Source organism: Danio aesculapii, chromosome 22 (assembly GCF_903798145.1).
Source record: "Danio aesculapii chromosome 22, fDanAes4.1, whole genome shotgun sequence".
NCBI classification, from domain to species: Eukaryota; Metazoa; Chordata; class Actinopteri; order Cypriniformes; family Danionidae; genus Danio; species Danio aesculapii.
In genome coordinates this window covers 26,592,718-26,664,806 of record NC_079456.1, presented here as the reverse complement: position 1 = coordinate 26,664,806, position 72,089 = coordinate 26,592,718, and the positions used below count along the sequence as shown (strand labels likewise).

At 36.2% G+C, this 72,089-nt stretch overlaps 2 protein-coding genes across 2 annotated transcripts in view; both read left to right on the top strand.

Moving 5' to 3' along the window:
* Window positions 1-5,647, top strand: part of LOC130216481 (L-rhamnose-binding lectin CSL2-like) — a 20,840-nt gene extending 15,193 nt beyond the window's left edge. The window contains exons 2-6 of the mRNA XM_056448376.1: window positions 4,543-4,614; window positions 4,811-4,858; window positions 4,948-5,083; window positions 5,211-5,314; window positions 5,420-5,647. Of these exons, the coding sequence (XP_056304351.1) occupies window positions 4,543-4,614; window positions 4,811-4,858; window positions 4,948-5,083; window positions 5,211-5,314; window positions 5,420-5,433 (374 nt within the window). The 3' untranslated portion in view covers window positions 5,434-5,647. The remainder of the gene's footprint in view (window positions 1-4,542; window positions 4,615-4,810; window positions 4,859-4,947; window positions 5,084-5,210; window positions 5,315-5,419) is intronic.
* A 15,991-nt stretch (window positions 5,648-21,638) lies between these two features.
* Window positions 21,639-48,827, top strand: vasna (vasorin a). Its single transcript, XM_056447651.1, has 2 exons — window positions 21,639-21,845; window positions 44,566-48,827. The coding sequence occupies exon 2, from the start codon at window positions 44,602-44,604 to the stop codon at window positions 46,660-46,662; it is 2,061 nt and encodes a 686-aa protein (XP_056303626.1). The 5' UTR covers window positions 21,639-21,845; window positions 44,566-44,601; the 3' UTR covers window positions 46,663-48,827.
* The last annotated feature ends 23,262 nt before the right edge of the window (window positions 48,828-72,089 follow it).

Sequence of the window (72,089 nt, the reverse complement as noted above, 5' to 3'; positions counted from 1 at the left end):
AGGCAATGTTGTCATTAGCAAGACACCTTGGAAAGAAACGTCTTGAAGGACCATCCTTGTATTGCTGCTACCTCCATCACAGGCCTCCTCCATGGCTTGGATGTGGGGTACCTCAGCCTGGAGATGGAGATCATATACCTTTCACCGCCATGCCGAGATAAACTTTTATAGGGTTTAGGAATGGAGAATTGGTAGAAGATATAGGACTGTGAAATATGGATGTTCCTGAAACCAGTCCTGAACCAGAGCAGAGGAAAGTATTGCATTTAATCGATTTGCTGATTTGCTTACTCTTTCTCTGAATCTTTCCACTGTGCTTGAAGAACGATGAACTCACCTGCTGCTTTTTATAGTGCTTAAACATCTGATTGGTGTGTCTACAATGAATCAAAAAAAGTGTTTGCACACCTGATGACTGTGTTAAAACAAGATTTTTGTGTGTAATGTATGTTAAATTTGTTTAGTGTTTTGCAAATCACTCTGTGTAGAGTTTTGCAACAAGAGTGAGGTTGACAATGTGCTTATAGTTGTGCAAATATGGGCTGATGTTTTGCTTCTTGAGAGTAAGGTTTTGCTAATAGTGTACTACTTTTAATTTTAGTGTGTAAGCAATCCAAAAAAACTGTAATAGATTTTCCTCATATGCATATTAAGATTTATATAAAAAATGTGCATTAGTAAAATTTGACTGCTGGCTGAATTAAACATGTGAAAGTAAAAGTGATTTATATATATTTCCCCATATTTGTTGTAGTTTTACAAAAAAGAAAGATATTGAGAAGAACAATTGCCAGTAGAGTCACTAAAGTTACCCAATCTGCTTTTATGCTGTTCTTGTACTATCTGTTAAACTATTGATTAAGCAACAATTGATTGGGACAGATTAATAATTAATATGCCTGTTATTGAATTGTAGTATTTTCATAACAATTTAAACTACCCCTCCAATATGTACAACAAGAAACAAAAAGATGGAGCTTTGACTGCATATACTCTGGGGAAGAATGTCTGAATGCATCAATTGCATAAGGTTTCCACTTTTTTGATGTGCTTGAATGTTAAAGCTGCCCTCCTATGAATTGTCAGCTATGGCCCCCCACCAATTTGAGTTTGAGACCCTGTCCTAGACCATTTCATACTACAATAACTTACTTCAGATCTCCAAACTGGTCAGCCTTGAGTTGCTATAACTTTTTCCAACTGATCTGACTTATGGTTTTCTGAACACTGACCTGGAAAATTCAGAAAAGATCCAGTGACTTAACATTGGACCAAACTATATTGCCACATAACTTTGAGCTAGACAGTCATACAGACTTAAGTTTGGGCTCATTTAACTCAGAATACCATCCTACCAATCACTGATGACCTTTCAACTTACTAGCCACACCCTAGCAACCACTTTCAGCGCCCTAGCAACTGTCCCATAGACTTATATTGTAAAAAAAAAACTGCCATTGACGAATTAACAACAAACCAGGTTCATGCTAGCAATATACTAATCCATACTAGAAACATACTAACAAGCATACTAACAAACTAATGATACTAGCAGTATGCTAGTTTATACTAGAAACACGCTAACAACATGCTAATTTAAGATAAAAACATTGTAATTCATACTTAAATCATGCTAATTTATGTTAGTTACTGCCTAGCAACCACTTAAAACACCTAGCAACCGCCTAGCAATGCCTTAGCAACCACACAGAGCACCCAAGCAACCACCTAGCAATGCCCAGCAACCACTCAGAACAACCTAGCAACCGCCTAGCAACACCTTAGCAACCACCTAGCAACCACTAAGAACACCCTAGCAACCACCTGGCAACACCTTAGCAATGACCTAGAGCACCTTACCAACCACCTAGCAACGCCGTAACAACCACCTAGTAACACCCTAGCAACCACCTAGAAACGCCTTAGCAACCCCACTGCAACACCTTAGAGCACCCTAGTAATGCCTTAGCTACCACCTAGCAACGCCTTAGCAACCACTGAGAACAACCTAGCAACCACCTAGCAACGCATTAGCAACCACCTAGCAAAATTCTAGCAAAAACCTAGCAACACCTTGGTAACTGCCTAGCAACCACTCAGAACACTTAAGCAACCACCTAACAACATCCTAGCAACAACCTGGCAAGCACTCAGAACACCCTAGCCACCACCTAGCAACACCTAAGGAGCGACCTAGAACACCTTAGCAACCGCCTAGCAACCACTTAGGAATGCCTTAGTAACATCTATCAACAACTTAGCAACCCCTCAGAACACCCTAGCAACTGCCTAGCAACACCTTAGCAACCACCTAGCAACACCTTAGCATCCCCTTAGAACACCTTAGCAACCACCTAGCAACACCTTAGAAACCACATAGCAACACCCTAGCAACCACTCAGAACAACCTAGCAACCATCTAACAACCACTCAGAACACGATAGGGACCACCTAGCAACACCTTAGCAACCATCTAGCAACACATTAATCAGTCAAAACACCCAAGCAACGCCTGAGCAACCACCCAGAACACACTAGCAACGCCTTAACAACAATTCAGAACACCCTAACAACCACCTAGCAACACCTCAGCGTCCACTCAGTACACCTTTTCAACTGCCTAGCAAAAAACATGCCAATGCATACTAGAAACATGTAAACATATATGTAGTTCTCTCTCTATGCCGACTGTTTCAAACTTCTTAAAAACTACTTCAAACTTTCAGACGAGGCTTCTCAAGCCACCATAAAGTTTGTCTACGAACTTTACCTTTCTAGTTGACAATGGTGTTTATTATATGCCCTGAAAACTGCAGAATAAACAACTAAAGTACAGTATATGATCCCCGTCAATTTTCCTAATCTCTCAGAGTAGCATGTCCAGTTTCAGTTGAAACATTTATATACAGCCTGTGTACAGGCATAATACTGATATATGAGATATGTTTTATATGCACTATAGCTAAAATAAACGGTGGTCTTCATTAAACTCTCTCTTTATCAGTTAATAAACTTTCTTTTAACATTACACTATCAGGCCTGTAGCCAGCTTATTCAAAGGGGTGCTTATTTGTTTTCAGATAAACTAAACCCTTTTGCAGTTATTTGCCTCCTTTTCTATTTAATTATGAGGTATAAATACTGTATACCTCACTATATAAATATTTTAGTGACATTTAAAGTAATTTTTGCTGGGTTATCTTGTCGGATGGTCATCATAACCACACTTTTTGATATACCAAAAATATTTTCAACCATTCTGTCAAATTGCTTACCATACTAGTTTAGTATTTTAAGTGTTTATTTACAAATGTGCATTTAAACTGTAAGTTTTATATTACAGTTATATAAATAATGAACATTTTTAATAAAAAATGTAAAAAATACTTATTTTTAAAATACTAAATTTATTTTCATCAATCATTGTTTTTTTTTAGAAATCTGTTAAAACTTGTTTTAAATTAAAAACTGAAGCCTACAGGCAAATAACAAACTGGCCAGATTATTCAACTTTCCTCTGTCAGAATTTGGCCATTTGAATAATAAGAAAAATTCAAAAATAATAATAATAATCCAACTTTTGCTCTTTCGAACCACCCGACCCCCCTTGGCTACAGGCCTAAAACTTAATAAACTGTATAAAGAGAGGATTAATTATTAATATAATTTAATAGCAGTTAAATAAATAATTGCATATATATATATATATATATATATATATATATATATATATATATATATATATATATATATATATATATATATATATATATATATATATATATATATAATAAATGATGTTCATTCATGGGTGATGGGGGGGCGGGGGTTTTGCTTGATTCACCCGTCCCCACCAATGTCACAACCAGAAAATAATGACAATTTTCATATTTCGGTCAATTATTATAAAGTTAGATTATTTCTATAATAAAATGACAGTAGTTAATGATTTAAATGTCCTTTTATGAAATTTGAAAAAAAAAAAAACATTTATTCATTTTCTTCAGCTTAGTCCCTATATTAATCAGGGGTCGCCACAGCGGACAGAAGCGCCAACTTTTCCAGCACATGTTTTACACAGCGGATGCCCTTCCAGCCACCTAGCCACTCTGGAGCAGTTGCTATGGTAACTTGCATACCCTGAGAGTCACCGCAGTTTTTTAACCTAAAAGCAGACGTTCTTTAATTTCTGAAAAACCAAAGCAGCACAAATGTTAAATACTATTAAAACTACTTAGCTTTCGTTTAGAGTTGGGTTTGGGCTCCTCCTGTTGTCCTCTGTGGGACTGCAGACGGTGTGACGCACAGGTGTCGCTCATTACCACTCACACCAGAGGCCTATAAATATGAATCAGTAAAGGCTGCATGGAATGTTGAGGACAACAGCAGAATCATGTTTGCTCTCAGTTTATTTCTTACACCTGTGAGTTTTGGTGATGAGCTAAATTTCCTTCTGAATTATGTTTTTGCCACTAATTATGAGAATCTGTGTGGGATTATCTTGTCCGTGCTCATGTCTTCATCCGTTTTCTTGTGTTTCAGTGATATTTCTGAACTCCAGCCTGCTGATCTCTGCAGATGATGATGATGATAATTACTGTGATCAGTCTTCTGGTAAGAATTTCACTTCCCAAATAACTTTTTTTATTCAAGATTTGTAATCTTAAAATAAACTTGAACATTTTAGTTTTCTTGTCTGACCCAGTCATGTAGTGGTTAACATATTGGTTATTCGCTCCAGTGACTAAAATACAGTAGTTTTAAGTTATTATAAAGGCCTTTTTTAAAGTGAGGTTCTTTCATGTTTCAGACATAGAAACCGCATGTGAGAGGTCTTTCCTGCATCTGTCCTGTCCTGGTAAGATGTTCAAGTGTCACAATCTGAGAAAGCGGGGTTTGTTATACTATATGCTTTTAATCATGTCACACGCATTCCTCCCCATGTAGAACACTCTAGGATTAAGATCCTTGCTGCTAACTACGGACGTACAGAAAGAAGAACCTGCAGTTATAATCATCCATTAAGGGAGCTCCGAAACACCCACTGCTTTTCACGAAACTCGGTCTTCATTGTGGCAAGAAGGTATAAATTTTATTTTGTCTGTCTGCAGATAAGAGTTAAACTCTGGAAAGGTTCTCAAATTTACTAGAGTAAACTGGACTTGATTCTGTTTTTAATCAACCGAGTTTCCTGAATTTTTGCGTTGTAGCTGTAACTGGAAAAGGCGCTGCTCTGTACCAGCCACCAACAGCAAATTCTCTGATCCGTGTGTCGGTACATACAAGTACCTAAGAGTCAAATACTGCTGCAAGCGTAAGTTATTGTACAGAACAAAGTTGCGGGGTTTTTTTTTTTTTTTTTTTTTTTTTTTTTATTTTTTTTTTTTATTTTTAAATGTGGTTCTGTTTTCTCCTGCAGGTCGTAGGGGCTGATCTTGCAGATTTGGACCATTTCTGTTAGCATCTCTACATTTGCTGCTGAAGATTAATCATGGGTTTTATTACAAATTCCCATTGTTAGTTGAGCCATAAGCACATTGACAATTTACAGTTTGAAATTGCATCCACAATCAGAACCATGGTTAATATCATAAGGCTTTTTCATTGTTCATGTCCTCATACAATGTTTGGTGTTAATTCAATAAATGCTCCATCTGATCTTTTGTGTGGTGCAATTTTTTTTATTTTATTTTTCTCCCTCCTTTCTGAATATTGCTTTTTGAAGTCATTGAAATGTGCCAAAGTATCTGGAGGCAGTCTTTATGATGCAAACTGTGACTGCACTGCTCAGATGCAATGTCAAACAATGGAATTAGTGACAGGTGGGGTTAAGTAAGCCCTTGCAAAAGCATTGCATGCAGTTCAGATAGCATCTGCAGCCAGACCCTCAAATGTACTGCAATTTAAGTTTACACATAGTTACAAAACCCCAGCAAATGAAGTATCTGTTTGATAACCTGCTGCAAATCCTTAAAACGCATGCATTTGAAAAGTGTGCTGCATTCTCCCAATGCAAACAAATGAAAATGCCTGCATTCTCTCAACACTATCATATAAAACCAAACACAACGGAAATCTGTCAAGGGGACCTGAAAGCATGACGGATGTTACTGTGAAATGTTTTATTAGTGCTCAGTGAAATTGTAGGTGAACTTTGAAAGGGAAGTTACTTCGGGTGTTTTATTTTATTTATTTTTATTCAACAGGCAAGATCATTCATCCATATGATGCATGTTATGTACTCAGCTGTTTATCACACCAAGAAACTTCAACTAAAGCTGCGGTCACACTGGACTTTTCTCCCCATAAACTTCCATTTATACGTGTGCAAATGCGTCAGACTGGAAACGCAGGGTCATGTGTCACGGTTTGCAGGTCGCTGCGGTGCGAAGTTCAAGCTTGAACTTGCATCACTTGACTGCGTGAGACCAATTCAGGATCAAAACATGACCTCTGGACAGAAATTTAAAACCTGGAGCAATCGCTCGCTTTTTAAAAAATGTCTAATCATCTTGTTTAATCCTACCCCTTTTTTTGCAGTGCCGCAGACAGAATTTCACATGCTTAAACTGTGACCACAGCTTAAGAAAAACAACATATAGTAGACCTTTATGGAAATTAAAGTTGTCATATTCTTTTACATGCTTATTTATCCTAATTTTAAATGTTGCCAGAGATTATCAATTTTTATGTACTTCTCCCTCTTTATTTAATCTGCCCAGCATACATTCATATATATATATATATTTGCAAATGCCTGTGCCTAAATAGCTGAGTACTGTACGGCATGCTTTAGGATCCCCTTGAAACATGGATCCATCTCTGAACTGGATTCTCTGTTGGATCTCTTTCTCTGACTGCTTTCTCCGTACCAGAAACTACACTTGCGTTGAATTCATTCTAAAACAACAGTAAAAAATTCTGATGTATGAAACACTGCGTATGCAGAGTCACATGCACATTCTCTTTTTTACATCTGAATTAACGTGAAACTGAGCGCACGAGTGCAAAACCCCTCCCTGCCTCCTCCCCCTAATAAATATGGTAATGAGTCTACTTTGGCAAAACCAAATGAAAAAGCAATGGCAAAATCAAGCTAAAAGAGAAACTTTGAACAGAATGTAAATTTGAGGTGCTCCTTACGGAGGAAGACCGGAGAAAAATCGTGTTATTTGCAAGTTTGTCCTCCAGAATTAATAACAAAAGAAAAAATATAGTGGGAGAGTTTAGCTGACGCGGTTAGCGCAGTGGGGTCTGAACATCGCACTGTGAGTGAATTAAAAAAGAAATGGTCCGATGTAAAGGTGTAAATTTTTATAGTGTCTATTTAGGCTAAGTGCAAATAGCACACCTCGTTGGAATGAGCTAGTTGAGGGATTCTCGCCAATCACCATTTGATTGACAGACTAAAGAGAGCATCTTGCAGCAGTGTGAGTGGTAGCTTGTAAAGTGCACAGCAACATGTTTTGACACGATCAACCATGAACCGGGTTCGAATCCAGCGTCTGATGAACTCATTCTTCTTTTTTTTCCTCCACTACATATCACATTTATCCACTCTTCATCACGAGAAAGACAAGTAAGAATCATTAAGTGGGTGTATTATGTTAAGTGCATTTGAGCATCACATATTATGTGCACATTTATTGAATGGAAATGTTTCCGATTCACGTATGCAAATTCTTCTTCAGATGGTGCCTTTTATAGCAATGTGCATGCAGTCGATCGCTCCAATTACTTTGCGAAAACCGGCGATCGCTGCAAATTGTGCTTTAATATTTGGCTGGTCAACTGCATGTTATGGAAACCTTTTATACTTGCTAGACATGCAGATGATCCCGTCCCATACAACTGCCATTGCACGACTCAAAGATACTTTGCAGTGTGCAATTTAACACAGTTGCCTCTAGGAGTCGCCAATGGAAATAAAACAAACACATAGACACACAAGAAATGCACGTACGCCAGACATGAAGTTGGCGTGGACCAACACGCATTCTCACGTTCATTTCATCGTTAGTGAATCCAAACATGAGCGTGAAATCAGCCGTACACAAAGTTTTTGTGCGTACGCAGCGTTGATACATGAGGCACCTGGTCTTTGGTTGCGCTCCCCGGTCTGCTGTATTCTCCTGTCCCGAGCTTCAATATAGTGTCTGCATTTTAATTTATTTAGATTAAAATGTTAGTTAATTATATAATCTAAACTTTAATTTATATTGTTTTCTTATAATTAGCTGTGAGTATTAAATGTTCTGAATTATATAATAAAAGCGTTTGATTATTTATTTGTGTGGCATTTTTACACTTCAAAGCTTACACGTGCAGTTAAATTTAAAAGGAAAAAAGAATGAACAATATTTAATATTAAGCAATACTAGAAAAGTATTACTGCTTATACTGTTTTCTAGGCCATTTTGATAAACTACCAGCAAAATAAGCATTAATACATGTAGTAAGAACATTGTCTCACGGTTGCTGAATGTCACACGACAATGTTGCTACAGCCTTCTCACGTCTTTCATTTCTACGTTGTAACAATGTAGCGAGCATGTAAGTGGCGACGCTGATGCAACATTGTACAGACATCGTTACAACGTAGATGTGTTTGTCTGGATTGCCTTTATCCATGCTGCTGTGTTTGCACATGTTTAAAATCCTCCACATTACCGACAGGGCTACGGTTGGAATAGACAGGGCAAGTGCACTGTCGGCCATGCCCACTCCTCCCTCAGCTCACAGCGCTGCTCCACGCCTTTGTACAGTCATTGCTCCACGCCAAAAAGCAAAGAATCCCCAAAAGGCGACACTCTGTTGCTATTTGGGTAAACAGCCACTAGATGCCGCTAGTGTCACGCAGCAGCCATTTTGGAATGAAAATTCCATATGGAAAACAGCACAAATAACTAACACTAGACAGAATGAATTAAAATACTGAGTTAAATATGAGTTAAAATGAGTACATCCACTTTGAAAAGTAACATTTTAAAACATTATACCACTGAAAACTGACAATTTCCAAAATGTTGACAAGACTAAGTTTAATATATCTGATATTTAAAATATCTGTTTCACATATAACATAAGGTTAACAAAAATTGCTTTTTTTGTTTTGTTTTACTCAAATTAGGGTGAAGCAAAAATGAGTATACACAACAAAAACTACATCAGCTGGTAGTTTATATGGCCTAAATGATTTTTAATGATAGCATTAAAACTCATATAAAAAAAAAAAAAATATATATATATATATATATATATATATATATATATATATATATATATATATATATATATATATATATATATATATATATATATATATACACACACACAAATTAATACATTTGGAGAAAGTAGATTTTTAAATAAAAACTTTTAGTCCTTTTTTAACAGACAGCACTGGAAAATATTATGTACTATTATAATATAATACTCCGACAAAAGGTACTGTTAATCTGTTATCAACATCCCATTTTGAAAGTCATGTTAATTTAATTTAACATGTCAGTATTGATATGTATTATGCCAGTGCATAAACTATTAAATTAATTTAAAGCAACTTCACCTAAGAGTGACAGTTTCAAGAAAACAAGTATGGTTATTATATTAAACATTAAGTCTGTAAAATAAACTATTAAAAGTGCTGATAATTACCAGTCTATGATAGTAAGTGATGTATTGTCGTCTTACAGGTTGTAATTCAACTTTAATGTGCTTTTTAAATAAATAAATAAATAAACAAAGCAACTGCTTGCCATCGTGACAGCAATAAGATCCAATGGACGGCCAATCGCTTTCACTCCAGAATGTTGGAATCGCTGGGCGCTGCTGTTGCAATGGAATGTTCTATTGAGTGTCGCCTCTTGGTGATTCTAAGCTTTGTCCACACCCATCTTTGAGCATTTTTTGAAAAATTTCTGATGTAGACTTGAACTGAAAAAGTGGGATTTCATGGCCCTTTAATAATAAACAAATACAATTGTTTAGTATTTAACACCTTTTACATGACAGTTTCTTTTTAATGGGTCAAAATGAAATTAAAACATTGTAAAAATGCATTATTTTAGTTTTACTTTTATTCTATTCAGTAGCCACGTGTGAGTTAAGCTGTTGCCTTGGTGCTGAGGGATTGAGATGCACTGACCGATGTTTGTGTACTGTACTTGCACAGCATACACTCACAGGCCATTTTATTAGGTACACTTGACTAGTACCGGAATGGACCCCCTTTTGCCATCGCAACTGTCTTTGTGTCAGATTTAACAAGGTACTGCAAATATTCCTCAGAGATTTTGGTCCATATTGACATGATGGCATCATGCTATTGCTGCAGATTTGTTGGCTGCACATCCATGATGTGAATCTCCCATTCCACCACATCCCAAAGGTGCTCTATTGGATTGAGAACTGGTGACTGTGGAGGCCATTGTACAGTGAACTCATTGTCATGTTCAAGAAACCAGTCTGAGATGATTTGTGCTTTATGCCATGGCATGTTATCCTGCTCGAAGTACATCCTGTGGTCATAATTGGATGGACATGGTCAGCAACAATACTTGCATTGACAAAATGCTCAATTGATTCTAATGGGGCCCAAAGTGTTCCAAGAACATATCCCCCCACACCATTACACCACCAGCCTGAACCGTAACGGCAGGATGGATCCATGCTTTCATGCTGTTGACGCCCAATTCTGACCCTACCATCCAAATATCGTGGCAGAAACTGAGACTCCAGGCAACGTTTTTCCAATTTTCTATTGTCCATTTTTGGTGAGCCTGTGCGAATTGTAGCCTCAGTTTCCTGTTATTAGCTGACCAGAGTGGCACTCTGTGTGGTCTTCTGCTGCTGTAGCCTGTCTGCCTCAAGGTTGGACGTGCTGTGCATTCAGAGATGCTCTTCTGCATACCTCGGTTGTAACGAGTGGTAATTTGAGTTAGAGGAGAAAGAGGATGTATGATCTCCCTAAAATAGAGGCAAATCTGTCATGGATGAAAAATGTGAGATGCGTTTGCTTATCACCGCATCGTATTCGCCTCAGTTGAGTCTTTCGTGGAATTTACTTGAGCGGGAAATTCACAAAAGGTAAAAAACTATCCCCCAAGTAATCTAGAATGAGTGACGTGATGCACATGTTCACTGTTTAAATGAAGTGAAGTCATTAGTTTTTATTTGAACAACAACTGCATATTGGTTACTTAAAAATTATTACAATTATTATTATTATTATTATTTTTTTAATTTAAGTTCAGTTTATAGTCCAAGTAACTTATCAACCGAAACAACAATAGTTGTCTATGAGAGCATATGTACGCAGACGCGTAGTGTTTCTTTATAAAGTGACATTGCCACCTTCTGGCCTGGCATGCATATTACATAGCTTTTAGATGTTTTTGTGTGAACAAAGATAGTTCGGACAATACTGTCATCGGTATGTGAAAAATAAAGAACAAATCTTCAATTTTGCAGAGTGTGTGCAGTGGCTCAGACCTTGTCTATCTAATAAGTGAGTAAATAAAGAAAATAAAGAAGAGTGATGATGAAAATCAGGAAAGGTATAACGAGAATTAAATGAGAGATTGTAAATATTTAGACTGTATGAAAGAGGAATAAAACAGATGGATGGGAAATGTGTGAGCTGATTTGTTGTTGTTTTTTAAACAGGTGGTATTTGGCCAATGGCCAGATGCTGTTTAACAGGCTTCCCTGAGGAATACGAATCAAAACAGAGAGAGAGCGAGAGAGAGAACGAGAGAACTGTTTGCTGTGGCCCAGATTCCATTCAGTAATTTCACTTTTTTCCATGAGTAAGAAACAGTCCAGCAGCAAACAAAAGCTGGTGGTGTGATCTGAATTAAATAAATAAAAGTTGTAAAGGAAAAATCCCTGCAAAAATCACAAACACTGAAAACATTGGAAACAAATACTTATTACACTGGCTATAGCTAGCATACAAAATGACTAGAAAAGATGGATCATATAATAATTTTGTTGTTCTGGTATACTGTATGTATAAAGCATCTATCTAACTGTTGAAGTGACAACAGAAAAAATGTTAGCTTTAGCTTTTCTACAGCTGAGAGTTTATTTAGTTTGAGTCAGTATTTGAGAAAAGCAGAGTTAAAGAAGATGAACGAGAGTGAAGAATTACACAGACAAAAATTATTTCCACTTTTCTGAAAGGTCAAATACCTAAACATTTTTCTCTAATAACAACACTCACATTGCAAGGAAGTGAGACAGTGACCATGCAATAGCAGTTACTGTATAACGTGTCCTACGGTCTTATAATATACACCAAAATCGATCAGGTGATGGCGCTAAAAACACTGATTTTTGTAAGGTAAGAGCCCGGGGTTTCAAACTAAACGGCCTACAGTTTTTAATTAAATAAAAACAATTCTGAAAGGTCTCAATAAATTGATTCCATTATGCTGGAATAATACTGTATGTAATCATTTTGTTTTTTATAAATTTCCCAAAAATATAAAGTAGCACAATGTTTAGTAAGAATTGTTGAGCAGTAAATCATCATAGACTAATGGAATACTCACACTATGCTAGCCGAACCGTGCCATTTCCTGGTTCGTTTGAGAAGTGTGAGTGATCTGAATTGGGCTCAGGCACGGTTCACTTGGCCGGCCCTGGCCTGTTTGGAAGAGGTGTGCCAGAGCGTGGTTCACTTGGGCTTTGGCGCGGGACGCTTAGTGTGAGTGCAAAGTGCACCTGAGCCCAAAACTGATGACGAGACGTGACTTTTACAGGACTGTTTCATATGGATTTATTAATCATTCTTACTGTTCAATGAACACAAACTGTCATAGTTTATTAAAGAATCAAACATCACTGCACGACAGCTGCACCTTCAGCAAACCTCATAATTCCTGCAGCACGAGGACTTTATGACTGTTTATGAGCATCAAAAGTGGCAGATCTGTTCGGCGAAATATTTGGCTGCCTCCCAAACGCATCCCAAACGACTAAATCAAGAAATCTCCACTGTGCTGAGCGAGAGCACTTACAGAACTGCGCATCATCGATGACGTAAGCGTGCCCAGGCCCGAATGTAATGTGAGTGCAGGCCATTGGGGAGAAAGGAGGGGGGACAAACGTGCTTTGGCCCGGTTTAAGGCAACTGTACATAGTGTGAGTACACCCTAAATTATAATGGCCTTTTTTAATATACTGAATATTACATGAAGAGTTCAGATGCAAAACCCTCTAAATCCATCCGTCATCTTTTCTTGTAAATGAGCATTTTCTATCAGGCTCCTATAATTAGGTTCAGAAGTTTCATTTAATAGAATGGTTATTAGCTAGTGAATAAAATTTATTTATTTATTTTCAAAAATGGTACTTTAGACAATTCTTTGGTTTTTAACAAGGTAGATTTTCTTTTGTGTCAACCAGCTAAATCCACTTCTGCTTTTTTTGCAAAAACCTCTAAATCCATCTATTGGGACAAGAAGCACTGAATTGCACTGAAGATGCAATTAGAAATTATTTACCAAACATAAAACACATTACACAAACCAAATTAAAAATACGTAAATCTGTCAAGTAAGTGACGGTTCATGCTGCTGTGATAAACCAGGGAAAAAGCAGGAGGAAAATGAATAAATTAAAATTGTCAAGTAAGTGCATTAATCAATAACTTTAAAATTGACATTAATTAAATCTTAACAATCTGTTGTCATTTCTGATATTTGGGATTTAGATTTAATGTAAGTAGAACAGTGTAAAAATTGAAATTGCAAAAAATTAAGAGGTATGCCTCTCAGACAATTTTAGAAGCTGTCATTCATTCATTCTCACCATACTTGGGGTCTTGGTCTCTTGTTTATTGGACTCTTTCAAAGTAGCATCGCTGCGCAAAAAAAAAAAAAACTTTATAAATGCATGCTACACTTCCGACTGTACAGTGTGTTTTCTTTTTCTTATAATGCACAGAGTTTTGAGGTAAGGGATGTTTTCACTTGCCATTCACTGACAGTCGGACAGGCTCATCCAGTTCATCAAACTCCGTCTTTTAAAATCGAAAACGGAATAGAAGAGTCTCCTCATAAAAGCCGCCGTATCAGCGTGCTGCTACAATGAAAACATATGATTCGATTCACGCATTCTGATTGGTTCTCGGGACATAGCGTTTTTTGCTACCAAAGGCAAGTGGCGTTTAGCGGCTTTTGCAAACAAACTGTTATTTCTGAATACGCTGACTCTGGGATTTAGATGATTTGAAGCAAATCTATCTGTTGATGGTGTACTACATGCCTAAAGCGTTCACTCAATGTCATTAGCTCATTTTTGGCGAAAGTGCCGTTTAGCGGCTTTTGCATCTGAACTCTTCATATTAATATATACAATAAAGTATTCACATATCATTTTCTTGTTAATTTAATTCACCTTCTTATAAGAACGTTTAGATGTATTTACTAAAAACAATGTGAAATACAACAAAATTATCATTAAACATTCTAATGATACACTGCTCCAAGAAATAAAGGGAACACTTAAACAACACAACATAACTCCAAGTGTTCCCTTTATTTTTTTGGAGCAGTTTATTTAAAAAGATGGCCAAACAATGAGTGTTTGACACCCATGTTTTTCCTTTATATGTTTGGCTATTATTTAATGATAACTATTTTTGGGCTTGAAAATGCAAACCTTTGAACGTGAGATTCAAAGTTTTTTTAAACAGTAATGTTATTGCCTATGTGTAAACTGCAAAAACGTAATTTATTTAAAACGCAGAGATCACACAAATGCATAGTACATATTTACAACATAAACAACAGTGGTGGACTACTGGATTGTCTGTTTTCAGAGTTATAGTGTTCCTTTACAAAGTAACATTGCCACCTGCTGGCCTGGCATGCACAATACAATGGCTAGTATGTTTGTCATGTAAATGTTCCCTTAGTAGACAATAATCAAAGAGGCGGATCATTTACTGGGATGCTTTTTTTCTCACTTTCCTTTGGCTCAGTCACTGATTTATCAGGAGTTGCCACAGTGGATTTATATACAGTTAAATTCAGAATCATTAGCCCCCCTGTATTATTTTTTCCCCAATTTCTGTTTAACGGAGAGATTTTTTTTTAGCACATAATAAACATAATAGTTTTAATAACTCATCTCTAATAACTGATTTATTTTATCTTTGCCATGATGACAGTAAATAATATTGTACTAGATATTTTTCAAGACACTTCTATACAGATTAAAGTGACATTTAAAGGCTTAATTAGGTTAATTAGTCAGGTTAGGGTAATTAGGCAAGTTATTGTATAACGATGATTTGTTCTGTAGACTATCGGAAAAAAAAATAGCTTAAAGTGGCTAATAATTTTGACCTTAAAATGTTTCATAAAAAATTTAAAACTGCTTTTATTCTACACGAAAAAAAAAAGACTTTCTCCAGAAAAAAAATATTATCAGACATACTGTGAAAATTTCTTTGATCTGTTAAACATCATTTGGCAAATATTTAAAAATGAAAAAAATAAATAAAAATAAAATCAAAGGGGGGCTAATAATTCTGACTTCAACTGTGTATATATATATATATATATATATATATATATATATATATATATATATATATATATATATATATATATATATACCATTCCCTCTATGTCACATCTTGCTCAGAATACCTTTCAATATGGTATTTTAGTATCTTGGATTGTTGTGTGTGAGAGCTCCACGACTGCATGTGAGCTGGTTCATGACACATGCATAAACTGAGGAAAATCTACAGTCACTATGCTTTTGCCAAAGGCCAGTTGAAAAGTTCACCACACTCATTCATTCAGTTACATGCCGCAGACCTACTTTAAGACATAACAATGCATTCATACTTCAGTTAATCTTGCTTTTGTGATTAAAGAGCGGAGTTCCATGTTTGGTCGAGACTATTAAAGTCAGCTCATAAATATCTCAGGGGTCCAAACTAGAGTGCAAAATGTTGACTTACTGGGCTAAAAAAAGGTTTTAAAAAATCCCCTCTAAGAATCAAAGCTTTAGGTACAAAGTCTAAACCCAAGTGTACACATCAATTAACATGATGTATTGCTCAGTTTAAGAAAGAGAGGACTAAACTTCACCTCTTGAATTAAGTTAAAGCGCTGTGTGGACCATATGCATCTTACACAGTGGTGTCAAGTAACAAATTACAAATACTCAAACTACAGTAATTGAGTAGTTTTACTCAGGAACTCTACTGAGTTGTTTTTGAAATGTGTACTTTTACTTTCGTTTAAGTCTGGGGTGCCCAAACCTTTTCTTATAACGGGCCAAAAAACAAACTTGATTGAGGGCTGTGGGCCGAAGTTAAACAAATCAAACCTTATTACATAAAATTTGCTCATTTGTTTGCTTATTATTTTGAAAATAACTAGAAAATGTTGCTTTAAAACATATTAAATGATGATGCAGTATACAGATATGGCTACTGCGATTGCGCGAGTGATTTGTAGAAATATTGCACGTCTCTGCAGTAAACCGCTGTAAAAGCAGAACACGGTCTGACACAAGAAATACATAACCAGCAGAGGGCAGTTATGTAACATAGTTAGCATACTGAACTGATATACTGAAGCAGCCAGAGCAAGTGAGCAAAGCGGTGTGAAAAGAGGCACTTTCTTGTGCTTTTTTTTTTTTTTTTCAGTACAGTTTTTTTATAAGATTTTAATAGGCCTAAACAGACAGGTGCTTACAGACACGAGGTTAAGGAGTTGGCTGTCTGGTGCAGTCACAACAACCTGGAGCTCAAAACAGTGGAGATGATAGTGGACTTCAGGAGAAACCCCCCTGCTCTCCCCCCACTGAGCATCATAGACAGCATTGTGGCAGCAGTGGAGTCATTCAGGTTCCTGGGCACCACCATCTCTCAGGACCTGAAGTGGGACACTCATATTGACTCCATTGTCAAAAAAGCTCAACAGAGGCTGTACTTTCTTCGTCATCTGAGGAAGTTTAACCTCCCAAAAGAGCTGCTGAAGCAGTTCTACACCTCCATCATTGAATCAGTCATCTACACATCAATAACTGTCTGGTTTAGCTCAGCTACTAAATACGACCTCCAAAGACTACGTCGAATAGTTCGGACTGCTGAGCGAATCACTGGTACAACCCTTCCTACTCCCCAAGAACTGTACTTATCCAGAGCGAGCAGAAGGGCTGCCAAAATCACTCTAGACCCCTCACACCCAACACACTGCCTCTTTGAACTTTTACCTTCTGGTCGACGCTACAGAGCACTGCGCACCAGAACAAGCCCGACACAGAAACAGTTTCTTCCCTCAGGCAATCCATCTCATGAACACTTGATGATAATAATTGTGGAACCAACATCACTACATGCTATACACTTTTATACACATATACACTTATTTAACAACACACTTTACATGCCAATTTACTCATAACAGCTGCACATATAACATTGTATATAGTAATAAACACGTACATACACTTGTCAATTTGTATATTTGCACTCACTACTTACTTCTATTTTTTTTATATATATATTTATTATCTGTTTTTTGTCCTGTCTCTGTTATCCTGTTGCACTGTAGAAGCTCTGTCACGAAAACAAATTCCTCGTATGTGTGAACATACCTGGCAATTAAGCTCTTTCTGATTCTGATTCTAATTGATCAACTGTGTATTTTTTTTGCCTATTTATTTTGGCAGCTGTGTGTGTTACCTTATACTATATAGTTTAACTGACTGTTAGCCTATTTTAAACTAGGAGCTCTGAACATAATTAGAATTACAATGTATGTCATCAGGGCTCCGTAACAACAGACATGCGGAGCGTGTGTAGCCTAAGGCTGGGGAATGCGCCATTTAAAAACGCATATAGCATATACAGCCAACAAACCAACTTTTTTTTCCATTTGGAAAATTAAAGTTATTAATAATAGTTTTAATAAAGGACTCAATTCTTTTATAAACTATAAAACATCTCTGCAAATTAGGCTAATGCAATACTATATGTAAAAAATTCGAAATGATCATATACTATAGTAGCCTTTAGGATATAAGTCAATATATTGCCTTGATGTTTCTTCACGTGCAGTGGGCACATTGGACCGCGAGTGACCGAGACAGAGAAAAAGAAAGCACAGAAAGTCTAAGTAAAATAAAATGCTTAAGTCATAATCTTTAAATAATGACTTCTGTTAACATGTAAACATAGATTTGTGATTATTAACAATTACTGTAGAGCAATTTAATGCATATTTTCCATGGAGCGATCAACTTGCTGTTTTTATTTGACAGAAGAATAAAAAAAACATGACTAGAAAAAATAGCCATGGATCTTTAAAAGGATTCAGTCAGTGTTTTCGTTTTAATCTAAATTTCTAATTTACGTGAAAAATATCTAGGGCAGACCTATTTATGTTGTTATTTATTTATTATATGATGTTGGACATACAGGTGCGTGAAGATGTTCTATTAATATGTTCTGTATGCTGTTGTTCGCATGTTAAAATAAATCAGTATTTTAAAATGCAATACTTAATGTGTCAGACACTAAATAAAATTGTGTGTGTATATATATATATATATATATATATATATATATATATATATATATATATATATATATATATATATATATATATATATATATATAATTACATATTTATATATAATTAGTTTGTTCAAGTTACTGTTATGTTTTTTGAAAATGTTTAAATTAACTGCCCAGTTTCATGTGTTTTAATTTCATTTAGTTTTTTTTTTTGTTTGTTGCTTGTTAGTTTGTTTGTTTGTTTGTTTTAATTTTACTTACAAAGAACCAAGAATACTATGTTTTTTTTTTTGTTTTTGTTTTTTTTTTGCATGGTATAAAGTGGAATAATTTTCATAGCATAATACTTACTACTTATGAGTACTTTTAGCAGGGCTACATTTTACTCATACTCTAAGTTGTGTTTAAAACAGATACTTTACTCACATTTTGGGGCATTTAATGGTACTTTTTCTTGAGTATTAGTTTCCACCACAGATCTCACATTACTGGCTTCAATCTCTGAAGTCTCTCTCTATGTTACCAGTATAACTTAAAGTGTTAAAGTAACTTTAAGTAAAATAAAGTTAAAATAACTTAAAGTAACTCTTCCATCACTGCTTGCTAAATGCAGCATTGTGATGCTGCTGCATTAAAAATATCTGACAAGTTCAAGCCCTGAGTGCGCAATTGGCACTGAAGCACCTAAACAGTGGCTCTGTGATATTTGTGGAGAATGTCGGAAGTGTACTGTGACACCATTGATGATTTTCCAAGACACTGGCTATAAATAACTGTTTTCATGCTAAAACAACTAAGTGTCAGATCCCTGAGGTTAGCGCAACAAGACCTTTGTCTCAAGTAATCCTTTTAAAGAAAATTAACACAATTTATTTTTTGAAATGCCATGATAACTGTTTCCACCTAAATATAATGTTAAAGCAATTGGTGTAAAATAAAATAAGCAGTTTTCACTAGTAATCAATATACTGAGTTTTTTTGTGAAGGCAAAAGATTTTATTCCTTCATTCATTTTCTTACGGGTTAGTCCTTTTATTCAACAAGGGTCGCCACAGCGGAGTGAACCGCCAACTTATCCAGCATATATTTTACACAGCGGCTGCCTACACTCTCATTCACACAAATGCACTTCGGCTAATTTAGTTTATTAAATTCACCTATAGCGCATGTCACGTAAACACGAGGAGAACATGCAAACTCCACACAAAAATGCCAACTTACCCAGCCGGGACTCGAACCAGCAACCTTCTTGCTGCGAGACAGTGCTAATCACTGAGCCATCGCCTGATTTGCAAACACTTATTTTGCAAGAATTTTGTGAGGAGGTGAAAAATTTCCAGATGCTGACTTTACTTGTTTAAGAAGGTCACACATATTTAATCAGGAGCTGTTGAACTTTAATGTCATGATCAAGGACCAGAGTTTCAATCTTAAAGAGATTTCACACAACAATGAACATTCTGTCATAATTTACTCACTCTTTGTGCCAAACTTTCTATTAAACACAAAAGAAGATATTTAGAAGAAAGCTGCAAACCTAGTAACCATCGACTTCCATAGTGTTTGTTTATCCTACTATGAATGTCAATTGTAGGTTTTTCACTTTCTCAAAATATCAAATAAATAAACAATCTCATAAAAATGTATAACCACATTAGGGTGAGTAAATAGTGAGTACATTTTGGGTGAGCTATCCCTTTACATGATCTACTTAAGAAAAAAAGGCATTGGAAGAGAAGTTGAATAGCCTATATGCCTTAGAATTATTTAACAACTATAAGTCTTTATTAAAAAAGAAGAAGCGAACATGGCATAAACTTGAGTTAATTAACAACTAGGCCTATTTTACATTTAACTTTTCTTTAAATGACACTGTCAGGAATTAAAATGAGAAACCTACTGTATCACTGGGACGGTATACCTAAAGTTTTTATATTTGTATATTAAAGATAGATATTCAGTGATAATTTTGTGCTTTAATTTCTGTGTGAATCCAGTTCTTTTAGAACAGAGATGCACAAAGTGGGGCCCATTGTAACCTTTGATATGGCCCACTATCCCATCAGAAAGGACAGTGAGAATGATGGAGATGGTTGGGGCGGATGCCTTTAACAGAGATCGTCATTTCTAATTTGACAACCTTTTTGTGTGTTTTATTGTTGAGTTACAAATAAAGCAAACTGAAATCATTCGTTCCTTCATTTTCCTTCAACTGAGTCCCTTATTTATCAGGGTTCGCCACAGCGGAATGAACCGTTAACTATTCTAGCATATGTTTTACCCTTTCCACCTAATTTAGCCTTTCAGCTGCAAACCCAGTACTGGGAAACACCCATACACACACACACACTCATACACTACGGCCAATTTAGTTAATTCAATTCACCTATAGCGCATGTCTTTGGACTGTGGGGGAAAACAGAGCACCTGGAGGAAACCCACACAAACACGGGGAGAACATACAAACTCCACGCAGAAATGCCAACTGGCTCAGCCGGGACTTGAACCAGTGACCTTCTTGCTGTGAATCTGAAATACTGTCACTCGACGGCTAGAGAACTATGCAGAAGACATCGAAGAGCAAATCAAGGCAGCAAAAACTACTCTGTAATTCTGTTGAAAATTAGATTGTTTACTTTTTACTGTAGTGAGTTTTATATATATATATATATATATATATATATATATATATATATATATATATATATATATATATATATATATATAATTACGTATTAGCTAATATAAAGCAATGTTTTGTAGTTTTTTTTTTTTTTTACATTATTAAATAAATTAGGAAATTAGCCATGGCAACTATATTAACCTTCGGCCCACAAGCCTTAATCAAGTTTGATTTGTGGCCCTTCACAAAAGAAATGTTCGAACACCACGAATTTAGAGCCTACTGTATATCATTCCAAATCGCCAAACAACGCATACAGTATCAGTGTATACACGCTATTATATCAGTCAGCACATACCCCTTGTCACCACAGCCCGGCGACGGTGAGTTAACTTGATTCAAGCGCTTTGCTCCTCCTTTCCAAACCTCGGAGGTGTTGCGCTCCTGCCATTCAGTAAAAACACAATCGAGTTCCTGAAGTTCAGACGTCTGGCTGGGCGCAAACTGTACGGACCAGGAGACTCCACATATGAGCGCTGGACAGTGATGTGTTGTTAAAGCTTGCCTTCAGGAGAAATGATTCCTGCTTAGGCAATGAAGTAGCCTACAAGCGCAGTCTCTTGTGGATAAAACAACGCGCGCTTGCTTGACGTTTCGTATTTTGTACAGGTAAGCAGTGCAATGATTTAGCCTACTATTTCTTGATATTCTGAATGTAAATAAGAAAAGTTAAATCTTTAATAGACGGATTACAGGTTGCATTAAACATTTCATGAAAACCTACATAGTAAAACAAATCTAGAACTTTGCTTTGACCTTTCAGTTTTGTAGCTGTACAAACACTGCTTTATTGCTTGCAGCTTAATGTCTGTTTTAAATCTTACGAGCTTCGTACTAGGTAAGCTAAGTCAATATGTCATAACGTGCAATGCTGCTTCGGTGATGAATGTGTTTGTTTGTGAGCTAGTTTTGAAGATTCCTCTGATTATCTCATTATCCGGTAGAATAAAACATAAACAACGAATGAATGAAAGTTAACGTGAAGCAATAAATCGTAAGTTATGACTTTAAAGTAGAATCTTAAAGCACAATACCTCTTATTTTAGACAATATTATACTACATGTGCGAGTTTGTTGGGGATTGAATTGACCCTTTAATTAGGGTGGTATTACCCATGCGCATATGTCAAAACACTAGATTTTGGAATGTTTACCACAACATGAAAATTATTTTTATCATTTATTCATCATCCACTCGTTCCGAACGTTAACTCATTTCCGTCGTTGACTTTTTTTTCATACAATGAATGGCTGCCGGCATTCTTCAGAATAACTTGTTTTGTGTTCAACTTAAGTAAATCGCCAAAGGTTTAGAACCACTTGAAATTAGCATTTTTTGGGTGAACTATTCCTTTGAAAGTTAGTCGCGTTCACCTGAGGAAAACACATCTGCCACAGTTCAGTTCACTATAGGCTATCAGACAGAAACAAGTGCTGTCAATCTAATTGCTTGTATAGAGCACAAATAGACGTTATTGCGCAAGAAAAACATCGGCAACACAATCAAACTGCTGTCAGATATATTGCTTTTGTATCAGCATCTCTATTGTATTAAGAGATTATGAAAAAACCTTATTATGTATCGTTTTGTTGGTCTATTGTGAATGCGATATCACGATATTATATCGAATCGCGATCAAATTTATGTCAATAACAATGATAAGCTCTGGACGTTTTTACTCTATTGATCTAAGAGCCAGTCACACTACAGAAATGTGCAACATTGGGAACCTAAAAGTGTGTTGATTATTAGAGAAAAAATTTCAGCTGAAAATATGTTATGCCATTTAATGGACCCTCTACTTTGTGGCATAAGTCGTTGTTGGTGTGTTCTTTTAAATCTAGAAGCATTACCAACTCAACTTATATCGAATTATATATCGTTATCGTTCAATATGGAAAATATTTATTGAGATTGCATTTTTGCAATATCGCCCAGCCCTAGTTTATACAGCTGTCGACTGGTACAACTTGTACAAAATTGACTCTCTTGATTTGCGTAATGTGCCAGAATGTGCTCCTATATATTGCCTTGAAGTCAATAAACTTTTTTTACACACCAAAATTGACAAGTAGTGTAAATTAGTTTAGATTCATGTGGTGTAAAGGAGATTTCGCTCAGTTATTCTGGCTTTTAAACCCATTAATTTCATGCTTCAAAGACTCAGAGGAGAAAGGTTTTTGTGGAGGACTCTATCAAGAAGTACTATGGAGCAAGGGTTGAGTGGCATGCTGAGATTCTGGCCATTCTTTTTTTGTGATTCTGAATAGTTTTGTAAATCCTCCTCAGCTGTACGCCTCTTTCTTGTGCTCAGTGGTTGGCAAGAGGTCTAAAGGAGATGTTGAAATGCTCGTAACCTTTAAATGTCAACTAGATTATTAAAACACATTTGGTGTAGCATCTGTGAAATTACCTGTTATGTAGTTTTGAACAAAATCAGAGGTTTCAGAAGGGATTTTTTGCAGCGACCATTATTGGTTTAAAAAAAAAACATTCAAATAACCACCTTTTCATTAGTTTCAAGAACATTTTTGTAAACAAAAAAAAAGTTTTTCCAATTTTATTTAATGGAAAACTTGTTCTTTATGAAACCAGAGATGAAATTTGCTTTTTATTATTCAGCAAGTCATTAAAAAAAAAACTAATTTTACTGACAGGAACCCGATATGCTTATCTTAAGATCCAAATGTACAAACTTTTTAAACTCCAAAGAACCTCATAAGCAACTCAAGAACTTTACTCTCTCTTGGAGAACCTGTGATGTTTGAATGAACTTTTACTGTAGGTATTTTCAACGTATTGCACAACCACGTTTATAGTGCACTCACTGACACTTGGAGCAGAAAACCCAAGTTATTATTTGTTTGCTTCATAGATATTGTTTATGAATGACGTCAAAGCACTCCAAGCACCAGCTGCGTTAAATCCGATCCGTTATTAGTAATCTGGGCTCCATTCCTTATGTAATGTGTGATAATAACTGCAGTACGCATGTTAACACGTTCCTCTCGGTTTGGTTGGAGATCAGCTGGCAGTCAGCCAGTCATCATTCGGGATAGGCAAACACTGAGGGGGCACTCAGGCTATGAAGGAGGGATGAGCGTATGAGAAAAGCAAAGACAGAGATACAGAAGGAGAACAAGCAAACATTCCTGACTCTGTGTCTCGGCAATTTAATTAAAGGGGTTGGTAGGATGTTATACTGGGCATTCGGAGATGAAGGCTTAACCCCCCCTGGCCAGGCTTGGACTAATCCCAAAGGTCAGCTAATAAGTGCTCGGGTCATGCCACCATGACAACTAAATAGGGGAGTATCTCAGAAGAAGCTTCCCAGTCGTAGTTAATAACGCCATGATGGACGTTAAGACACAGCGAGCAGGAATAAGTGTGTGCAGATGCTGAGTGAAGAATGACTTTAGTTAGACCATGGTAAAGTCAAGTGTCTGACATCTGATGATTATTTACTTATCGAAACCCAAAGATCTGCGCTTTTGTGTCTTGTGTGCAACTTTAGCTGTTGTTAAAGGTCAAAAACACGACACTTGTTGTTTGGTTTATGCCAATCGCTCAAAATCACTCAAATCTGTTGCAGAAGTAGTGACTGCCAAAAAAACAAACCCTCCTCCTCCCATTAAGACAGGGATTTGATTTTCTCTTGGTTTCTTAGTTCTTGAAGTGTTGAGCAAACAAAGAGTCGCAATACAAGTGTATTATACATGGAACAATGGAACAACATTTAAACCTATTAATGTCAGAAAGCAATTTTAATGTCAGTCATTCAGAAGTTGTACAGTACATCCAACAATTTAACTGGTTTGTATTACTGGTTTTAAAAATCACTTCCCCATAAGCACAGCTAGTTGATTTGCAGGTAAATGCTGGAAATGCTAATATTCAAGTGTAAACATTTGAAAACCGAATCATCCATTCATAAAATAAAACACCAACCTAACCAAACAGAGAACCAATCATATATTGGATGGTCTCTAACTCTTTATAATCATGAAGAAGTTGTACGTCCAACAATTTAACTGGTATGAATTACTGGTTTTAAAAATCACTTCCCCATAAGCACAGCTAGTAAGGAAAAGCTCATGTTGTGGCTTTAAGGATTTATTTCATGCATGTTCTGCCATGGCGTCCACTTGTAAAAACACAGTTTAGAGTGAAACCCTGCTGTGTGTGTGTGTGTGTGTGTGTGTGTGTGTGTGTGTGTGTGTGTGTGTGTGTGTGTGTGTGTGTGTGTGTGTGTGTGTGTGTGTGTGTGTGTGTGTGTGTTTGACCATGAGCCAAGTGAAGACAAGAATCAATGCCAAAAGAAACAAAGGAATAAAAACATGCATATAAAGCATGGCAGAAGTCTGTGAAGTGCTAGAAAGAATAAGATTGGATGCTGTACATAAAATACTATACAAAACTATACTATACAAATATGTCTCTTCTCAACATACTGTTAGAAACCATGTAATATTTTATATTGACCTTTTGTCATTTTCTGCAAATAAACGCTGTAAGGGCGTATGTATTTTACTGAAGTGAGCATTTAAAAAAAATAAACAGTTCATGTCAAGAGAAGCTCTATTTTTTAAAACTACAGTAAGAAGCGCAGTGAGGTGCTTATGGTGCATTTTACACAAAACGTTGAGCGCTTATTGTTTTTTAAATAATCCAACACCTACGGCTGATTTATACTTGCATGCCCTGCGCATAGCTGTGCATTTATACTTCTGCGTACTGTTTGTGTTGCTCTGCAGTAACACTTCCAAAACACTAGCTGGCAGAAGGTTTTTATGTTCTTCTGTGTTGAGTTTTTTTGTGGGTGTTTTGTTTTTTTGTGATTGCTACAAGTAGCTAAAAGTCGCTCATTCAGAGGCGGGAATTGTTGGATGTGCAACAATTTTAATCATAAGGTAAACACAAAACAAAAGTTTCCATTTCAAGTTCCTTTTGTGACTCGACACTTAGTAACACTCACTCCATCGGGCTTGCGGCTCTCAGCACCACCCACGCTAGTCACCAGTACCAAGCTGAACAATCATAGAGTTACATTTTGAGGCTTTGCGACCTCGCGAAGACTGCGCCGGACCATACACATGAGCATGACGAAGAAGTATAAATCAGCCTTTAGAGAAGCCCTTACAGGTGAGCATTTTTAGACTTTCAGCTGCGCAAAAACACTATGGCATGCACAGATAAATGATACTATTATCATGTAAAATTTGAAAAGGGTAAGCTGTTTTTACATAGCAGCAGCACAGCCAATAGTGTGAGTTTAGGCTGGAGTTAAATATTCAGTTGCCCTATAGAAAATCAAAAGAGCGCTGAGGAAACCTCTTTGGAAACAGTCATTATTTATTTTATTTTTTGGGATTAAACTGCAGACTGCATCACGGCACTTAAATCATCCTAGGTGCAGTAAAAAGGCTTCTTCAACTTTCTAACTTTTTTTCTTTCTGACTATGAGCTGTAACATCTTGTTATTCGCTTGAGGATAGAGAGTTGTGTCGTTTGGCCGCGTCTGCTGGGTGGTGTTCAGGTTTTCACAAGTTAAGAACAGCAAACATCCGTCTAACGTCTTTCAAATGCAGGCGCTCAGGAGACTGTTTGATCAAAGATGATCTGTTTCTCCTATTACTTTGCCTGATGCAGGACTTATATTAAAGTTTTAATAAAAACATTTTTAAAAATGCTGAGTAGCGTTGTGGTGTTTTAAATAGACCATTATACAGTTCTATGTTAAGTAAAATATCAGAATGTACTAAAAGACAGATTGAGATACATCAATGTGGAGCCAACGTTTTACACACAGTAAAACACACAGTGGGGGAAATAAGTATTCAACATGTCACTATCTTAAAGATGCCTCTCGTATGGAGAATGACATCACATGTGTTGCTTAGGTGTGATTTTTATTTATTTATTTTTTTTCACAGACTTCAACAGAGTGTAAAAATCTTGATAGTTCTGTGGGTCTCATCTATCAAATTTGATCTTTATTTTGTATTTTAAATTGGATTCAAGTCAGGTGATTAGCTGGGCCATTCTTCAGCTTGACTTCTTTCTCTGAAACCATTTGAGTTTCCTTGGCTGTGTTTTGGATCATTGTCTTGCTGAAATGTCCACCCTGGTTTCATCTTCATCATCCTGCTAATGTAGATGTTGGACTGAAGCAACTACAGTTAGTTTACAATGAGGAAGGGCAGAGGGTTGCTGAACAACTACTGAGAGATTTCAGCTGCTGTCTGGGCTTTACTGCCTTTCTACACCTCCCTTTCTTCATGTGTTTAGTACTTTTTTCCTGTGTCATTTTATTTTATAACGCATAACTTAATTTGTATACTTATTAGATTTGTTTTCTTTGCATATGAATTTCTTTGGCTGTTATCAACATCTGGGGAATTTTTCAAGTCAACAACATCTTTAGAAATATGTTTTCTGAAAAAAATGGTCACGTGTTCAATACTAATTTCCCCCACTGTATATATATAATTGCACTTTCTTTCTAATCATCAAAAAAATCTGTTTCTATAAAAATATTACAATTTTCAGCACTCATTATATTAGAAAATGTTTACTGATTTATTGGTTGATTTCTAAAGGGTCATATGATACTATACGTTTAATATTCAGCTTTGCAAACGCATAAATCACATTTTAAAATTTATTTAAAAGGCAACATTATTTTAAATACTAATAATATTTCACAATTTCACCTTTAATGCAACTTTTGTGACTTTTGAAAACATTTAGTGTTTATTAATTAATTAGGTAAACTTGTTTATTACGTAGTTAAGTAACATTAAATTAAGCCTAAATTAAGCAATAATTACTACATGATGTGAATGTATCTCAATATGAAGCTTGAAAATATTGAATGTTTCATATTGATTCGCAAGTAAATGCTAGAAATTCTAATATTCTAATGTAAACGTTCGGAAACATAATCAACCATTCATAAAATAAAACATCAACCTAACCAAACTTAGAGAACCAATAATATATTTAAAGTGGTCTCTTACTCTTTAAATCATGTTTGAACAGTCTGTCTAACTGAAAAAGCTCATTTTTATTTTATTGCATAAAACAGAAACATTTTCTCAAGAACAGTTAACTGCTTTTAAGCATTAAAGTCAATGGTGTCCTAACAACATTAGATCCCACTGACTACAAAAAAGCTTTTGTGTTGCACAGAAGAAAGACAGTGATACATTGAGCGAACGATGGCAGAATTGACAAAGTTTTGAGTGATTAAATCATCTGCACATTCACGCGGCAAAGTCACACAATCAACTTGTGAACACTAGAGTCACACTGAGGTCACCGATACATTAATTTTGGCTGTGCGCGCTTAAATCGATCAATGCAGCAATTGAACTGTCTCAGAATAAATTCATCAGCAGACTGCCAGGACACGATCAGATAAGCCTTTAAAACACATACACACACACACACATTGCACACACTGTCTTTCATTGCTTTTCATTGAGCTGCAACCATACACAAACAGAGTAGTGTGCTGAAGAGTGATGGAGGGCTACTCTAGTATTTAGTTACTTTAGCCACGCTTACACCATGTCTACACATTACAAAGAAGCGCTGCATCTTTCAAAGGAGGTAAATGTTCTTCTAGTGAACCCCAGTAGGAACAGGTCGGGACAGGCAGGCAGAGAAACCGATTTGGTCTTGTTCCAGCATACCTTATCATCACTGAAGCTGAACCGGCATTCATTTGTTTAATTTAATGGGCTGCTGAATGTAAATAGATCTGCTATGTAACTCCAGACAGCGCAATACGATGATATATATAATAAACAGTTTTTCATTTTATATTACGCTCTATCCTTTATTTCAAAAATTCATTGTTTACTCTAAGGGTGCACTCACACTAGGCTATCCGAACCATCCCTGGGCGCATCTTCCGGTTCGTTTGACAAGTGTGAGTGCTTCGAATCGGGCCCAGACACAGTTCAGTTGGCCGGCCCTGGCTCGGTTGGAAGAGGTGTGCCATATCGCAGTTCGGTTGGGCTTTGGCGTGGTATGCTTGTAGTGTGAGTGCAAAGTGTGCCTGAGGCCGAAACGGAAAACGTGACGTCACTTTTAAGGGACTGTTTTATATGGATTTAGTAATCATTCTTACTTCTCAATGAATGCAAACTGTCATAGTTTATTAAAAATACAAACCCCTCACTGTCTGTGGCCATCGTTTGGATAACCGCAGGTAGAAACCAATGCAATTTTATGACAATTCGTAACTTTTTATTTAGTGGCTAATTCGTATTCATTTGTACTATCTCATTTGTACATTTTAGTACAATTTGCTCATTCCCAATGAGAGGTAGGTTTAGTGGTGGGGTTTAGGGACATGACAGTTTGCTTGGTAGCTCGCCAGGTATGGTGTTGGACTTTGGTGGTGGAGCAGGACTGGGGTTTGAATCTGGAAAAGGATGGTTTCAGAAAAAAGTTAAATGAAACCTAAAAACAGCAGTCTAATACTTTGGTAAAAGCACTATACGGCAGTGATGGCTTTTCTCTTCTACTTTGCTTTTGAAAATACTTTTGGTTGGGTTAAGAGAAGGGGCTGGGTGGGACAATAGAGTAGGGTCTGTCTGCAGAGGGTGTAACTTGTAGTAGAGGTGTAACTTGACGTTACTGAGACGCATGTTGCCGGCAAGATGGCGCTCTATCCATCACAGTTATTAACATGAAAACCTGCCCCAATCCTAAACCCAACCATTATAGTTATTAATGTCTACACCTTCCCCAACCCTAAAGCCAACGGTCACAGTTATTAACCGTGATGGTTGGGTTTAGTTGTGGACTTAGTATAGACGTTATTAAGTCTATACCTACTCCACTGTGCACAAACGGCCACGAGTTGGAGGCTTTCATACTTGACACGCTCGGTACTGTTATTTGCAACCACAGGAGTTGACCCCGAGTAGGCTAACTATCAACAAAACGGACAAAGAAGTCAGCGAATGGAGTTGCGTGAATGAACATAATAATATATCATTAAATAGGATGTGGATAAATTTGAAGAAAACGATTGAAACGTTTGCTGAAAATGTACTCTGGAAAGTATTCTTGCCAACAACATGACGTTGTGACATCTCACATGGTTCAATGCGATCTCGATAACTGCAAGTTACGCCTCAGACTGATACTCTTGTAGTAGTATGCTAAAATGTACATAGCAGTTTCGTAAATGGCACTTATGAGAAAATGGCCTCCGTAACATATTTGAGATCGCCAAAAAAATGTACATGGCAGTCTCTAGTTAATTTGCGAACACAAAAACTGCAAGAAGACGTAGCAACCAGTACATATTTCTTGCATCTCAAAAATGTAGCTCTCATCTCCAATGAGCCTGGGTGAAAAACGTTTATGAAAAGCATTGTATTGTTGTGCATGCTTCAATCAAAAAAACTAATTTAAATATTCGTCAGCACATCCCTCTTAGCATTAATTAGCTATGAGTACGCCCACACCAAATCTGCACACGCAGAATTCCGCAGATTTTGAGCCCATCATTGCTTCTGTTTATTTACTTGTGTAAATGTGTAAATTTATATTTATTCAGTTTATACATTAATTTCAGTAATATTATTGACTAATATGAAAATGTTAATATAATTTATTCACAATACAGTTTGTAAAGTCATATTTTCTCTCTTTTAGTAGATATATCATATGAGAGACTTGCTTTGTTTACCAAATAAAGTGGATCTAATTGGATTTGCATTGTAAACATTAAATACAAGTTCAAAAGGTATTACTAATCATTTCATATATTAAGGTATTAGTTATGATACTCCCAAAGTCATTCCACATAAATCTGCAGATTTTTAACAAAATTCTGCACAGAAATAGCAAAAAATGTCCGCCTGGCCCTAGCTATGAGGAAATGATGTGCAAAAATAAAGCTCCGCCCCCCACTAAATATTCAGTTTCAGTTGGAAGTACATCAACATAATGCAATAAAAGTCTCAGCAACTTTCAGTTCACGCAGACTTTAAACTACAATTTCATGAATTGCAATTGGTCAATTATTTTGGGAAAAGAAAGATCTAAGTATTTTCTTTTCTGTAAGGTTTTAAGGTATCTGATTTTTGTCTGTATTTGTTTGCGTTTAATCAAGCTCATAAAAATTAATAAAAATATGTAAATATATATATATTAGTATTTGGTAACTATCGGTTATCTGTATTGACAAAAATCAATCAAATTCAGTGCAACTCTAGTGCTGATGAAATTTGAACAATTTTTACATGGTCTACAATACACATATAGAGCCAAAAACAAACTGTACTTGTGCCGATACACACAAAGTCTTAGTAGTATTTTGATTTGTCATTCCTTTGCGTTTTAGACCGTATCATTGGAGTTAAACATGTATAAAACCTGACGATCATCTAAAGAACTTCTTGTGTTTCAGTGGAAGCGAGGAAATCTGACCTTTTCAACCAGAGAGATCATATGCTCAGTATCACAAATGTGATTATTTGATTTATGACAAAGATATTGTGCATAGTGGTTCTATATTTCAGATGCGCTTGAATTAGTGCTTTTAGATTTGGTCTGTAGAGCCCCTGACACACAGCTGAAAACACAGCTGGTCAGAAGATAGGACACCCCCTGCGGGGCAACAAGGGGGCGGTGGGCCGATTTGTTCCAGCACGTCCCAGCTGGGAGATATTTCCTACAGTCTTTCTTACGGTCTATTCAATCAAATTAGTTTATCAACTTTTAATTCATATTTCCATATTTATTGGAATTATGAAATATTTAGTTGACCTTTAATTGGATTTAATTCTAATAAGTTATTGCTTTCTGTGCAGCCACTTTATATAATTATTTGCAGTCATTTTGTAGCTTATACTGATTTAATATTGCTTTTCTCTCTGTCTAGTTCAGTTCAATTCATGTTACATGTTGGGTTCACATTTAATCTGAATTCAAATCAAAATCAATTCAATCTGCTTAACTTTCCTGACTTTGTTGTATGCAAATGGTTTTCAAACAAAGCCATTTTCTCTCCCACTCACGTAATTTTTGTTTGAATTCACATTCAAATGCCATTTAATTTAATTTCAATATAATTCAGTTAACTTTTCATTCACATTGGTCACTTCTAAATTCAAATGATTGCTTTCCATGCAGTCGTTGAATGGTTTAATTTTAATACGTTTTTTCCCCCTGTGTTGATCGGTTCAGTTAAATTCATGTTAAACTTGTTCACATTAAATTCAGATTCAAATCACTTGAAATCTGAATCTTTTCTGGGAAATGTATTGCTTGATTTAAAATTGTTTAGTGAAAGTTTTTGCTCCCGTTCAGTTCACACTATTTTCATATCCAAATTCAGATTAAAGCTTTCTGGGGTCCGTTCTTCATACCTCGCTTAAATAATCTAAGATGATTTGACAGATCCTGGATCTTTCAATCTTGATAACTGATATTTGGCTAATTTTGTTCTTCTAACAAGTTCGCAAATCAGATTAAAATGTCTGGATGAACTAATCTGAGATCGCTGCGTGTGTTGTGAAGGACAGATCTATCGATTCTCGAAATCATGATCTGCAATGCAAAGATTGGCTGACGGCACAGCAGCGTAATGACATCATCTGATTAATATTCAATTATCCATGTGAGCAAAATTACATCAAATTTGTAGTAAACTGTTTGTTAAATATGAAACGCAATAACTTTCCACATTTTTTGTTGGCTGCAGGCTTTACACTCTCATGTGTCGAGTATTTAGCAAGTTATCGCTATTATTTTACAATAAGAGTGGATTTTCTTTATTATAGTAGCATAGACCTATTTAAGTTTCTTAATCAGTGAAAGCATTTACTGGCTGTATAAATTAATTTTGCGTCAAAAAATCATTTTGATAACAGTAAAAGAGTGCAACTTTTGCAAAGCATCAATTCAAAAAAGCATCACAGTCAATTAGCTGTCAAAACATGTGCATGACTGCGTAAATTACTATTCCTAAAAAAAATAAGTTGAATATTGTGCATGTCTATTATCATACACAAATTGTACTAAAGCTGGTACACAAAATTGTGCCATTTGTATTTAATAAGTCCATATTAATAAATGTTCTCTTTGAACACCTTGGGGAGAACCACCTCGTGACAGTCTCTTAATTCAGAGTGCAGATTGCATAAGTTTTATTTATATATATTTTAAACTTCTATGAAATATATATGCTTTTGTTTACTTTAAATGTACATATATAAATTTTTAACTATTTTACTATTTCTCAGGTGTATATAACAACTACTACTTTAAAAAGATATCAGAATTCGGTCCATACTTTCAGTATTACCTTTGCTTGAAAAGACCCGATCGAATCCTGTTTATATGAAATCTGTTTGTTAGGTTTGAGCTATTAAAACTGTTGCTATGACAACAACACTCGGACGACTTTTGAAGAACAAAACGATCCTGGATTGTGTCAAATAGTCAATAACCAAATCCAGCTCATTGATTAATCCAGCTAGTTGAGTAATCCACGTACGAAGAACAGATCCAGTGGCGTATTGTTTCAGTTTATTTCAGTTCACTTCTCTTTCACATTCAGATGATTTTTTGATGCATTATTTTATGCTCTAATTGAGTTTGTTCTAATAAAACAATCCACATTTTAAGCTGCGTTTACACTACTGAATATTGCAGAATGAATGAAAACTCTCCTCGTTCAGACTGATGTTTTTACTGTTTTTCATAAATACAATTTTGACCACACTGTACAGCGTAAAACATTTGATACTTGACCGTTCGCACTAACTGGGCCAGCGTATATATGTCTTTTGGTTGAGCAACGGTTATGTGAGTGTAGCTTGACAAATCAGGGAATGATATGCAATAATCTTTCAAAACGCTTGGTTTTCACGATTCAAAGTTTCTGGTTAGTGTGAACACCAGATGTAATTGTAACAACTGTATTTTGAAAACATAAACACTAATGTAAATGGCACCTTCATTTCAAATTTGAGTCATTTTGATGGTTGGTGGTTTAATAATGGTACGGTGTGACTGTTTGAGTGCAATAGTTTTTGGGTTTTGCACCGACGTTTTACACCTGTGCAGCGTGAATGAACACGTGACGACACCTGCTAAACTCTTTGACACTAAACCAATGGTAAACATCATTAGCACTCAGGGTTTTGACTGTTGACTGACACTAGCGCCTACAATCTGTGTACTTGCAAATGACTCATGGTATTATGATCTGTGGCATCGAGCCAAAAAAGTGTTTCACTTGACACCCAGCATGTTGCGTACTCCACTGCAGTAGACTGAATGACAATATGGAACGTGCTAACTTGAATAACTTGCTGCTCGAATGTGTTTAGCAGGTGTGCAAATGTTGAGTTGGTCAGATAAATATGTGTGTGTGGTGTGAGTGTGTTTGTTTTTCTATGAGAGATGTCAAGGAGAAAGCTGTTATTGTTACACATGGATTTCATGTGAAGGGAAGCCAAAAAACAAAGAACTAAACCTGCAGAAAGACACACTGTCAAGGACAGAGAGTTCTCTGCCTCACTACAGTTTGACAAATATTACAGCGGTTGGACAACATAATGTGCTTTTTTAGGCAGCAATGTAGTTGTTTAGATTGAAACTATGCAGTTTATTTATAAGGACAAGGCCTATTTTAAATATTTATCATTTTGGAGATTCAGTGGCTATTAGCTTGTCATTGAGCAGAGCAAAAAGGTTAACGTTCTGCTACAAGATGGCGACAGAGACAACCTAATAAGGGCTTAGGGGAGGAAAAACTCCAAAAATGTCAAAGTTTTACAGCTGATCTAATCATTACAAATCAGGTAAGTGACATTTTAAGTCGATTTCTCACTTTTGTATGTTGTAGTGCTGTATTTATACCACAGTAATCTGGTAGTGTTTGCTTTGCTTTGTTAATTAATTAGTTGCGATATCCCGATTGCAACAGAGAAATACTGGGAAATCTCTGTACATTGATGGCATTTCATGTCGTTCAGCCTTATAATCATAAGATGTGAGCAAAATCACCTGTTTTGTCCTCACTTTAAACAGTATGCTAGAGAATCATTCAAATACTAGCTCTAAAGTGATGTTGGTGAATTAGTAATGGTTTCTGTTGTTTTGATCGTCAGCTGCAGATGTGAATGAATGGCGAAAGAAAGTAGTTCCTCGTATAAAATGATTTTTAGACTCTCCGTGTTTGATTTTCTTTTTTATAATCACAATTATGTCGTCAAACTGTTGTTAAACAATATATATATATATTAAAAATTGTCAAAATTAACACAATATTCACAATACAAAACAATATTAGTCACAATATTGGAGTACAGTTTTTATGCCTTTTTTGCATGAAGTTACAATGAAAAGTGACAGATGCTTTCATGAAATATAAAGAATCTAACTCACCATGAGGGGACCTATTTTGAAAAAAAGTCACTTTTATAAGGGGTTTAAACACATTTGTGTGCCAACAGTCTGTGAATATAGCCAGCTTGTAATGATAGAAATTTATAAATAGTTTTTTTTTTTATTATCACACTGCATAAAAAAGTGCAGAAATACTTTGATCGACATTTTCCTTTTGTACGTGTCATCTGAGCGGGAAAGCCCTGCCCATTAGTGATGAGCTCTTCTTCATAGGAAGTCAGTCTTGTTTTTGAATCTGCCACTATGCTGACACATTGGCATTTGTAGCTCCGTCCTCTTTTGAAAAGAGCACAATCTCATTTGAATATAAAGCGACAGTCACTAAAATTGCACAACTGAGATTAAAGCCTCAAAGGGGTCGTTATAAAACATTACACATTTGTGGACAACAAAGACTTATTTATATCCTGTAAAAAGGGGCATAATAGGTTCCCTTTAAAGCTGCTTATACAACTCCTTAAAGCTCAGTATGAATTCATAACCTTTACAATATTAGAGAATGACTTAATTTTATCTTTTAATATATGGGTGAAAATCCTCTTGATGTCTTATTCAGATTTTGTTTCACAATTAAATTAATTAATAGTCATCCAGATATTTTTATTGTAAAATATTTTGTACTAAATTACCATACATAGAAAGGCGCAGAATGAATGTGAATCATGTGCACACAATGTCATGGCTGCAGATTATGCTACCTGACAGCATGCTAGACATAGCAGCAACACCATTACGGCTAATCCAGCAGCAAATGCGCTCCTCTTTCAAATGCAGCCCTTCAGAAAGAAATGTGCAGCACAAAAGGAAGCTAAGAACGGCAGAATGACATCCTTCTTAAACACACCCATCTAAAAATACCTCTCGTGCCAGACATGCTATAGTTTTTTTCAGTCGCTCTGGTGCATTTTTCACATTATAAATGACATTTTTAAAAACCAATCTTCACATTACTTGTGTGCATCATAGAAGCAGTTTCTTGTTGTTTTGAACAAGTTGTGTTTGCTTTTGTATATTCAGGCAGCTATTTACATTTCCTACATTATCAATTGCTAATGTCATGTTGCTGAAAACGTATTTTATAGTTCTCTGTGCAGTTGTCGAACCCCTCATAACATCTACTCCTCAAGTCATTGAATGCACAATAGTTAATCTAGTTGTCATACTTAAACTTTCAGGAATATTTTTGAAACATTTCTCAATTCATGTGAATCTTGACTTTCGGATGGATGGAAAAATGGATTAAATTAATTTATTTCCTCAAAATTCTACTAACTAAAAGATTTTTTGAAATTGTTGCAAATTATAAGTATTCACACTTTGCTGTGAAGCTCTAAATTGAGCTCAGGTACATTCTGTTTCCACTGATCAATCTTGAGATGTTTCAGCAACTTAATTGTAGTTCACCTCTTGTAAATTCAGTTGATTGGACATGATTTGAAAAGGCATACACCTGTCTATATAAAGTCCCAGGGTTGACAGTGCATGTCAAAGCACAAACCAAGCATGAACACAAAGGAATTGTCTGTAGACCTCAGAGACAGGGTTGTCTCGAGGCACAAGGCTGGGGAAGGTTACAGAAAATTTTCTGCTGCTCTGAAAGTTCCAATGAGCACAGCGGCCTCCATCATCCGTAATTGTGGAAGATGTCATGAAACTTCATGGAAGATGTTTGGAACCATCAGGACTCTTCCTTAAGCTGGCCAGCCATCTAAACTGAGTGATCGGGGGAAAAGAGATAGAAAAATAGACAGATAGAAAGAGATGGACAAAAAGATTGATGGATGGGTAGACAGGCAAAAAGACAGACTGATGGACGGATGGACAAAAAGATAGATGGATGGCTGGATGGATGAACAAATAGACAGAAGGATGGGCAGATGGACGAACAGACAAAAAAAGAGATAGAAAAATAGATAGACAGAAAGAAAGATGGACAAAAAGATTGATGGATGGATAGACAGACCGACAAAAAGACAGACTGATGGACGGACAGACAAAGTATAGACAGACAGATGGACGGACATATAAAAAGATTGATGGATGGACAGACAAAAAGATAAACAGACAGGCAGAATGATGGACGGACATACAAAAAGACAGAGAGACAGACAGACAGACAGACAGACAGACAGACAGAGATAGATAGATAGATAGATAGATAGATAGATAGATAGATAGATAGATAGATAGATAGATAGATAGATAGATAGATAGATAGATAGATAGATAGATAGATAGATAGATAGATAGATAGATAGATAGATAGATAGATAGATAGATAGGCAGTCACCTTTGTAACAGTATATGACAGGCTGGCGTGTGTCAGCGGCATGTGTTAGTTGGTCTACTTTTGTCTTGTTAAGTTTCTCACATTTCACTCAGAAATGCAGAATCTCAGTGGATGTGCTTGACTAGCAGGTGCGCACATGCACACAGAGTAGACTGTAACATGAACTGCCTGCTGCCTCTGGGCAAAGCTGAGGCTGGATGGTGCACCTTTATTGCACCTAATCCTGTTTAAGGCACTCTCCACCTTTTAGTGTCTTTTGTGTGTGTTTGAGAGCGTCTTTGTCTGGAGGATGGGAAGTGTGTGAGTTTGTATAAACGCTACAGCTGAAACTACTTGTTAAGTGCATCTAATTATGGTTATCTTATAATCAACCAACAAAATCTGATCCCCCTTATACTTTTTTGGTTCTTGTCAGTGTAGCATTAATGAATTGAACAACTTGTCTTTGTTTTCTGTTTAGTTGAGTCTGTAGAACATTCCTGAGTTTGTTCTTTCCAGATTCCATTTCTTCATATTTGTGATTTTAGTGCACATCAGACTAGAGCAAATAAGCTTCTGTAGTTTGAGGAGGCTTTGTTGAGGTTGAAGTGAAAAGTCACAGTTGCCCTGATCAATCTGTTTTGGATTTTAAATAAGCCACATGGTCATGAATGTGATTCAAGCATGCGTAAACACAAACAGTCGCTTACGGGCATGCACACACTTGCGCAGAATCCACATTTAAGTGCAGATGCCTGTTTCTCTTTTGGTTTCCCTCCCTCAAGTCCTCCCCCTACCCTAATCACAAAACAGTTACTTAATGGGAGCTTGCTGTCAACCGGAGAGACTGCACCAGTGCATTCTGGGTAACACAATCCAGCTGTGCGCAGGAGTTGCTGACGGAAATGTGTATTTACTTGTATGTGTGTGTTTAGCTTTGAGTAATATCATGACAGTAGCATTTTATTTAAGGAAACGAGAAGTCACAACTCTCTAATAGTAATAGCAACTCTCTAATAGTAAATGTTAACCTATGAGTGTGTTTGTGTGTCCCATATTTTACAACTGCAGCTTAATTGGTCAACTGAAACTGTCAAGCTCATGACAAAGAGCTAAGATTTACTAGTTGTTGCAAATTACCATGTAGCTGCTAGCTACTAAAATAAGACAAACGTTAACTGTATTTCAATGTACATGTAATATTTTTTGCAGTAATGTGGCTAAATATCTAGGAAAACAGTTAAATACACTGCAAGCTACAAACTTTAGCAACTGTAGCTAAATAGTTAATTAGTAGTGTGTGGACTAACCGAACATCAAGCCACAATTATCTACACTACAAGCTACTAAAGCTACTAAAAACAAGCAGTTAGCTACAAGCTACTTGTAAAGTGTTGCTAAATATTTAATTAGTAGTGTGTGGAGTAACCGAACATCAAGCAACAATTAGCTACACTACAAGCTACTAAAACAAGCAGTTAAGCTAAAAGCTACTTGTAAACTGTAGCTAAATATTGTATTAGCAGCATGTGGAGTAACCGAACATTAGGCAACACTTAGCTATACTACAAGCTACTAAAACAAGCAGTTAGCTACAAGTTACTTGTAAACTGTAGCTAAATATTTAGCAGTCGGTGGAGTTACCGAACATCAAGCAACAATTATCTACACTACAAGATACTAAAAAAAGCATTTAGCTGCAAGCTACTTGTAAATTGTAGCTAAATATTTCATTAGCAGTGTGGAGTAATCGAACATCAATCAACAATTGACTACACTACATGCTACAAAAAACAAGCAGTTAGCTACAAGCTACTTGTAAACTGTAGCTAAAAATGTTATTAGCAGCATGATGTAGCTAAATAGGCCTATCTAGTATATAAGTTAGTTACACTACAAGCTGCTAGCAAACTGTAGGCAAAAATGTTAAAGCATGTACTGTAGTACAGCTAATTTTTAGCAAAACAGTTGGCTACAATGCAAGCTACTAACAGTACAAAGTTACCTGCTCTTCTACTACTAAATTGTTATATTTTTTGAAGTACATAGTATAGCTAGCAACTTTTAGCAACACTAGAAGCTAATAACAGTAAACATTTAACTACACAACAGTACAGGCTGCTTGTAAAAACTGTAGCTAAATATTTTTAGCAGCATATGATGTAGCTATAGTAGATATCTACAATTTAGCTACGCTACAACCTACTGGTGAGAGGTTGAACTATTTGTTTGATTGTTTTTATACCTTTTTCCATTCAAAATTTCGCTTGAAGTTGAATGTAGCACCACTAGGTTTTAGTTAAGTTTTTTACTCTCACCAGTCTGTCAAATTAACAAATTTCACACACATGCTGTTATTTTTTATACCTATTTTTATACCTACCTATTTTTGACTTTGTGGTTTCCATTTTGGGTGAATGTATTTAAAGCTTTGCCATTTAAAAGCTGTTTTTATTGGAAGCATGAAGAATACAAAAGAAGAAGTAAATGACAAACCCCCACGCAAATGCAAAATTCTGTGTAAACAGGGTCATTCAAATTAAGGCTCTCATATTGTTCTCTGGGCTTTCTAAATCTTACTTTATCAACTTTTTGAAAAAAAAACATACTTGTTAGAATTAATGAGAAATCTACTATGAATGCAAATGGATGTTTTCTTGATCTCTCATTCGGTCTGGGATTCATTCATCGTTTACGGCTTATAAATAAAATGAAGCCAAGCCAAACCCAGAGGGAGCATGTGTCTGAGAGTTGGAGTGAAACCTGTGTGTTGATTTTTGGGTGTGTGTGAGCATGCCAGTGTTCTTGTGTTTAAGGCTAAAAAGTGTCATAAATCATCAGTTTGTTGTAGTTAGATTGACAGTTTTGGGCAAAAATACTTAAACAGTTTTGTCTTTATAGTGAATAGAGGAAAAACTTTCTTTTACTTTAATTGTGTGTACAAAACAATAGACTATTTTTCAAAATATCTGAAAAGATTATACATTTTTAGTTGAACTCGTCCTTTTGTATCACTAATGCTGCCTTTATAAGTTACATGCTGTACATATGAGGCAATAATTTATAGGTGACTAAGATGTATGACCTATAAAGTGAACAAAAGGTGTCTTGGTGGCTTTTAGCTCTGCTTTATCTGCAACCTCCTGCCACCCTCGTCAAACCTGTTTTCACGCAATCAGTTTTGACAGAAGCCTGGCAAACAAGCACATGAACCCTGGAACAAATAAAGAGAGAGTGAGAGAGAGAAATGTCAAACCCACTGGAGGCCCCATACCTTCCTGTGATGAAGATAGATTTTTAGGGTTATTGCAAAATTCCTGCCGTGCCGGTGGGATTGTGAATATGAAGGAGGGAAAAAAAAGAACAGAAGGAGGGCAAAAGACAGGAACGTAGCAACCCTTCTTTAATGAAAAAGTTCTAGTTTCTATACAAAACTCCAGCAACCTACAGAGAGCCCAAGTATGGTGTATAGCAATAGGAGAAGATGGAACATTCAAGGGATGTGCAAAACTACAGTTAAAAACATAATCACTGAAACATTAAAACTTGATCTGTCAGATTATCTATAAAGGGAAATTAAATAAGGATTAACAGACTCGTATAAAAAGATTGCATAATTATGATTCAATTATGCTAATTGGGCCAAATTGAATGTCACATCATCTAATCACTAGGCAAAGCTGTTAAACTCATACATACTTACTATCCTTCCCATGCCTGCAGGTTCCTGTTAAAAATTAGCTGGCAGACTGGCTCTTACAAGCAACAAACTAGAAGATCATTACCAGCTAAGGTGGTGAAGTAGATTTTTGGGAAGTGCCTATTGTCTTAAGTGTTCCAGTAGACTTCAAACATAATTGAAAAATGAACCAAAATGATGTAATTTCTAACCAAATTTGGTCAAAATAATCTTCTTTTTGAGTTGGTTTTGGAAGTTCAAAACAGCTCATCAAAAAGTGAACTTTTGGGCAGTTCGTTTGACCCCCTAAAAACTGAGCTGCCATTGGTCCATAACGATTACGCGATCAGTGAGTGTTTTCTGTAACTCCACCTTCTTTGACATGTAATTTCTTCCCTTCAATTGGTTTCTATTCATAAGGGAGTCAGACAGGAGAACAACATACAAAAAACCAAACTAGAAACGTGAATGCACTGGAGAGTGTAGTAGCGGAGCTGGTACACATGTACCTATACGATCAATTCTGGAGAAATTATTAAGGCACAGAGGAGTCACACCGGACAAGAAACTCACCTTGTCATGCCATATCTTTTCTATGATATTGCGCACACTGATGGAACCATTCGGTGTCTGCTCGTTGCAATTAGAAAAAGATGTGACACTGATGTGGTGCTTTTTGTGAAGAAAAATGTTTGCCAGATGTCTATGAAACCATTCTTCTCTCTTAGCCACCATCATATTCTTTAGAAAGCAGCATGACACATTTTGATCCAGATTTTTTGACAGATTTTTTTGCCAATGTAGCTGCTGTATTCTATGATTTTTTGTACCCGTTGGTTTCTAGTGTGGTCCTGGAAAAGCTCTGTTTTAAGGGCTATTTAGCCCTTCCCCTCAGCCCTTCAAGCTGATAAGAATTTGGGACAATAAGGGTGTACGCACACTAGGTACAGTTGCCTTGAACCATGCCGAAGTGTGATTGTTCCCCCTTCCCTCTCCCCCGATGGCCTGCACTCACACTGCTTTTTGCCTTCCGAACCTACAGTAAGCACACTTACGTCATTGATGCGACTGTTCAGTTTAACAGGAAGAGAAGCGCTCTCACACAGCACAGTGGAAATTTGTTTAGTTATATTGTTTCAGTCGTTTAAGATGCAGTGACACACAGTCAAATATTTTGCCGAACAGATCCACAACTTTTAATGTTCATAAATTATAATAAAAGTCCTCATGCTTGCACAAATTAGGAGGTTTGCTGAAGGTGCAGCTGACGTGCAGTGAGGGGTTTGCGTCTTTAATAAACTACGTCAGTTCGCGTTCATTGAAAAGAATGATTAATAAATCCATATTAAATAGTCCCTTTTAAAGTGACGTTGTATCTTCAGTTTCAGGCATGCTTTGCACTTACACTACAAGCGTACCACACCAAAGCCCAACCGGACCACACTGTGGCACACTGCTTCCAACTGGGCCAGGGCCGGCCAATTAAAGCATGCCTGAGCATGATTCGAAACCCTCACACTTGTCAAACGAACCGGGAAACGTGCACGGTTCGGTTAGCATAGTGTGAGTGCAGAGTAAGGGGAAGGGTTAAGGGTTAGAATTGGACCTTACAACTCCGCCTACTGCAGCTCAAGGTTTTTGAGTGTTTTGAGTGTCAGAGCTTTAGGTTCCTAGGTTGGACCAGCTAATAAGTTGGAGAATATCATGTTAAAAAACAGACACATAACTGAGCCAAACATTCTTCTTCATCTGAAACGTTATCAGATCAGATAATAAAAAAACACAGAATGAGCAAATATAATCACAAGACTATGAGCAAATATAATCACAAGCTTTCCTAATAGCCAAGCCATTGCCCTTCAAGGGGAGGAGGAAACGAAAGGGCAGAGAAAATAAGATAAATGGTTGATGTGAGAAAAAGAGGCTCACAAAAGGAAACACTGACAGAAAAAAGGATGAAAAGAGTGAGTGTACCTGCCAAATGAATAGTTGTGCATGTTCTTCAATAGAGCGGCTCTTCAGCAGCCAGGACTCTTGTTGGAACAGTAAACTATTCTTTGTACACACAAACATACACATTGTTTCTTCAGTGGTGGAGAAGATGGAAGAGGCTTGGTCTATCCTTTTGTTGCTCTGGAAATCAAAGACATCTAAGAGACTGTCTATTGTCAGACACAAAATGAAACGAGGACTTCAATTGGGAATTAAGAGACTTACAATTTTTGAAGGAGCTTCATCCACTTATGCTACTAATTAGGTTTATTTTTTTCTTTTAACTTGCTACTTGTGTCCAGACATTTTTAATTGTCACAATATAGAATCAAACAGCATTGTGCATTTTGGCTGGACACCGCATTTGAGAAGCTGGGTGGCCTGTGCTCTAAGACACATTTTGGGTTGAGGTCTAAACTCTCACAGATTAACTTATTAAGCTAACAGTGGAAACTGTGCAAGGAAGGTCAAAAGACATTCAGTCAAACTGGCCTCAAACCACAGTCTTTGTAAAAAGAAAACGCTGATTTAAAATATTTTTTAAAAAATTCAACCAAAACACAAAAGAAGTTTCAATTATAGAATCATGCAACTATTTATTCATTTTACTTAGGAGTCACTAGTGGTCCTTCTGATTTAATTCAGAACAAACTCAAAAACACTTTTACAAACTTTGTAGGTATTCATAAGGAATAATACAGTGCTATGAGTAAATGGGTAGATTTTTCTCTGGAGTGGTTGATATGCAATAATCAGCTACAAAAGTTTAAATAGGCATGATAGTTCAGGTCATTCTAACTGTCACAGAACATCAATGTTTCGTGCAGGTTTATGGTTTCTTTCTCTTGTTGTATTTGGTGTTTGATGTAAGCAAGGTTGTTTAAAGGACAAACAATCTGTGAAATATATACAGTAACAAGATTATTTTCTTTTTCTATTGCAGGGATTGATCACAAACAAAAAAAGACACTAATTGACAATGTGGCCATTATCTCCCCTGACTCATCTCATTTTGCTTTACTTATTTTGTGGGTCTCTGAGCATCAGATGTCCTCATGATTGCACATGCCTCCCCAGTAACAACATCTTCTGCGTCCAGAGGAACTTGATCTACATGCCTCGTGGCCTTCCGTCCACTGGAAAACAACTTTATGTCTTTCAGAACAACATCAATATCTTGCAACAGCAGGACTTTGTGGAGCTTGGCGAGCTTGAAATGTTGGACTTAAGTCAGAATTCCCTCAGTGAAATACCCGATGGTGTATTCAGCCCACTCTCCTCTCTACACAATCTAGATCTCTCCTCAAACTACATTACTCACATTTCCAAAGACAGTTTCATTGGACTTGTTAACCTAGAAAGGCTGTATCTCTACGGTAACGTCATCCAGAACATTCACCCAGCTGCCTTTGAGGGACTGGGGAACCTTTTGGAGCTGAAGCTTCAGGGGAATCAGATTAGTGTGTTGCCTGCTTTGCGGCTGCCCAGACTGCTCCACTTGGACCTTAGTTATAATAGCATCCCACCTCTTGTAGCTCAAGATTTACAGACACCACATCTTGAATCCCTTAAAATAGCTGGATTGGGGCTGACCAGTCTGGATGAGGAGCTGTTAGCCAGCCTAGTAAATCTGCACGTTCTAGATGTTTCTCAGAACCAGCTTGTAGAGATACAACCTACACTAAAGTCAATGGGAGGACTACGAAACCTAAATTTAACTGGCAACCCTTTGGGATCTCTGAAACATGAAGACTTCCAAAATTTGGTCAATCTCCTTGAGCTTGACTTAAGCAACCTTAATTTGCAAGGCTTCCCTGAAGGATTCTTCAGCCTTTTCCCCAAACTTGAGAAGCTCACTGCAGCTGAAAACCCCTTTAACTGCCTCTGCACACTAGCCTGGTTCCCAGCATGGTTAAAGGATGTACGTGTGGAGCTGTTGAGGACGGAGGAGACTCGTTGCCACTTTCCACCAATAAACTCAGGAAAGGTTTTGGAAAAGTTGGAACACAAAGATTTTGGCTGTCCCACAACAACCATTGAGCTAACAAGTGCGGGGACAAGTAGTACCACAAGTAAACCTACAAACTCCTCTACACAATCAGGCACAACACACGTCATTCCTCCAGCACCACCAAGTGACATATCCTCAGCAGACGCAGACAACTTCCCTGTTTATCAGACCACCGCTTTCCCCAGCATTATCATGGAAGATTCTGAGGAGGAAGGAATTATGTGCCCTCCCAATATCTGTCTAAATGGAGGAACATGCATATTTGAGTCAAATGGGGTGATTGTTTGCTTGTGTCCACCTTCAATGTCAGGACTCTATTGTGAGATTCAGAATGAAGCTATGCTTCCCCCGCCTTCACCTCGAGTTTCTCTCGAGACCATCGCTACAGTCCAGCCTAACACAATCAGCTCCCATCACATAACCAGCACTTCCATTTCATTAGACCTTCACCGTTACATACAAACAAGACCACACATACGTGGAATCCGTCTGACGTACAGTAACTTGTCAGGTCCTGACCGCCGACCATTACAGCTGAATGTGCCTCCAACTTACCCTGAATACACACTTAGAGGGTTACAACCAAACAGCACTTATTCTGTATGTGCTAGCCCTTTGGGAGAGCCTGTCCATGTCTCGGTTAGTGCCTGCATGGAGGCTCGCACAGCAGGAATCCCACCCTCCTCCCATGAGCCCAGCGTTGACAGGACCGAACCTTCTTCCTCTCTTATACCCATTGTGGTAGCGGTGGCAGTGGTGATGCTGGTTGCCACAATAGCTACTGTGGTTGTCATCTGCCGCAGGAGGAGACCCAAGGCTCCAGAAGACATGGACTTACATGAGACATCTCCTTTAGAGTTGGAAGGAGTAAAAACCAACCCAGAGAATGGACTGACACATCCAAAACAAACCGACATCACGCCTTCCCCATCATTAGCACTAAACAGCTTGGAATATGATGTACTTTTAATACAAGGACAGTGTCCAGCCAACAACAATATAGCTTGTACAAAAGCTTTATATGTGTAAAAGCCAAATTGCGCAATTCATACCTCCAGCTCACAGAGGGCAATGTGCTCCATGACCCCTGCAGGCGGGTGCGATGCAGACACTAGACAGACTCTGCTGGGTTGGTGAACATTTTACCGCATCCCAGCCAAACGCTTAAACTGACTGCCAGTATTTAAACCAGATGCATGTGCCATCTTAACTTTTTTTACAGATACAACTTAAGTGCCTTTTATAACTATGATTATCAGAGGATTTCTCTCTTAAGAGGTGCCCAGACATTATGCAGTACACGGTGTTGCTAGGCTGGAAAACAGGCTTTAGAGGTAGCTGGCTCTGGAACTGGTAGACAGGAGTCAGAAGTTGTGGCCTGGACGCCTGGACTGTTTTGTTGTCCAGAAAAAAATTGCACTGATCAGAGACACTGGGACTGTGCCTAAAAGAGGAACTGAAAGTGTTCAGTCTCTTAGAAGATGCTTCAAATAGGTCAGCATCAAAGCATCCCACTGTCCCTCTACCCCATCTATCCTGCACGGGAGATTATTTGCTGTGAAAAACACACAATGAAGTGACATTTTCTTACTTTTTCTAGTTTACGCTGTTTTAGCTATGTAATTACAATGTTTTTTGTACAAGGAATTGTTCAACTTGGAGATTAATTCTGTTGTTTACTCACTCTCAAAGTGTTCCAGAACTGTGTGAATCTGTATTAAAGAATGTCAAACATCTTTAGAAAGACATTAGCATGAGTAAATAGCTATGTTTCCATCCAAAAGTACAAATTTGATTTATGTGCAAAACTGAAACATCGCATAAAACATTGGAGAATAATAATAATGGACTGTTTCTATACTGGATTTCACAATGACCAATATTTTTAGCATGTCCATTAAAGCCATCCCATCACACCCATTCATGATCTGTTAAAACAAAATCACTATTTTTTGATGCACATACTGGAATTTATTCTGTAAATGTGTTTCCATTATAGTTTTGCACATTTTTTCTTATTGGATAAAAAGTTTATTCTACCCATTTTTCAGAATTTATGCATATTTTTCAGTTTCTATTAAGAATTTTTAAAGTGATATTCCAAAATGCACATAAAATGAGTGGATGGAATCATAGCTAATGGGCAAACTTTTCCTTTCAGTGCCATTTCTGTGTCTTTTTTTATGTAAGTTGTTGCGTTTGTTTTTATTTGTAAACACGTGACTGTAGCAAACATTCTTTCTCCTCATACTGACTCTTCTGAATGAAAACAAACCCACTTCACTTAATTTCTCCATCTTTGCTAATGTCTGACAAAGAAACACTTTGCAAGACTATAAACACCCGCAGACATTTTTGACCTCAACAAATTCCACACATCAACAAACAGACTAGTACTATATAAGGAGATGGATAACAAACGCTTCTAACAAAGCTGTTTTTTGACGTGCCAGCTTTCTAAAAATGCCCCGTAGTCATAATTCAGACTGGGCCCCAAACACAGGCAAACTACGGAAAGACTTCAAAGCCAGATTTTTTTGGTATGTGTTGCCGAGCTGAACGCAATTTATGTTGTACAACACCGCAAACTAGTCCAGATGGCTTTGCTCACTTGACTATGAAAGCTTACAATGGTGAAGTGATTGTACTTTCCACGGTACAGTATTTTGACATACACCAGGGTACTAAATAATTCAACAAATATAAATTTGTAAAGGAATGTAACAAGACCCATTTACAAGGAGATTGACTGCTTCTTTTTTCTTTTCTGAAAGCTCCGAGCCAGATCTGTCATTGTGGAATTGCATGTTTATGTGTATTATCAACTCAGTAAGTTGTGTTAAGAGAAATGGAGCCAGTACTCTACTCCAAAGTGAGGAAAGGTCAATTGTCAAATTCTCCCCATGCTCTGTCAATTTTTGTAGCCCTGTGTATCACATATTTGTGACCGTATGTCGTGTGCAAACTGAACATGACGACGTCTTAGACATCTAAACATTTGAACTGGAAAGAGGACACAGCACGAGGGGCTTCAAATATTTGAAACATTTTCAAAACTGCTTTTATGTTCCAAGCTTGCATTGGGATGCTTGCTGTTTCTCTTTTGTGTTGTGCACAGAGCCAAGTCTTTTTTATGTAAAGTGTGTACTTAAATGTGATGTCTTTTGAGAAATTAAAATGGAAATGTTTTGTGACCTCTGTAACTTTTGTTTTTCTTTTCAAAACCAAAAACATTTCAAAAGAATTTTTCTGTAATTTCATACAGTTGACATTCCATATATAGTAATATAGTGTTCAATGTTTCTTTTATTTATTTATTTATTTATTTTTTGATGCTGAGCTGCTGCAACATTTTGCAGAACTAAAATTCAGTTTGTAAACATTACACTTTATAATAACTACACACTATGAATAATGTATTAAGCATTAGCAAATAGTTAATTCATCATTTGTTAACCATAGTGCACTGTTCAAATTGACTACCCCTTTGTTATGTTAGGGATGAAAACATCCACTGAATTAAACCAATGTAAAAATGCATCAGATATATTTTTCTACAGATATAATCTGTTAATCAACCTCAGTCCTGATCAAAGTAAATTATTTAATAGCCAAGTTCACAAATGATTTGGTGAAAAAAATACAAAAAATACAAAATGATGTATCTTCAATATAAAAAAGTAATTGTGGACTGGATTTCTTTTTATCACAGTCTTGGATATGTGAAAGATTAGTAACAACATTGGCTTTGATGCATTGTTAGTTTTTCTTTTTTTTTTTCCCCCTAATTTACTGTTGGTGGCTATTTTTGCCCCGTTGACTTCCATTCTAGCCATGTTTGATGGTGCATAAATACACAGTCTTTGTTTTTATTTACTGCATGTAGTTTTGAGAGCTGAGATGCATATTTAGATTTTCTCAGACACATCAAGGTAAGTGCATAAAGGTCACTCACACACTTTTATTTGCTGTTATACTCCATATAAAATCCAGAAACTAAGCTTTTTTTTTTGCATTTGTCTCTCTAAAGGGTTAACGGTGCCAACTAATGATCAACAGTAAAAATTACCTCTTCACAACAGGGAAAACCACCAACAATCAAAAATGCATGATTATGGTGTCATGATTTTGTAATAAAAATTATAACAAAGTTATAATGTTAGTCAATGGGGCAAAAACAGCCACCAACAGTAAATTAGTGAGGAAAAAAATGTAAAAGTCAAAAACAATGCATCAAAGGTGACTTTGTTTCACATGTCCAAGACTTTGATAAAAGGTAAAAAAAAAAAAATCAGTCCACAACTACTTTTTATATTGAAAATACGTCATTTTGTGGGGGGGTTTCAGTCACATCATTTATAAATTTGGCAATTAAAAAGTTAAAATCTTGTAATTTTCTAAACAATTTAGTGGTTTTGATCAGGACTGAGGTTTATTGCAGATTTTACAGATTCATGCAAAAAAAATAAATCTAATAAATCTGATGCATTTTTACAGCAGTTTAATTCTGTGGGTGTTTTCATCCCGAACATAACAAAAAGGTAGTAAATTTTCCCAGAGTGTATTTTTTCTAAATATGTGTCAAAGTAAGATTTGTCACCAAAAATCATTGTGCTAGCTGAAACAGAAAAAGTTATGGCCAAATACTCAAAATCACCCTAGAGAGGATGAAAACATCCCCAACAGTACATAAGGGTAAGCATTAACTCTACATTAATACACAGTTTATAAATACAACTACAAATACTGTGTTCTTGAATTATAAGCATGTTTATCATGTGCTTAATATTTGTATTTTAAAACTTTGTTACTGAATAATTTTTTACTACAAAATTTAAAATTATTGCAGTATTTCCAAACCAGTTTATTTAAGAGTAGTTGGTGGATTTTAAGATCATTCAGAATGAGAAAGTAAATCATTAATAAACTATTCAAATCACCATTTATATATCTTATTATTCAGGAATATAGTAGTTACTCTGTATGTTAATTAATGCTTTATTAACATTACTTCATTGAGTTTTGTGAACTAATTTAAGTGAGGACTATTTATGCTTTATTAATCCCTTATAAATAAGCCCACACAGATTCAGCGCCAGCAGGAATCCGCAGATTTCCAGCCCAGTTGTGTGTAAATATGTGTAAATTTATGTTTATTCAGTTTTTAAATTAATTTCAGTAATTTTACTGACTAATATGAAAATGCTTTACTTACAATACAGTTTGTAAAGTAATAATTTCTGTCTTTTAGTAGATGATTCATAAAAATAAAAAAATTATTTCAAGACATAATAAACTATCAAATGGAAAATAAATCCTTGCAATCTTATCTAAATATAAAATTACTGTACAGTTTAAACATCACTGAATAACACTGAAGAGACTATTGTTACATTGTTAAATTATTATATTGTTGTTGTTTTATCAATTGATGTTGTTTTTTATTTATTTATTTATTTGTATTTTATTTATTTTTCATTTGCTACTGAGCCTGTATTTATCATTTATAAGGGATTAATAAAGCCTAAATATTCCTCACTTTAAATTAGGTCACAAAACTCCATGAAGTTGTGTTAATAAAGCATTTATTAATATACGGAAAAATCATTATATACATATATAAATGGTTATTGGAATAGTTTATTAATCAGTAACAATGTATGGAAATACAATTAAGCACATTATAAATATGCTTACAAAATCAAGAACACACACTGTAAAAATGCAGGGTTCCACACAATTCATTCATGTTATCCCAACACAAATCAATTAAGTTAACTTAACACTTAATACATTTATGTGAATTCAACATAAAAAAATAAGTTGCCCCAATAAAATCTCAAGAATTGTGTTGTTTTAGCTCATTTTAAATAAGTAGTTTGAACAAGTAAATTTTTTTTGTTGAGTGCAGTATTTGTAGTTGTATTTATAAACTGCTTATTAATACTTAATTTAATTAAGCTTAATATTAATGCTTAACAAATGATGAATTAACAATTTGCTAATGCTTAAAAAACTAGTCAGTATGTGTAGTTATTATAAAGCGCTACCAATAGATTACATTATAAACACTAAATAATAACAACTTTAAATAACAGATAGATAATAATTAATTCAAATGTATTTAACTTTATTAAATTTATTTTATAATTAATTCATTTAAAAAAAAAAAAAAAAAAAAAAAAAAAATATATATATATATATATATATATATATATATATATATACATACAGTATGACTGACACAAATTATTAATCACATATTTAATTATATAAATAATTCAAATATTAGTTTTATTCTATTATTCTGATTAAGATGATTGATCATTCTTGATGGATCTTATATAATGTTGAGAAATTAAGCCTTTTTTAGAAATCCATTTAAAGTGTTACAGACAGTTGTCACCAAACAGTCCTGAAATCACAAAATACACCTTGAATCACAACACAAGAGTTTTTCAAGGAATTTCAAGACCCTTTTTTACTTCACACCAGGGTCCTATTAACCATGTCAGGGCTTGTTTTGTCATAATAAATGGCAAAGAAAAGGAACAAAAAGAAAAACCCAACTAATGACCTCCACGTCATGTTTTGTTCATGCCCGAAAATGAAGGAATGGAGAAACTGAATGGTCATGAAAAGAAAGGCTCCTTCCAAGAAAAAAATGGCACATTTGTACTGTGTGTTGTGGCAAAACGACAAAGTTTTAGTCCAAATTATAAATGCAATCCAAAACCTCGAGTTTAAGATGAAATGAACACTAAAACAATACCATTGTAGAGCAGAACGTGCTGTTCTTTCGTCACTGAAAGAGTCCCAATGGACATTGTTCAAAATGAGCCTTAAATCACTTAAAAACCGAACATCTAATGTGGTTTCCATTATGGAGCGCTCAGTGGGGAAAACGGGAAGAGGAATTTTATTTATTTAAAAAAGCTGGTGCTGATAAAACAGGGTCAGGGCTTGCAGGGGGTCACACCGTGAAGGAAGGTAGAAAAGAGTAGGTTTGCGGAGGGTAAAGAGGTATGAGGTGATGGGGGATGGATGAAACTTGAGTTGAGACTGATGGTTGGGTCTGATAATATCTCAAATGGGCCCCTCGGTCAACGGCCCCCCTCCTGGACTCATACAGCGGTCAGTGCTGGCAGATATACTGCAGCACAGATACACTCCACAAATCTGGAGAAAGAGAGCGAGGAAGATGAAAACGGCAAATAAAAAGAGAACGAGTCAGGCTGCATGCACCATTGACTGTAATGACTGATAAGATAAAGCAGATTTAAAATGCTAAATTGCTGGTGACTATCAGAGACACACAACAACAGCAGATGAAGAGCAGCTTGAAGTCATCATGTAATCAAAGTCGACAGTGTTTATTTTGTTAGCTCACTTTGAGGTAAACTGGTTAAAGAAATAGGCTGTTTAGGTAAAAATCTGAGTGTTCATACTCTGGAATGACATTCCTTAATGAAGCATTTAAAGGTGATGTACATTTTGACTCTTCTAAAGGCTAAAAATACCATAATATATTTGCAGATATTTGGAGAACATGTTAAGTAAACATAGAGTGGGGGAAATAAGTATTGAACAAATCATAATTTCTCAGAAAACATATTTCTAAAGGTGCTGTTGACTTGAAATTGTTTCAACAACTAAAGAAATTCAAATATGCAAAGAAAACAAATTTAACTAGTTTACAAATAAAGTTATGCGTAATAAAATGACACAGGGAAAAAGTATTGAACACATGAAGGAAGGGAGGTGTAGAAAGGTAGTGAAAGCCCAGACAGCAGCTGAGATCTCTCAGGAGTTATTCCGCAACCCTCTGCCCTTCCTCATTGTAAATTAACAGTAGTTGCTTCAGTCCAACATCTACATTGGCAGGATGATGAAGATGAAACCAGGGTAGACATTTCAGCAAGACAATGATCCAAAACACAGCCAAGGAAACTCTCAAATGGTTTAAAAGAAAGAAAATCAAGCTGTATGGCCCTGTCACGCTGGTAGCCAAAAAAGAAAGATGGTTATCTTTTCACAGTTTTATTCAAAACAAAGTTACTAATCACAGTGGGAATTCAGAGGGTTGATATCAATGCTGTAGCGATCTTTAGTCACAGCAATGCAAGTGTCAACATCAGATGTTATCGATCTCACTTGTAGTTCGCTCGTAGGAGACTTAGCAGGTGAGTACACAGACACACAGTTCATCTAGTAGATAGCAGATCTTCTAGTAAACATCAGATAAGAATAATTCACTTCCCTTGATCAGAATGAAGGACTCGAAAAGTCATAAGGAACATCCATGGAAGAAAGGGAGAAGACGAAAAAGTGAAGATGAGGTCAACCATCCGACTTCAATACCTGTCAACGACTGAGAAGAGAAGGTGGGTCTTTATAGTGTCCTTTGATGATGGGGAACAGGTGCAAGTCATTAGAAGACTGGTGAGAGTTCAAGGGATTGGATGGAGGTGGCTTGTGAAGGAGAACAATGATTGGGTGAGCAGGAACAAGCCGGGGATGTGACAGGCCCAGTTAATCACCTGACATGAATCCAATTTAAAATACAAAATAAAGATCAGATTTGATAGACGAGACCCACAGAATCATCAAGATTTTTACACTCTGCTGAAGTCTGTGAAAAAAAAAATCTGACCTGAGCAATGGATGGGCCTTCATTCTCTATATGAGAGTCATCTTTAAGCTGCCATCACCAAAAAAAGCCTTTTCTATAAAGTATTAAATACATTTCAGTAGTTCAGTACTTTCTCATTGTGTCATGTCATTGTTATTACACATATTTCTTTCAGATTTTTTTTGGTTTTGTTTTATTTTTATGTTTGTATTGTTTGGGTTTTATCAAAATCTGGTTCGATTCTATGTAAACAGCTCCTTTAGAAATATTAATCACAGGAAAAACCATAACGTGTTCAGTACTTTTTCCCCCACTGTACTTGTTTTTTTAAATAGCAATACTACAGTCACTCTCTTTTGAAAATGTGCATTCCGTGTAAGCATGTTTTTTGTTTGTCTGTGCTGTTTTGGTCTGAGCAACTCCAACCAGTTTACTCAATTATATTTCAGTACGCAAAATAACAGAGTATTTTATTTTGGCCATGAAGGCATCCTCAGTGTATGCAGGGACATCTTTAAACTGGCAAAATGATCTCACCGCAATTCGTAACTTTTTGATCTAGTGGGTAATTTGTAAATTGAATGAATACATACAATCTCATTTGCATAATTTAGTATGATTTGTTTATCCCCCAATGACGGTTTGGTTTAGGTGCGGGGTTGGGTGTCACACCTTCTTTTTTAAATTGTAAATTTTTGTACAACGTACAAGTTCATATGAATTAGCCACTAAACTGACAAAACATAAAATAGTTACAGTACGTTTCCTTGTGAAATCAGGCTGGAACAGCAGAGAACAATAGCAGTCGCAGAAATGAGACAGATTTAAAGATATAAAAATCCACATAAGGTGTTTTTTAATTAGTAAATAATATAAATATTAATAATGTGAACATTAGCTTACATTGTAAGGCTCAATGCGCCACACCACGCAGCGTCAAGCATTTTAGAATTCTAAACATAGATTTCTTGCAAAGTATACACACAGGCGGCTTTCCGCGGCACCCAGCTACAACTCAGAACACTGTTCATATTTCTGCCGCGCCACAGAGTGCCATCTGAATGGTTTCATAATAAATAACATTCGAATGTGTGCGTCTGGTGTGTGGTACTTCCAACTGTCATGTGCACACCATGTTGCGGTGCATCCGATGTGCGACGCGCTTTAGTGTTGTCAATCTGGCAACCTGCGTTTGTGTGGAGTCATCGGAGGAGTGGCCAGGCAAAAAAAAACTCGCCAATATTTTGAATTTGGACTGAAATACCTAGTTCAACCACTAGGTCTCAATCCCATACAGCATCTTTAACCTTGACGTGTATGATCAAACTGGTGTAATCATTCTAGACTGGTATCTGAAGCGTGCGATCACTGTACATACAGTATTGCACACCAAGTTTGATTTAATATTTTTAGTTAGTTTGACTGATGTTTGTTGACATGACTAGAAAAGTTCATTTGATTCAACTACAAAACGTAAGGCAGCAAGAATATTTTTACAGTGTAGAATATTTAGTGTGTCACGAGATCAGCTGCTAAATTCAAATCGGCTTTCCCATGATGGCTAGTGCAGAGCCACAGAAAGTTGTGCATACCATTTGTCGTAAATCCCAATTGATCAGTGTTTTTAGCCAATCTTTATTTTCTAGCACATTTTTTAACACATTAAGTTAAACATGTTTTGTATATGTATGTAATTCCTTTTATATAACAGTGTAATTTTGTTCTATTTTTCTCTCTTTACTGAAGCGCAGCGTGTGTGTGATGATGAGATAATGAAAGCCCATGTTTTGTTATTTGTGCTGTTATTGCGCAGTCACTGAAGCGCTGAAAAGAGGAGGGAAAACATTTGTGGAATTTTTAATGTTGCTAAATCTAATTGAACAAGTCAGTTGTTATTCAACAGAATTGGCCTCACACTTACTTTACACCAGATCAGACCTAGAGTGAATGGCAACAGTTGCTAAGGTAGAATTGATTAGTAACCCCATATATTTTTACAAAAATCACTGACCAACATGCCTAAGTACAGATGATACTAAGTATATGCGCACAGATACTGTGAAGAGACATGAGGTAATTGTGTGTTTCCATGAATCTGACTTCTGCAAACTTCATTCAATGGTAGGAGCCCATAACCTGAAGTTCATCCTGCTAAGAACGGGTCACAGCCCAAAATGATGATTTATAGAAGTTTGTTTTAACTAGCAGGCCTGTTTGCAGCTGTTGTGGTCATGGATTAAGATAAAGGCTCTTATAAGAGACCACCAGGACCACAAATACACAAATATGATTAGAGATAATAATAATATTTAGTTGTGAAATGTTTTGCTTTTTAAACGGAGCAGAAAAAAAGTTTCAAATTAAATCCTAAACATTCATGGAAAACACTTCATGTCATACATTTTAAAACGTGATTGTGAATACCAAGATATATATATAGTTGAAATCAGAATTATTAGCCCCCCTGAATTATTAGCCCCTCTGTATATTTGTTCCCCAATTTCTGTTCACGGAAAGATTTGTCAACAAATTTCTAAACATAATAGTTTTAATGACTTATTTCTAATAACTGATTTATTTCTCTTTGCCATGATGACAGTAAATAATATTTTACTAGATATTTTTCAAGACACTAGTATTCAGCGTGAAGTGCAATTTAAAGGCTCAACTGCAAGTCATTAGGTGCGTTCGACTTAAACCATGGCTGCAGCTGGTGATCAACGAGATTAGCCGAGAGCAGGTGGGGGCGGAGTTGAAAACAAAGTTGCGGTAGTCATGATGACCGATCACATGGCGTCATCATCATTTTTTTTATTATTTTTTTAATAACAACAAAAGATTTACAGTACAAATAAAACAGAATAGAGTCTCTACAAACTAGTCCATTTTTAAACAATAAGGGAATTATGAATTATATATATAACAAAAGCAGCATTAGAGAAATAAAGGGAAACGAGAGGGTAATATAAACATAAAAATGAATAGGTCTATTAAATATAGAGCAATGAGCACACATTTTAGTAGTTTAAACATCACTCTAGGCTAATACTTCTTGTTTGAATATGCCAAAAAGGGGTTTACATTTATTTACATTTATAGATATAAAACTTTCCAATATTATTAATGTAAAACCCAAAACAAGGTGTTTTGATTAAATCTTAAACAATGATTAAGATTATTTGGATGATGAAAGCATTTTAAAACAGCACTTTAATCCAAAAAGATTGAACAAAAGGACATTCCTAAAATAAGTGAGCTACACTTTAAGTAGAAATTTCCCAGAAAGAGCAGGTACATCAATGCCACTTTTAAAACATGCGCATAAACGGCTAGACAGGAAAAATATATATTTTATAATCATATAAATCATTTTATAATTATTTAATAAAATAGTTTTTTTTTTACTTAATTTGTTAAGAAAGCTTTAAAGGGGTGTCAGGATCAATGATGCTAATTATTTTATTTCAAATCCGTAAGACTTATTTGAGTTAAGATTTAGGTTATTTACTAAAATATATCATTTAAATATCATTTAAAGCTCCAAAGCTGTATGCAGTAAAAATAGTCTGTAAAAAAAGGTCAAAATTTTAATTTAAATATTTATTGCAGTAAAATATTTGAAGTCTTTTAATAAGCATGATGTGTACAATATATAGAGGGTATAAAAGGTTAATGGTTTGTTTTGAAATTTGTGAATCTGAAGTTGTTGACAACACACATGGTTGTTGTCTTGCGGTTAACTCGGCCAATTGTGTAATATCAGTGTAGTCATCGCAGCACCCGCAGTTGCTCTTCAGATGCTGCACCGGCTGAATCAGTCATCTGATCTCAGAGCACTGTCGCGGTACTTTGATGCCACATGTGACAGTCATGTTGCGTCCGCACAGCGTCAATCCAGACAAAATTTCTAACCAGCATGCACCACTTTAAAACAGATTTAGATTGATCTGCTCAGTGCTGCATGAAGTCGAATGCACCTATTGTATAACTGTGGTTTGTTCTGTAGACAAATCTTGCTTAAGGGGGCTAATAATATTGATAAAATGGGTTTAAAAAATTAAAACTGCTTTTATTCTAGCTAAAATAAAATAAATAAGACTTTTCCTAGAAGAAAAAATATATATAGGTGTCAGAACCTGTCTTTCATGTATGTTTGTTTTTGTCATGTGTCCTTCCCCATGTGCTCCTTTGTTCTAGTTCCCGCCATTAGTTTATGTTCATCACTTCCACCTGTGTCTCACCCCTCCATACAGTCAGTTCAATCATCCTCTGCGTATTTATAGTCTCTGTGTGTCATTTATTCTTGGGCCGCTATTCTACCTCACAGTTGATGTCTGTTTTCACGCCATGTCATTCCTGAGTCTCCATTGTTCCTCTATGTGCAGTAAGTGTTTGTTAATAAATCTATGTATTTTATACTCCTGCAATCCTGTGCCTTCCTAAAGTGAGGCTCATTCACAAATAAAGAGGAATGTGCTGTTTTCAGGCACACAGGACTACACATCTCTATCTGCTTGCTCAGTCACACATTAGTTTCTGAATCCAAATGATCTATTAGGCCACATTTACACTGCATTGTTCAGCGTTGGGTTAATAACCCAGCATTTCTTGGTCCATATCACGACACTGACTGTTATCGGCTGTGAAATAACTGACATTTTTCAAACAACCTAATCAAAATAAAGCCAAAGGCTCTGGTTGAGATGTAAGAAAATACCAACTACTGCACACAGGAGGCATATGAGGACAAAAATGCCTTGAAATATTACATCTGAAATGTGTCTTCATGTGTAGTTATCGTGGTAAAAGCATAATAATTTGCTCCTCACCATTGAATTATTAGAAAATAATAATTTTTACTACTAATTCAATGGTCAATAATTTCCTTTTTTCTCTGTAATTACCACACCAATATGGTCTTTGATGTTATAGTGTAAAGGTTGTCCTCTTGTTTCTTAGCTACAAGGTGTATATAACAATAATGTTCACCTCCCCAAATGTTTAATAGTGTTCCCCTATGCACTGTAAAAGTGATTAGTTGACTTTGCTTTAAAAAAAAATGTAGTCAGCATTGCTTCAAAATGATTCTGTAAATGAATTATGTGCATAGTTATAAAAACTAAGTTAAGCGAACTAATAGTTCTAAGTTACAACAAAATTACTTCTCATTATTTTAGGTAAAATCAACTAGTCCCTTTTAAGGCAATGGGTTTACTATTGCTTCTTCCAGTGTTCTTACACATACTGTGTACTGTATAGTTACATTATTATTACAACATGCTGTAATCTATACTTCCATGTCCAATGATCAGACAGTGATTCATCTTTTATAAATTATTATAATAATAACATGATTTTAAATAATTTTCTTTTCTTTTTTTATTAGTATTTGTGAATTTTTTTATGCATGTATCCTTGTATGTATCTTTTACCTTTACTTTAAAGTTAGTAAACCCCTTGCCTTAAAAGAGGCACGTTGACTACTTAAAAACGTAAGTAAACCCCTTTGTAACTTACACATTTAAGTTGATTTAACTTTAATTGTGCACATAGTTACTGTATTTTAACATTTTAAGTCAATGAGTTTACTTACTTTTTTAATTAAGGTAAACTAATCCGTTTAAAAACAATTCCTTTAAGTTGTCCCAACACAAATCTATTTAATTAACTTAATTGTTTTCACAAATTTAGGTGGATTGAACATATAAAAATTAAGTAGTTTAAACAAGCAAAAATCGTGTTTTGAGTATATAAAAAAGTTTATTGATATTACTGTATAATATTATTATTATTATTATTATTATTATTATTATTATTATTATTATTATTATACACTGTAAAACCTGATAAGTTTATTTGTGTTGATATCGTCAAATATTTAGAATAGTAATAATTTAAATATTTAGAGTTCAGTTAATAGAACAAATTAAGTCCAAACAACTATGCAGCTAATCAAATGGCTTGGCATTGCTTCTAGGTAACACAAAAATATAATTAATCAATTCATAACCCATTAGGTTTGAGCTGTGCTTAATATAATCAGTTTAGGAGTTACCATAACTCTTTTTCATTAAGTCAAAGTAACTGTAAGTTAAACTAACTTATTTCATTTAGTGATATTCACTGTTAGGTTTTACAGTGCGTGAAAATATTGTTTAGAGACTGTAGTTAACCCCAATAATTTGTAGAAGATTTGCTTTAATGTGTGACTTGACTAAATAGTGGTCATAAACGGCTTTTTTAACAGGCAGAAAGTACATCCTCAAGCCTCTGGGCTTCCTTATATGAGATTCAATTTAGCTACAAAATGACCACCCGCAAAACAAAGCCCTTTTCTCGGGGCGCCGCCTGTGAGCAGTGTAACACAGGTTAAGACATGCAGGGCTCGAGTGAAGAGATAGAGAGAGCATGACAGAGACAAATACTCGCTGACTAGCAGATGCCAGACACACGATGAACAGATAATTAATGTAAAGCACACTGTACTGTAGTGTGATGTAGCTCTAGGAGGCTGACAGTTTTTGTGAGAATTTTTCAGACTTCAACTGTATATACATATATAAATATATATAAATATATATAAATATATATATATATATATATATATATATATATATATATATATATATATATATATATATATATATATATATATATATAATTCTTTATTTCAGTTTAAGCTTTGGTAAATTTAGTACTTCAACTTAAATTTTGAGTTTTAACTTTGTAACTTTAGTTAGTCTCTCTCTCTCTCTCTCTCTCTCTCTCTCTCTCTCTCTCTCTCTCTCTCTCTCTCTCTCTCTCTCTCTCTGTGTGGGTGTGTGTTTTTTTTTTTTATCTCCATTTTCGTTCTGGTAATTTTAGGGTTATTTTTAAAATATTTAAATAATTAAAAAATTTTTTTAAATAAAATAAACTTAATTAAAAGTGGTTAACTTACTGAATTAAAACTTGGTTAACTCAATTGTTTTCACAATTGACACATCCCATAATTTCTAAAATATCAGCCTCTACCAAATGGTTGATATGTCAGTTTATAGTAAAAGTACCAGAATTAATACATATACTATGAAAAATCAGAAAATAAGAAGTGTAAGACCAATTTATTAAAAAAAATCGAAATAAAACATTTTTGAATACTAAATCATCTTGTTTTTGAAGTATGCCATAAAATATTTCAGATTCTCATTTAACATGTTTTCTTGTGTTTTGTTTTCTGTGTTCTTTGTTTTGTGTTCTGCTAATTTTAGGGTTATTTTTAAAAAACAAAAAAACATTTTTATTTAAAATAAAATAAAAAAACGCAACAAATACAAAAAAAATAACATGTTAAATAACTTACTAATTCCTCCTAAAATAACTGATTCAAATATCAATTTTTTTTTATTATATTATATGGCATTTTTTTTTGACATTTTAATTATTTATTTTATTATGTATTCAGCAATATAATCATCAGCATAATATATAATAAAAATGCAAATAGCGTCAATCCAAAACTCTTTTTTGTGTGTGTGTGGTGGGGCCACTGAAATGTTACCGGTCCAAAACACTGTTTAAAAGCCTCTCTGCACACTAATGTTAAAACCTGATGTGCACTTCATGAATGTCAAGTGACACTCATTTTTCACAGTTTGTTCCAGGTCAGGGTCAGTCAGTATTCCACATTCTCTATCCTCTCCTCCCGTGCAGGTGCCAGTCCAGACTTCAGGGTGAACACAAATAAAAACACAATACAAACACTAGCCATGGCCTTGAAGTGCCCGTATCTCTGTGTGTGACGTGAGTGAGCAGATTTCCTCACAGTCACCTGTCTGTCCACAGTCCTAACCAGAGTGAACACAAAGAGCTCTTTCCCTCAGAGACCAGAGCAGGATGTGAATCATTTGAATGTGTGTTAGCATATACTCAGTGGTGTAAAGTAACAAATTACAAATACTCAAATTACTGTAATTGAATAGTTATTCTCAGGAATTGTAATTTACTAAGTAGTTTTAAAAATGTGTACTTTTACTTTCCCTTGAGTACATTGTTAGCGCTGTATTGGTACTTTCACTCCACTACTTTCCTTCAAACTGCAGTCACTACTTTATTTTTCTGGCTATGGGAATTAGAAAAATCAGTCCAGTGATTTCTGACCAATCAATTCGCACATAGAACACACATGGGTGATTTATTGCAGCAAACAGTTTGGAAGCATTAAAAGAGTCCAAGATATCCGAAATCGTCATACACAATGATCGAGAGACTGTTTAGTTGCATGTCACTGATGAGAAGATGAAGGATGTTTACTGTATGATGACCTAAATGGCCTTAAACACCCAGCAGGCACAAGACGTCAACATGACATCAGATTGACGTTGTACCCCAACTTTATGGGGACGTTGCATTTTGTTTGGAAATGAAAATCAGGTTGACGTCAGAACTTGTCAGGCCGATGTCAATGTCCAACCTAAAATCAACCAAATATCAACGTCTAATGATGTTACAGCCTAATGTTGTGTGGACGTTACCACTATGACATCTACCAGACGTTGGATTTGGTTGCCATACATAACAAATAAATGTCAGTATTTGATGTCAATATGATGTAGGTTTAAGATGTTGGCTCGACGTTGGATTTTGGTCACTCTCCAATACAACCTAAAATCAACCAAATATAAACATCATTTGAGGTCGTTATTGGACATCAAAATAAGGTTGTCCTTAGATGCTGGCTAGACATATAATTTTGGTCATCTGACAATAAGACCTAAATTTAACCTAATATTAACTTCTTATGATGTTGTGTGCGTGCTGGGCAATAACTAAATGCACTACAAAATGTGACGTTTACACAAATCCACAAATTACATGTAAATGCACCAGCCTTTTACAGTGTAATGCTCACTACTCTTGAGTACTTTTAAACGGGCTACTTTTTACTCATACTTTGAGTAATATTCACAACAGATACTTCTACTCTACTTGCACTACATTTTTAGGCAAGTAATGCTACTTTTACTATGTATGATTTTTCAGTACTCTTTCCACCACTGCATATACTATAGTTAGTACAACTGAATGATTCTAAAAGATCAAATGATTCAGTTAACAACTCACCGATTCAAATGATTTATTTAGAGTGAGTCTTTGGTTAACAACTCACTGATTCAGAACTCCCAGAGTTCATCAAGATTCTTTGGATTCATCTTCAATGCTTCCTCTATCTTACCCCAAACATGCTCAGTAATGTTCATCTCTGGTGACTGGGCTGGCCAATCCTGAAGCATTTTGACCTTTTTCGCTTTCAGGAACATTGATGTGGAGGTTGAAGTATGAGAAGGAGCGCTATCCTGCTGAAGAATTTGCCCTCTCTTGTGGTTTGTAATGTAATGGGCAGCACAAATGTCTTGATACCTCAGGCTGCTGTTGTTGCCATCCACTCTGCAGATCTCTCACACGCCACCATACTGAATGTAACCCCAAACCATGATTTTTCCATTACCAAACTTGGTTGATTTCTATGAGAATCTTGGGTCCTTGCAGGTTCCAAAAGATCTTTTGCAGTATTTGTGATGATTGGGCTGCAGTTTACCAGATGATTCATCGGAAGAAATCTACCTTATGCCACTTTTCAAAATGATCAACTAGAAGTAAAGTTAGTATTGGTTGCTCTTACAACTGAGAGCGATGACAAGACTTTTGTCACATAGTGTATTAAGACTCTTCTGCTAACAACACTGATTCAGAGCAAGTCTATTTTTTAGACTATTTTTTAACATTTTTAAGAAATAAGAATTTTTTTTATTAAGATTGGTTAACTAAGTAGTTCTTTAGGGAGAAAAAATGGTTCTTCTATAGAGGGTTTTACACAAGAGAAACATTTTCACGGTTCCTAGAACCATTGGTAGAAGTAGTTGTATTATCTTTTTGTTGTATTATCACCACAGAAACAAAAATAATTTGGATTCTAGGAATGCCATTTGTAAATTAGCTTCTACAGTACTTCAGAGCAGTGTCTAACCCAGCACTATAGGGATTATATGGTAAAGTGTACACTGATTAGATGAATACATAGACAGTATATTAAAGAGATTAACATTCAGAAAGCTAATGTTAGTGCCTTTAATGTGTCACCTTCATCCATAACCATTGTCCAATTGTGCCTAGTATACCATGTTCCTATAACTGAATTTCTATAACTGTCCTGGCCAAATTCCCTCCATCGGCCCTTACCAATCATGGCCTTCCAATAATTCTTGTCCACCAAATTAACTGTCATTGTCTCTCCACTCCACCATTACAATTCCAACAACTTTTTGTTCTTTCACTCTTTCATTTTTCTTCAGCTTAGTCCCTTATTTATCAGGAGTGGCCACAGCAGGATGAACCATACTGAACTATTCCGGCATATGTTTTATGCAATTATTTGTTGTGAAAGACCCATATGTCAATGAAAAGAAAAAAATGTTTGGAACCATTATTTTTAAGAGAGTAAGAGTTATTTTAGGAGTGATTTTATCTTCGCCGAATCAAACCTGAGCTAGATTCTGAGTTCTCGTGTTGCAAAAGATTTAAAGAGTTCTGGTCAAACAATCACAGAGATCTCTGGGAGAAAGAAGCGGAGAGAAAAGACGCTTGGCACATCCCGCCTTCTTCAACCTTTTTCTGACAATTTGCTTTTCTCCCCAGGGAAAGCTCAAATACACGAGGAGGAAGCTGCCAAACCTGCAAACTCTTCACAAGCGCCTCACACTACACGGCTCCTAATGAAAACCATCCGTATGACTTTTTGCAGCCGCTGAAGAACTCAAGACTACAATGACTTCACACAAAAGCTCTTTATCTATCAAAACCTGAATGGACGTGAACTCGGCCTGCAGATACAATCAGCGTCTTTCTATCAATCTCTGTCACAGCATCCACCCAGAAGACAGATGGGAATCAGAGCCTAAAACAGATGTTTGGCTGATCTTGCTAATTGGTAAAGTAGTTCCGGTTGATTGTGGAAAAAAAGGTTCATGATTAGCCAGGTTTCAGGATCATATGGCTCGAGTAAATTTGAATGTGATTGTCTGTATCCAATCGGTGTTCATGTTTACATTTCCATAGCCCCTGTCAGTGAACTGCATAAAGTATACTGAGGCATTTTGTATGTAACAAATTCACATACTAAGTTTCCAGGCAACTTGTCGTAGTATTTCTAATTTATTTATTTATTTATTTATTTACTTCTAATCAAAGACCAAAAGTGAAGCTCATTATGAATATCTCAGATTGCTGAATCGTGTCTTTTGTTATGTGTGCAACCAAATTGCACATTTTTGTAAACAACACTATTACACTTTCCCCATAAACACTCAAAAAATGATTTCTAAACTGATTAAAACTACTAAAAAAATTATTAAAACTAAGCTCGCTAAAAAGCTCGCTAAAAAGCTTACTAAAACTGAACCAACAAAATTGATTGAAAGAGTTTTTTCAACAGTTTTTAGTTTCAACTTAATTGTTCAATCCACTTAAATTTGTAAAAACAAAATAGGTTAACTTAATCGATTTGTGTTGGGACAACATTAAGGAAGTGTGTGGAACCCTGCAGTTTTTACAGTGAATCATGATTTTGTGAAATCGGTGGCTCTACAGGTACTGTATGTACAACAACTTGTCAAAAATGTTTTGAATCAAGTATCAAAATAACAGTGGAGGACAACATGGGTCTGTTCTTCATGGACTCATCTTCAAGTGGACTACTCGATAAGCTGGATTTGGTTATTGATGGCTTGATAAATTTGCTCTTTAATATAAATTTGTTCTTCAAAACTCATCCAGGAGATGTTGTCACAGCAGGGTAGCTCAAACTTGCTCTGAAGCAACCATAGATATTTATATTAGATGTCACCTATGCTATTGTTGTCTATTGGAAGGAACACGTCAATACAGCCACCATTTTAGTACAGGGTAGCGCTCCTACCATTGAAATGAATGTGGGACCAAGTTGCAGTGGAAGACGGATCTCATATATATATATATATGTATATATATATATATATATATATATATATATATATATATATATATATATATATATATATATATATATATATATATATATATATATACATTTATCTATGGTCGGGAGTGTTCCCGGTGGTCAGTATGCAATTATAATTTTACATCACTTTTCTACATCCGCACTGGCATTGCAGACAAAGAGAATGTGTTTGTGTGCATGGAAAGTGTTATCCTCCCTGCCTGTTCAATTTGATCTAATCCATGTCCTGAAACACACCCCATGTCCTGTTTTCACTTCTGATTCTAAGCGATTCGAGGGAGCAATTTGTTTATAAATGAATCTCGATTATGAAAGACTCGTTCACTTAGCCGACAAGAATACAAGTTTCTAGCACCGCAGCATCTTGTCATATTTAATTTACATTATTTGCTGATTTTATTTAACAAAACTAGCATAAGGCTAGAATTTAGTGCAAGTTGATGCTACTTTGACTTTCGATTAGTAGTGACAGTGCAGTAGTGACTGTATTATCATCAATAACCTTGTTTCAAGAGTTCACACTTAGCTGATGATTGATTATAAAGCGCGTTTGGCATGCTGTCCCGGGAGAGATCCCTGAGCTCATAAGATCCTTGGGCTCGGGGCTCCCTCCCGTTTGCAAGGCGAGAGGGGAGATTGAGCTCAGGTAGATCTCAAGAACTCCCCTGCTGTAGTAGCTAATGAACGTTACGGTTACTAAAGTAACCCTTCGTTCCCCAAGGGGGGAGGGGAACGGAAATGCTATGTGGAAACTTCCACTATGGGCTTTCGTCAGAAACCAATCATCTGAAAGAGTATAAAAACAGGCCAATAAAATCCCAATGAGTTGGCGGCATCAGCATGCACAGCTGGCGTCAATGACAATCAGTCATGCTATAAAGACGCAGCCAATGCCATGCTCGACATCCTTTTCTAGCTGAAGAGACTTTCACGCTCAACAACTAAGGGACAATCGTTGTGGTGAAGGAACATAGCATTTCCGTTCCCCCCCCCCTCGGGGAACGAAGGGCTAATTTAGTAACCGTAACGTTCCCCTTCGGATGGGGAACTCCAATGCTATGTGGAAACTTCCACTATGGGGAAATCTATGGAAAACGCCACAACAAAAAAACCTTACCGCGTCCCTGGCGAAGGGTGTGCCACGCAGTAGAGCAAGCGCATCTACAACCCCCCAAGACACAGTCTTCCAACGTGTCCCCTGGCCCTTACTTATCTTATTTACCTGTTCAGGAATAGTTATATTTTTCGGGGAGTCGCAATAACCCAGTAAAATAGGTTTTAATACGACAGTACGTTGGGAAAGCGCTCTGTCCCGATAGGGAGGACACTGCGGAGCTCACCTGCTACCCAGAGGGGAGACCTGGTGACAACCTGTGGACTAGCCCAGAGATGGGGAGTCGATGCATAAGGATGGTTATCATGGAGGGCAGACACGAGCCCGCCTAGAAGAGGGGACTAAACCGTGGCTGAGTGAGCGTATGGGATCGCCAGCAGCGATCTCGCATAGCAGGCACTTATACCCAGAACTGGTCAGAGGATCTAAAGCTCTGAGTGCGGTCCACATATATTTGCAAAGCGCGAACAGGACACAACAATGAAAGGGCTGGGTCTGCCTCCTCCGCGGGCTCACTACCTGATCCTTAAACGGCATGATAGGAACCTTGGGCACATAGCCTGGCCGGGGTCTCAGGACGTGAGAGTAGGCCGGCCCGAATTCTAGGCACGAGTCACTGACCGAAAATGCCTCCAGGTCCCCAACCCTCTTAATCGATGCCAACGCGACCAACAGAGCTGTCTTCAAGGACAGAAATCTCAAGGATACTGAGTCAAGTGTTTCGAAGGGATCCCCACCTAAGCTCGTTAGCCCTACTGCGAGATCCCAAGAGGGCATGAGAGGGGGGCGGGGTGGAAACATCCGCCTCGTACCTCTGAGGAACCGGATGATGAGGTCATGCCTCCCCACGGTGCCACCATCCACCACATCATGATGAGCGGAGATGGTGGCCACGTAAACCTTCAGTGTGGAGGGCGACAGCCTTCGCTTCAACCTGTCCTGAAGGAAAGAAAGCACAACACTGATCTGGCAAGATCGGGGGTCTTCTCGGCGAGAAGCGCACAACTCAGTGAATAGACTCCACTTCAGGGCGTAGGCATGCCTCGTAGAGGGTGCACTAACCTGAGTGATGGTATTAACCACCGCCAACGGTAGGTTACCTAAGTCTTCCTCGTCGCGTCTATGGACCACACGTGGAGGTTCCACAGATCTGAGCGAGGATGCCAGATGGTGCCCTGTCCCTGAGAGAGTAGGTCCTCTCTCAAAAGGACGCGCCAGGGGGGGCCGTTGCGAGGACGGAGAGTTCTGATATCCAGGTTCGGTTGGGCCAGAGAGGCGCAACTAGCAAGCATCCTTCTCGTCCTCCCTGACCTTGCAAAGTAACTGCGTGAGTAGGCCCACTGGGGGAAACGCATATTTGAGCATGTCCCGAGACTCGGGGTGGAGTCGCCATTCTCCCGGGGTAGGAGCTGCCGTGAGAGCCTGTTGGCCACATGGTTGAGCTCATCCGGGATGTGAATAGCAAGCAGCGACTTCAGCATGCGTGTGACTCCAGAGGAGCAGACGGCGAGCGAGCTGAGACATGCGGCAGGAGCGTATACCCCCCATACGGTTGATATACGCTACCGCCGCAGTGCTGTCCGTCCTGACCAGCACGTGTTGCCCTCTCAGCACCGATAAAAATAATTAAAAATCAAGGCATGATTTTATTTAGGTAAAATAAGCGTAATCTAGAGGTCTTTACCTTTCATATAAGCCACTGATACCAAATGATCAACTAGAGGTCAAGTTATTATTTCTAATTATTTCAAATTATTATATCCTAAAAGTTGGATAGGCAATAAGACTTTTGTCAGGTAGTGTAAAATGTGGAAAACAATGATTAATATATTTTAGATTTTTATAGCAGTATGATTTTTCATTGTTTTCATTACAGTTTGTGTTGTGTTTAAATAAAAAACATCTCTAAAAAACTGATAAAAAAGCCTTACACAGGTGAGTGGGCTTGACAAACCCCCTGTAGAAAACACACATTTTCATCTCTCTGACACTTCAACCAACACTTGCACCAGATTTCTGGACCAGACACATTCTTACAATCAGTCCATATATAATAAAAATGCATTAATGAAGTGTGCTTCACACAGGTGAGTGGGCTTTACAAACCACCTGTAGAAACACTCTTCACTTTCTCTCGCACAAAAAAAAACACTTCCCATACTCTACCACTTTATTCAATTCTCTGAGCACAATGATAAGTGTGTGATAAGTACTTTTGCTGTATGATAAGTATCAATGAATCTCTCCTCAATTGTAAGTCGCTTCAGACAAAAGCGTATGAATTGACTAAATCTAAATGTACACAGAAAATGATGATTGTGTGCTTAAGCATGTGATTTTTTTAAACAATTAATTTTTTTTTGCATAGGTGATGTTTTTTGTGCATGGATGCAATATTTCAATATTGTTCAATATGTTTATCGAAATAATATGACTATGTTTTCAATGAACGAAAATTGAATAATTGATGACATAAATGTAACTGATATAATTGTTTTACACGCTGAGGAAGGCATTGAATTTGTAGTTTTGTTTCCAGAAGAATAAAAAAAAAAAATTACGAAAAAAAAAAAACATCTAAATGAGTGTGGATCACTATTTCTTGAAATAAAAAAAGAAAAAAGGTTTTAGTGCATTGTTGACATGTAAAGGTCCCAAAATTGAGTACCAGATTTAACAACTATCAAAAGCATGGCTGTCCACATAAAACACAACACAATTACTAGATCACAACTGCTGTCAAGACATGCTGATGTTTCTTTGGGCACGCTGACAGTGAAGGATGAAGGGAAGATGACGAAGGCAGTGGCCACAGTCTTTCCAGAGTGGGTGGCTGCGAGCAAAAAGCCAATTTTGGACTGACTCAGCCTTTCTCGTTGCCTCTTCCTCTCGCTCACACACTCCTCCTGTGTGATCTATAAATCCTGTCACGGTTGCACCACAGATGGGGTGTTTTATTAGAGACTAACTAAATCCAGGGATGAAATCAGTCATGGGGGCCTGCGAGTGAAAGATGCTCCTGGACGAATCTCACGGAACTGAGCAAGGGAAATTCACTTCATGCTTACTGTCTGCAACCTCATTTAATGACTTCATTTTCAGGGTTTTGTCTTTTTGTTTACTTCAGAGTGCATGATGATACTGAAACTGAAATGTAAAATATACACCAAAAGGTTTAAGAGAATAATGGATTCATTTTATTTGTAAACACGCACTGTAAAAAATGCTGGGTTCCACACAATGCCTTCATGTTGTCCCAACACAAATCTATTAAGTTAACTTAATCATTTTTACAACTGTAAGTAGATTATTACAATTATAGTAAGTTGTCCCCCAAAAAACGTAAGAAGTCTTGTTTCAACTCATTTTAAATAAGTAGCTTAAACAAACAGCAAAATAATTTTGTATTGTTTTTATCACGTTCACCAGCGATCTAGTCCATACAGATCACTGGAGAACTACAAATCTGCCACCAAAAGAACTACAAATCCCATTTACCTGTACTTGCACACACAGCTTAAAGTCATCATGGACTGATCACCTGGACTTTATATTCACCTATCTCTCTTTCACACACACACACACTCACTCGCGCGCACACACACACACACACACGCACGCACGCACGCACAGGTTATCCTGTAGCATTATAAAGCATTAATAAAGTCTAGTCTTTCCATGTTTTTATCCTTGCCTTGTTTTCCTGTTCTTGATTTCTTGCTGCCTAGCCTGACCATTTGCCTGTTTTTGACTACAATCTCTGATTACCTTTATGCTTCTTTTTCGACCATTGCCTGTCTGGCTACTCTTATTAATAAAAGAACTGCACGTGGATCCCCACCTCTGTTGCCCCGACCCGTATGTTACAGTATTTACTCATTTATATGCTTCAATTACAAGTCAATTATACTTTTAAATAAGTAATTCTCTTCTTTGAATGTAATTTACTTTTTTATTTGTGTTATTGTGTTGTTTGTTTGTTCAGTGTATGCAAATGTAAGCCTATATGGTCCAAATTTTCTCATTGGGGAAAAAAATTATACTGAATTGAATTAAATTGAATTGAATTTGTTGTTGTAACGTGAAACATGGTGCTTTTTTTTTTTTTTGCTTTTTTGGTCAGTTTTGCCCAATTTAAAAGTTGAGTTCATCACAGTGTTCAATCAAACGGGTCTATAATTACAAGATAATTACAAAAATAATAGTAAAATTTAGATTTTTTATTATCTGTAAGTTGCTTTTTTGTATGTTTACAATATATTGTTATTCAGTCATTCAGCTATTTTTGATAAATGTAAAGGTTCATTCACACCTAGCATGATAACTTTAAAAGATAACAATATATACATAATTAAAAAAACATTCTGAATGTGAAACAGCAGAGTTTAGACCACAGCTATAATTATAAAGATGTAGAGAAACAACATTGTTGGGATTACTTTCAGAATAATTTTTTCCCAGCTAATAAACAATAAAACACAAGCAGCCAATCAGATTCCATTCAAATATAAAGGGCTTGAAAAATGATAAATTAGAGATGACATTGTGGACAAGCTCTGCTTAATGATAAGCTCTGTTTTCACATTATTTTAAAATAATGACTTGTATATAGTTGTTGTTTAAAAAACAAATATTGTAAACAATTGGTTATACCATAGGAAATAATGATTCATGGA

Bases quoted from the DNA above. Each gene is read 5' to 3' on its own strand.
- vasna (XM_056447651.1), top strand. From the start codon at position 44,602: ATGTGGCCATTATCTCCCCTGACTCATCTCATTTTGCTTTACTTATTT.